Source organism: Lynx canadensis, chromosome E1, assembly GCF_007474595.2.
Source record: "Lynx canadensis isolate LIC74 chromosome E1, mLynCan4.pri.v2, whole genome shotgun sequence".
Lineage (NCBI taxonomy): Eukaryota > Metazoa > Chordata > Mammalia > Carnivora > Felidae > Lynx > Lynx canadensis.
In genome coordinates, this window is record NC_044316.2 from 40,760,490 (window position 1) to 40,821,437 (window position 60,948).

The 60,948-nt window shown below is 49.2% G+C and overlaps 6 protein-coding genes across 10 annotated transcripts; 4 read left to right on the forward strand and 2 right to left on the reverse strand.

Moving 5' to 3' along the window:
* Positions 1-2,200: 2,200 nt before the first annotated feature.
* On the reverse strand, positions 2,201-18,466 carry LOC115501789 (alanyl-tRNA editing protein Aarsd1-like). Its single transcript, XM_030296989.1, is given in 20 exon segments — positions 2,201-2,459; positions 4,092-4,175; positions 5,183-5,237; positions 5,692-5,786; positions 5,929-5,995; positions 6,574-6,704; positions 6,928-6,998; positions 7,001-7,043; positions 7,138-7,199; positions 7,202-7,293; positions 7,723-7,780; positions 8,462-8,621; positions 10,624-10,646; positions 10,649-10,755; positions 14,818-14,873; positions 15,545-15,634; positions 17,380-17,478; positions 17,584-17,650; positions 17,757-17,867; positions 18,243-18,466. Coding segments are annotated over 20 exon segments (1,626 nt in total). The 5' UTR covers positions 18,251-18,466; the 3' UTR covers positions 2,201-2,312.
* A 250-nt stretch (positions 18,467-18,716) lies between these two features.
* RUNDC1 (RUN domain containing 1) lies at positions 18,717-27,708 on the forward strand. Its single transcript, XM_030296980.1, is given in 16 exon segments — positions 18,717-19,273; positions 22,810-22,831; positions 22,834-22,893; positions 22,896-22,928; positions 22,931-22,965; positions 24,200-24,401; positions 24,942-24,962; positions 24,965-25,060; positions 25,445-25,503; positions 25,506-25,691; positions 25,693-25,776; positions 25,778-25,814; positions 25,817-25,975; positions 25,978-26,010; positions 26,013-26,113; positions 26,115-27,708. Coding segments are annotated over 16 exon segments (1,860 nt in total). The 5' UTR covers positions 18,717-18,778; the 3' UTR covers positions 26,352-27,708.
* A 3,981-nt stretch (positions 27,709-31,689) lies between these two features.
* RPL27 (ribosomal protein L27) lies at positions 31,690-34,999 on the forward strand. The gene is made up of 5 exons (XM_030296988.1): positions 31,690-31,779; positions 32,022-32,104; positions 33,040-33,209; positions 34,684-34,794; positions 34,900-34,999. The coding sequence occupies exons 2-5, from the start codon at positions 32,024-32,026 to the stop codon at positions 34,946-34,948; spliced, it is 411 nt and encodes a 136-aa protein (XP_030152848.1). The 5' UTR covers positions 31,690-31,779; positions 32,022-32,023; the 3' UTR covers positions 34,949-34,999.
* A 1,569-nt stretch (positions 35,000-36,568) lies between these two features.
* Positions 36,569-48,653, forward strand: IFI35 (interferon induced protein 35). Of its 5 annotated transcripts, XM_030296984.1 has the most exons (10): positions 36,569-36,792; positions 44,575-44,676; positions 45,022-45,169; positions 45,242-45,348; positions 45,447-45,633; positions 45,728-45,834; positions 46,048-46,162; positions 46,415-47,470; positions 47,960-48,128; positions 48,327-48,653. In XM_030296984.1, exons 1-8 carry the CDS (start codon positions 36,772-36,774, stop codon positions 46,426-46,428), a joined length of 801 nt encoding a protein of 266 aa, XP_030152844.1. In that variant the 5' UTR covers positions 36,569-36,771; the 3' UTR covers positions 46,429-47,470; positions 47,960-48,128; positions 48,327-48,653. The 5 variants fall into 5 exon arrangements, with proteins under 5 accessions (XP_030152844.1, XP_030152843.1, XP_030152845.1 ...); XM_030296983.1 differs by having other exon boundaries at positions 46,415-48,128; XM_030296985.1 differs by lacking the exon at positions 47,960-48,128.
* VAT1 (vesicle amine transport 1) lies at positions 46,501-53,657 on the reverse strand. Its single transcript, XM_030296981.1, has 6 exons — positions 53,189-53,657; positions 50,008-50,215; positions 49,433-49,603; positions 49,232-49,321; positions 48,219-48,460; positions 46,501-48,069 (listed from the first exon to the last, which is right to left on the reverse strand). Exons 1-6 carry the CDS (start codon positions 53,594-53,596, stop codon positions 47,986-47,988), a joined length of 1,203 nt encoding a protein of 400 aa, XP_030152841.1. The 5' UTR covers positions 53,597-53,657; the 3' UTR covers positions 46,501-47,985.
* A 1,473-nt stretch (positions 53,658-55,130) lies between these two features.
* RND2 (Rho family GTPase 2) lies at positions 55,131-58,680 on the forward strand. Its single transcript, XM_030296987.1, has 5 exons — positions 55,131-55,252; positions 55,738-55,825; positions 56,614-56,723; positions 57,495-57,629; positions 57,876-58,680. The coding sequence occupies exons 1-5, from the start codon at positions 55,151-55,153 to the stop codon at positions 58,128-58,130; spliced, it is 690 nt and encodes a 229-aa protein (XP_030152847.1). The 5' UTR covers positions 55,131-55,150; the 3' UTR covers positions 58,131-58,680.
* Positions 58,681-60,948: the final 2,268 nt, after the last annotated feature.

Consider the following 60,948-nt stretch of genomic DNA (forward strand, 5'->3'; position numbering starts at 1 on the left):
TGAGGCCCAGGACTTTAAGTTCTTAAGGAAAAGACCTGGCATTCTAGCGTAGCTTAGCTGACTCACTGGTTTCCACTCAGGACATTTAGGCACGCTGCCTTCTTAAATTCAGTCTGCCTCCTGCTCTGTGTCCATCTCTTATCTGACATCTTTTGTTTCCCATACTAACATCAGACCCAATACCTATACATGCACCTGCAGGCACACGGGAGACCCTCGCCTTGGTGCGAGCCACAGTATCAAAGGTCTTCAGCAATTCATGGGCACTTAAGTCATAAAACTTAAGAGGAAGGAGCCCCTTCTCATGATTTCTATGCTGTAAAAGTGGGTTACAACAATGTTCCTGAATATATAATCTATGTGTGTATGTGTACATTAAACTCTATCACATTTTGTGATTAATAAAATACCTATTGTTCTGCTTGTGCTCATTTAATGTTACTCTAATAAATGATTAAACTCATTCTGCTTCATTTTTGGGTGAACCTCACAAATGACAATCGACCCTGTATTTTTCATATTTCAAGAAGTTCCTTCTTTCTTAGGTGCTGTGTTCACATCCCTATTTTGAAGTCAAGAAACTAAAGCTCAGGGAGAGTCTCAGCAGGGAGACCATCCTGGTTTGCGACTGTGGTTCTAGTGTCACGTGTGGAGCACCCCCTTCACCCTTTGAGGTATCTGAGTTTGGGTAATAAATTATATGGTTATCTTGGGTCCTTGTGAGCAGAACGCACATGAGCGATGGCAATCAAGGTTGGCCTCCAGTCCACTGCTCTCGTATCACACCCTGATGAAGCAGAAACAGAGGACAAAGGGAGATCTCACACACACACGAAATAAAATTGAAATGGGTCTCTGTTGGGGCACCTGTGTGGCTTAGCCAGTTAAATGTCCGACTTTGGCTCAGGTCATGATCTCGAATTCTGCGGATTCAAACCCTGTGTAGGTCTCTGTGCTGACAGCTCAGAGCCTGGAGCCTGCTTTGGATTCTGTCTCCCTCTCTGTGTCCCTCCCTCACTTGCACTCTCTCCCTCAAAAATAAAAAACATTAAAAAAAAAAATGGATCTCTGGGGCGCCTGGGTGGTTCAGTCGGTTGAGTGTCTGACTTTGGCTCAGGTCATGATCCTACAGCTCGTGAGTTTGAGTCCCCCATCGTCAGGCTCTGTGCTGACAGCTCAGAGCCTGGAGCCTGCTTCAGATTCTGTGTCTCCCTCTCTCTCTGCCCCTCCCCTGCTCACACTGTGTCCCTCTCCCTCAAAAATAAACAAACATTAAGTTTAAAAATAAATAAAATAATCACTTTCTTTTTTTCTGGTTTTACCACCCATGGGTGCACAAAGCCAGGACTTCTACTCGGGTCTATGAACTCCAATGTCTTTGTTCTTAACTTCGAGATACTTCCTCTTGTCCTAACAGTTGCTGAAAGATTGGTTTAAATCCTCCACCAAGCATGGATTTGTGTTTCTTCTTTTAGCTGTCAACTTCTGCTTTACATATTTTGAGGCCGTTATTAGATGCAAATTTAGAATACTTTGTCTTCCTTTTATCATTACGTATCCCTCTTGATCTCTAACAGTGATTCTGAAAGTCTCAATAATATGACACCAGGGGTGCCTGGATGGCTCAGTCAGTTAAGCGTCCGACTCTTGATTTCGGCTCAGGTCCTGATCTCGCAGTTAGTGGAATTGAGCCCCACGACGGGCTTTGTGCTGACAGTGAGGAACCTGCTTGGGATCTCTCTCAAAATCCATAAACATTAAAATAATAATAATGTGACACAAGCTCTCTTTGGGTTAGTCTTCCGGGATACCTTTTTCTATCTCTTTTCTGTCTCAGTAACACACTTAGAGCATCTTTCTACTATATTTGTGTGGCCTCTTGACCTATTTGCAAAGTCATTGATACTTTTTAGTTCTAAAACACAGGAATAGGAAAATAAGGAAAAAAAAAAAAGAAAACGAGGAGATATGATTGAATCTAAGCCCTAGGTTGAACCTCCAGACTGACTCGCCCTCCCCTAGACAGTCACATTTCCACAGGAAGAAAGGTTGCAGCTGCTCTTTAGAGAAATTAGTACACTTCCTCAACATAATGCTCCCTTGTGGAGGTTATGACTAACAGGGGCCAAATTAGAAAGCTGTTTATTCACAGATACTCATCGCGTAAACACACCAGAGAATACTGAATAAATCAGTCATATGCATGTGGTACCATAACCATTCCAAGTCAAGCTATTTTATTGTCCAAGAGACTCTGTGGTCACAGGAGGCCCGTTCTCAACAGCAGGAGCCCCAGGGAAGTGTCCAGATCCTCACTCCTCAGCACTCTGAGTGCTGATGTAGTCCTGGAGAAGCGCCTGCACCTCTGCCCGCCGGCTCATCTTGGTGGCCTTGCCCTGGAAGCGGCCTTTCTTCCCGGCCCCTTTGCCTTCCAGGACCTCAGCCACCCTGGGGAGCAGAGAGACATTCAGGCAGGAAGTCTTCAAGGGAAAGGCCACAGAAAAACCAAGGGCAGCTCAGAGTCCTTCCCCACAGCCAGGGCCGAGGGGAAAGGAAGATGGCTTCTAGAAACCCTTCTTAAAAATACTTGCACATATGCAGATATATGGACCATGTTTATTGTAAAAGTGAAGAACTTGGGGAACAAAAAACGAACTAGTATTTGTTGTTCTACATATTTTTTTAAAAGCCGTGAATAACTGGATACAACAGAAGAGTCTAGAAATGGGAGGCTAGATAAATTATGGCAACACTCCTGGGAGTGTCCACTAGGGGTAAGGGGCTGTGACAAAAGTCTGTGGGGAGAGCAGCAGTGAAGCAAGCTGGGAGGGTGAGAGAGAAGGGAGGGGAATGTGGACAGAGGGACAAGCCTGTCCTGTCTGAAGCAGGCAGTCACCACCCAGTTCCTCACAGCTATTGCCATGTGGCCCAGTGTTGCCAGAGCATGCCTTTCCTTTCCTTTTTGAGAAATGCTAGAACTCTACATTTTTATGTATAAATCTCCTAGTTTTAAATGTAACAACTAACTTTGAAATTTTAAAATAAGGTGCCTGAGTGGCTCAGTCGGTTTAAGCGTCTGACTCTTGATCTCAGCTCAGGTCCGGACCTCAGGGCCCCGAGCTCCTGGCCTGTGCTGGGCTCCATGCTGGGCATGGAGCCTACTTAAAAAAAATAAAATAAAAAATTTAAAAATAGTAAACAGCCCAAACTAATCTGTAGGCCACATCTGGCTGCCTGTCAGGAACCTCTGCTTTAATTGCTTATGTTTTCCTTTGAAAACTCATCAGAGCCAATCAGGACTTTGAAACCCTAAACACCAGAAAGAACAGGGGATACTACACTCTGTATCTAATTTAAAGTGAGAAAATACAGGGGCACCTGGGTGGCTCAGTTGGTTAAGTGTCCTAGACTCTTGATTTTGGCTAAGGTCATGATCTCACAGTTGGTGAGATCGAGCCCCAAGTCGGGCTCTGCACTCACTGCACAGAGCCTGCTTGGGATTCTCTCTCTCCCCCTCCCTGCCCCTCCCCCGCTCAAGTGCCATGCTTGCTCTCTCTGAAAATAAGTAATGTTTTTTTTTTAAACATTGAAAAACAAAGTAAGAAAATATAAGCAATGAGGGTAAAGAAATTCAACAAAGTTCTAATTTTCCCATGAGAATTACATCAATGCTGATTTTTATTTAGTCTTAAAATCCTAATCTCTTCTCCAGAATAGTTGTCTGTGTCTCTGCTTTGCTGGTGCCTTAGTCACCTGTTTTATTGGCCTAGTGATAATATAGCACCTGAATTCGTGCGTCTTTTATGTTATCTCAATTTCTAAAAGAAAAAACAGAAAAGCATAGGAGATTTGGAGCAAAAAAGACCTAGGTTTGAGTCTCAGTTCTACCAACTGTGAGATCTCAGGCACATGATATGTAGTCCCTCGTCTGTAAAATTAGGAATGACTGTGGTGATAATTGTTCCTGCTCAGCCCACCTCATATGCCTGTGATGTGAATCAAAATGAGATCACAGATGTGGTGGCCCTCTTTGTGGGTCAAGGGCTCTACTAGCAGGTTAGTGCAGACAGTCCACAGATTACCTGGGCCCAGGTTTCCACGGCTTCAGCTGGCCCTGCCAGTAAGAAGAGCCCAGCACCTTTCTCATCACCCACAGTTAAGAACAGGAGGGTCTCCTAGGAGGTAAGATAAGAGAAGTCCTGATACTTGAGAAGTAGGGTCAATCCCCCTAAATGCTGCCCTCTCCTCACTCTCAAGATCAGAACTTTTGCCCTTAACCATGAGTGATGTTCCTGATGAGAGATAATGCAGCCCCCTATGCTCTGGCCCACCAGGGCCAAGAAACTTTTTTGAGAATGACTATAGGAACTTAGGTTAAACATTAAGAAGAAGGCAGAAGGCTGCTGACCATGGCCAGGCACTAAATGCCTTTTGTGACCTGACTCCCATCAACTTTTGCAGCCTGCCACCGCTTTCCTCACACAGCCTGCGCCTGCCACTGCCTAAAGCTGCCTGTCTCCCTCTGCCTGTCTCCTTTGCTTCCTCATCTGACGACCCTAGGCAGGTTCTGCAGGCCCCTCCCCTGGGGGGCTCCCCACTCTTTCACGTAACATGTTGTTCACTTGCAGCATTCACCACCCGAAATTAGAAATGTCACCATACAGTACATTTGCCTCCCAGACTGGAGAGTGAGCTCCTTGAGAATCAGTATACTTTACACAGGACTATAAAAAGAGACATGTACACTGTTTGGCCCGGGGCAGGTACCCCAAAGAGTGTTTTGGAGGTAAATGCAAAGAGAGACCTGGAAATCATGAAGTTGCAGACTACCAGGATGGCATCGGAAGCCAGAGGAGAAGGAAAATGGAAAGGATGGCCTCCAAAGGGCCTAGCCAGCCCCATCACTTCTAAAACCAGGCCCTTGGCACATATAAATGTGGGTGGCTTGGAAGAGTTTCAGCTCTGATAAAAGGAACTCAGAAGCTGGTAAATATTGCAGCCCCAGAGAGGTCACTATCACAGATCTCACAGCTAGTGCTAAAAAAAAAAACAAAAAAAAACAGTACTGAATAAATTTCAATTCCCTACTCTTCATGCATTCACGGGAGGGACTTCAGCTAAACTAATGCCCCTCACTTAGGTCTCTACCCAGGAGAGATCAAGAATCTCATGCTCCTCTTACCTCTGACCCAATCTCATTGGCAATGATATTCATGAACTCAGAATCCCCCTCCTTCCTACAACAAAGGACACAGACGTCAGATCCAGCTTGGAGCAGGAGATGGGAAACTGCAGGAAGCCCCTCTCCTCCTCATAAGGCTGGCCTTGCAGCAGCTGTCTGTGCAAAGTCCCAGACTCTCTCAGCAAAGACAGAGAGTGCTGGCTGAGAGCCAGCAACATGTCCTTCTCGGCAGTTTATAGCATGCTTTGTATTTATTTCTGTCTCCCTTCAACAAGATCGGTCAGGTAAGGAGACATCTGTTAGATGGTGAAGGAGGTGAGGAAGGTGGTGATGAAAGTTACAGTGTTACTATGAAGATGCTCTTATAGAACCCAGGAAATCTGGAAGGTAACACATCCCCTCAGGTCTGCTCAGCCTGAGAAAGCAGTGAGTGACCCACCTCCCACTAGGCACTGCACCAGGGGAGAGGCTGAGCCCCAAGGCCAGCAGCCCCATACCCTGTGTCTCACCTATGTAACGTGACCACACCTCCCCAGTCCCGGGCTGTTCCCGCAGGCTGTGGGCAATTGTGCACGGCCAGGTCTCTGAGCAGATTCAGGTTGTTCTGCAACAGATGCCAGAACTCAACAGACAGAAGGAGTAACAGGGGAGCTCACCATCTTCGCCCCACTTCATTCCCCCTCACGCTGGCTCTGATGAACTACACAACTGGTGAGGCCCTCTCCAACCTCGATGGAATAAATCACCTTCTGCAAGAGCTTGGTAGAGTTCTGTAGCTTCTTCACTGCTTCCACGTGATCCTCTGCTCCACACCTGCAAGAGAAAGGTGTGTGGTCACCTGCCCGGCTTCCCAAACTGCTTTGGGATGAGGTGTATATCCATGATGCCCTTCTTTCTTAAAAAAAAAAAATTTTTTTAACGTTACTTATTTCTGAGAGAGAGACAGAGGACAGAGAATGTGAGCAGGGAAGGGGCAGACAGAAAGGGAGACACAGAATCCGAAGCAGGCTCCAAGCTCTGAGCTGTCAGCACAGAGCCTGACGCGGGGCTCGAACTCACAGTCCATGAGATCATGACCTGAGCTGACGTCAGACACCTAACCGACTGAACCACCCAGGTGCCCCACCATGATGCCCTTCTTGATAGTCTCCCTCCAGATGGGGACCTGGGGACCTTCCAAGGAGGCCGTCTAAGCAACTGACGAAGAAGATATAAAGGAATAAATCATTTTACGTGGGTCTGACTTACCATCCAAAGTGCTTCATCACTTATGATTGCATCTTACCCCCAACCCCGTCCGCCCCGAGATAAAGAGAGGAACTGTCTACCCCACAGTAGGAGCTGAACTTGGGGTGGCCAGGACCTGAGACATGGGGCAGCAGGGGGCATACTTAAGCAGCGTGGTCAGTGCTTTTTCAGTTCCGTGGCTTCTCTCCATCACTTCAGCCACCCGGTTCCCAGCCAGAAATGCCAGGTTGGTTTTGTTCTTTTTCCCCTTCTCGGTGCCCAGAATTTTAATGACCTACATGAGGCAAGGGAGTAACACAAGCACAGGTATAAACTGAAGCGGGTGCCAGAGCCGAGGGGAGGAGATCCCTAGACCTGTGCCCCAGCTGGGAAGCACTGAAGGAGTGACTTCAGCCGGGCCTCCTCAGCTGTCCCCCTCGATCGCTCTCAGCCCTCTCGTGATCCCCACTTCCCTAACACCCTCTCTCCCAACCACTCAAGAGCCCTTCTTTACCCACCTGAAGGTCACTGAGATTGCTCACATGGGTCCCACAGCACATGTTGGAATCAATGCTCTCGATGGTAACAATCGAACGGGCCCAGCATGATCGTCGGGCAAACCCCTGCCCTCACACTGGAACCAGCAGAGGGAGAAGGGCTGTCTGAATTTTGATGACGGGCCTTGGAGGGCCATTCTACAGACGCTGCCGCACTGGCTCTCATCTCACCTGCTCCACCTCAGGGTCATCCAGGCTCAGCTCTCGCACATTCACAGGCAGGCGGTCTCTGTTTTTTCATTGACGCTCTGCTCAATGGCAGCCACCTGCTCTGCAGTCACAGAGGGGCTGTCCAGCTCAATCACACTCCGGAGCCGCCCTAACTCCCTGCCAGAAGAAGTGCGGCAGTCACAGGGTGCTGATGATGACAGTAAGAATATAACAAAGTCTACAAAGAATGTCCACATAAATTATCTTATTTAATCCTCACAAAAACCCTCCAAGGTAGAGACTGTCAGTCATTTCCTTTTTCATGGGTGAGGAGTAGGAAGGAACGTGATCAAGATCATGCAGCCAGAATTCACCCCCTGGCTCTCTGGGCTCCAAACTCCATGTTCTTTCCTTCTCACATCCTCATGCTTCCCCTGAGACACACAAGGTCACCCACCACCCCCACCCTAAGGGGAACAGGAGAACACAGCAGATTTTGAACCCTATCCTTTCTTTTATCCTCCTACCCCGACCCATTACTGACTGGGAGAGGAGCTGCCAGTCTGGGACCTGCAACCTATGGTTAGTCTTAGGTCCCCTGCTCACCAGGATGTGGTCTTCAACCCAAACAGATGGTCAGCAACTGCTGTGATGAGATGCTGCCCTGAGCGGAGAGAGCAAGAGACAGGGTAGAGTCAGAAGTGCAGCCAGCCACATGTTCCCTAATATCATCACAGAGATTCTCCCCGTGGAAGACCTGCCGGGTACTGGCTAATAATACTCTTATCAGATATTTTACTGAAAATCCTCACGAGAACCCTGCAAAAAGCTCTATGATGCCGTTTCACAAATGACCTCTATCAGGCGTCTGGGGGAAAGACAATGAGAGCTGGGACCAGGATGACTGTGCTAACAGTGGAAGGAAGTGGAGAGATGTTCAGAAGATAAACTGCCAGGACTCAGTGGTTGGCTCTCCCCAAGAGGTGTCTGCACTGACTTTCAGGATTTGAGCAACCAGGTGGATGTTCACGAACACCTGGTCTGGGGGAGGAAATGCCTATTTAAGTCCATTTTGAACACATTGAATTTAAAGAGCCTAGGATATCCAGGTAAAGCCAAAAGTGGGAGGTTGGTAAAACTCAAATCCAGAGGTTATTCTAATACTTTTACTTTAATTGTTCACATTGTTATAACATTTATCACTACTGTCTGAAATGGAGCTGATTCTGATTACATCTGTCCTTCCAAAAGGTAACCCCCAGAGAACCCAAAGATGTCCCAATCATTATGGCATTCCCATCCATGGCAACAGCCCCTCCTGCAGATCCCCAGGCCGCCCGCCTACCTGAATGCTGCTGCATGTGGTCAAACCTTCGCTCCCAGTCCACCCGGACCTGGACCGCAGTCCCTGGGGCCAGGGCTGTCTGTGTGAAATGATCAGCCTGAGCCCCGCGGCGGGTCACTCGCAACACAGAGATGTCATTGATCGTACCGTGGTCATCAGGCTGGGGAAAGAAGTAAACTAATCAGCGGTGGGAGACAGAGCTCACCTTAACTCCTGGATACAAAGACCCTCTAGGGAATGTATGTAAGGAACACACCCAGAATCTGAGATTCCCTAAGGGACAAGAAGCACTGTCCGGTGAGGTGGTCCACTTTGTTCTGTGAGGGGATTCTATTCTCTTCACTCTGAACACCCATATATTTTGTTCTTGAGAACAAAACAGCAGACTTAAAACAGAGATTATAACTACGAAAACAAAGATTTTAGTAAAACCCAAAGAAATGTAATCGTCACTCTCACTGCCTTTAGATTCTTATCTTCCAAGAGTTTCTAAAATGGTTTGATTTTCTTTCCATCCTCTGCACTCTTACTAGAATTAGATACAAAAATTCACTCATTTTAAGGACGCCTGGCTGGATCAGTCAGTGGAGCATGCGACTCTTGATCTCCAGGTCATGAGTTCAAGCTCCATGTTGGGTGTAGAGATTACTTAAAAAAAATAAAGAACAGGGGCGCCTGGGTGGCGCAGTCGGTTAAGCGTCCGACTTCAGCCAGGTCACGATCTCAAGGTCCGGGAGTTCGAGCCCCGCGTCAGGCTCTGGGCTGATGGCTCAGAGCCTGGAGCCTGTTTCCGATTCTGTGTCTCCCTCTCTCTCTGCCCCTCCCCCGTTCATGCTCTGTCTCTCTCTGTCCGAAAAATAAAAATAAACGTTGAAAAAAAAATTTAAAAAAAAAAAATAATAATAAAGAACAAAAACATTCATTCACTTAAAAAAATATCTAGTGCCACCTGCTTACAAGATCTGGCCATGACCCCAGAATACAATATAAACAAACAAAGCCCCTCATGGATCTTAAGCGTCTGGAAAAAAAATACAGACACCACACAGGTCACTGCATATGATCTACAACCGCTATAAAAAAGTACACCGTTCTAGAGAGTTCACAGGAAAAAGACCTAATAGTCTCAAGGAATTAGGGAAGAAACGATACAATGAGTCTTTCTATAGTTGCCTGAGGTTACAGTCTTCCTTCAGCAAAAACCCCTGTAATAATGACGCTGATATGAAATTGGAACTTTCTCGCTATCAAGTTTACTGACCATGTTCTCTCGTTTCACTTCTTTGCCTAAGTCTTTGTCACCACAGCTTCTTGGATGAAGTCCACACACCTTAACACATCCTTCAAGTTCCTCTGAACTGACCCCAACTGACCTTTCCAAGGTCACCTCCAGCCTGTCATCAACACACCCATAGGCTCCACTATATTAGACTACTTGCCTTTAACTAGACTTGTCGGATTCCTTCAGCCTTCCCTGCTTTGTCTGTGCTATTATCCCTGCTGGAAAAAAGCCTCTCCCATAATGCCCACCTTTTTGCTGTTATTACTCTCCTTTCTCCAGTTCATGTTGGACCTTGTCCCTATCCCATCACAGCACAAATAAGCCTGTCCTCTGTTGTGCTCCCTCAAGGGAGCATTTCCAGTCCCTGTCAAACACCCTAAGCTAATTCCTAATTCCTTTGCACTTGTCTTCTCGCTGCCTGGAATACTTGCTCCTTTCCCACAAACACCATTAGGTAACTGCAATGGTTTACCCACTCCCTTCACTTAGGTCTGTACTGAATAACTTCCCCCCTACTTAGGAGAACATCCCATGACTGTCTTTCTCTCAAGCTTTAATTTTCTTTAGAGCACTTACCAAACCAAGCCCTCTATTTTATCTATTCACCATTTGTCTGTCTTCTCCGATAATATTCTCTGTATGTAGAGATACTGTCTTGTTCACCCCTTATCCTCAGAACCTGGAGTAAGTACCCAGGATATGTTATGACCCATTAAGTATGCATTGGTAAGTATCTGTTGAATGAACAAACGAGCTGAATTGAACTAACTTCCATCTGTATTCATCACGGCTGGGGCAGAGGAGCAAGAGGGCATTTCCTGAGCAGAAAGGAATGAGGGGCTTCCTGGGAGCGGGTCGGGGTGAGGCGCGGGCCTGGTACCTGTCCCCCGCCCTCGGGAAAAGCAGCGTGTCTTCCAGCACTACTTGGAAGCCACTCAGCACTTCCTTCTTGCCGTTGCTTCCTTCGGTCTGTAGCTCCGCGGGACGGCAGGAGACCACGGTGGTGTGTGAACTGCACAGAGAGGGACACAGAATAAGGCGAACCCCAGCCCTCAAGACACCGGTACTGAGTCTCTCCCCGCGCCCCTGCACGCGGCTCCATCTTCCCGCACCACCCCATCCGCCCGGCAGCTGCAGGTGCCTCGCCCAGCCGCCGCACCTCGCGGGCATAGCTTCCCGCTGACACCGGAACGCCATCGCCGCTGTCTCCCGACGCGGAGAGACGCGGAACCCTCGCACACTGGACAGCCCGCGGGCGGAAGGAGAGCCGTGCGGGACAATCTTCACTGAGAGCGCGTCTCCGCGCAGAAGCACGAGGACAAGGGACGGGGTGTGGCTTGGACAAATTTACCGAAAACGCGATTTGCAGACGTTCCGGGGCGCCTAGCAACTGTTTGAAGACTTTGGAAAGGACCTGAAAACAAATAAACTGCGCTCGGCCGGGACTTGTCAAGGCACTTAGTTCAGCCTCCCGCAGTCTCGGCTGGGGAAACGAGGTTGGGGCGGCGGGTACTGACATGGATACAGGGCACTGCTGCCCAGTAGAAATTAGTGCAAGCCATATACGCTAATGTTTCATTGAAACCAACAGATCCAGAATATTATGTCATTTGTCAGAATATTATGTCAGTGTAAAATTAAGTGAGATTTTTTTTCTGCACAAAATTTTCAAAAGCTGATGTGTATTTATGCTTATAGCACATCTCAGCTTGTACTAGCCACATCTCGGTACTCAATAATCACGCACTCAATACCACATGTGACTAGTGTTACCTAACTGGACAGGGTAGAAAAGAAAGGCCAAAAGAAATTAACAAACTGTAATCAGCGCCTTAAAACGTTAAACAGATTAAATGTTAGAATTAACTTCCTGCTTTCTTAAATCAAATAATAAAAAGCTTGAAGACGCCAGGTGTATCAGAATTTAGGATTTTTTCAGATTTTAGGCAGTAATGCAGAGCATACCCACCATGTGTTTTTATGTAATGTATGTATGTGTTATGAACCCCATGTGTTCCATTTGGAATTCTGGAGCAACACACATGTCATCCAAAGCATAATATTTATGCTGAGAAATAAATGCACTAAATAGAATAAACGAATACTATAAATAGCTTCACATCATTTTAGGTCAGGTTTTGCTGTCAAATGAGTTTTGCTGTCAATTTTTTTAAGTGGGTTTTCAGATTTTTTCTCGTTTTCAGAATTGTGGATAAGGGAGGGACATATGCTATAGAAGTTCAAGTCCCAACTCTGCCACGTATTGTTACCGTTCAATCACCTATGAAGAAACCTAATTATAAGGTTGATATGAGGTTCAAATTTTTTATTAAGATAATATATAAAGACTTAGTAAATTGTACAGCATGATACAAGTACAACTTTGTATTATCAGACTTTTTAAAAAGCTTAAGAAGTAATGTCAATAGCAAAATGGGCAAAAGGTATGGACAGAGCACCTTAAAAGAAATACCAATCACTAATAAAAATAAACCATGAACAATCTTATAATTAAAAGTAAATTAAGTCAAGTACAATTTTTATCTTTGTGAGTATCTAAAGGTTTTGAAGAACGGGCCACTCTGTTGGTGGGAGCAGGAATGGGTCCAGTTTAGCTAAGAGCAACTTGGGCAACAGCTATCAAAACGTTTAAATGTACTACTATTTGACCTAGCAATTCCACTTCTAGGAATTTACCCTACAGATATTCTTGCCAAACATATAAAGATCTATTTTTGAATCCTTTTGCAGCATTGTTTGAAAACTGAAAAAGACTAACAACAACCTAAATGTCCCTCAGTGAGGAATCAGTTACATTGTGGAAAGTATATTTAGTTGAATACCATGTAGCCATGAAAAGAGTTAGATCTATACACCAACTTGGAAACCCCAATATATTTAAGTTTAAACAAGCAGGGTTTAAATGTACATAGTATGATTTCAATTGTGTACACACACTGCATTTGCTTATAGGTCTATTAAGTTTTAAAAAAAAATTGTATATTTTTTTTTAATTTTTTTTTCAACGTTTATTTATTTTTGGGACAGAGAGAGACAGAGCATGAATGGGGAGGGGCAGAGAGAGAGGGAGACACAGAATCGGAAACAGGCTCCAGGCTCTGAGCCATCAGCCCAGAGCCTGACGCGGGGCTCGAACTCCCGGACCTTGAGATCGTGACCTGGCTGAAGTCGGACGCCTAACCGACTGCGCCACCCAGGCGCCCCTATATTTTTGAGAGAGAGAGAAAGACAGAGCACAAGTGGGGGAGGGGCAGAGAGAGAGGGAGACACAGAATCCAAAGCAGGCTCCAGGCTCTGAGCTGTCGGCACGATGTGGGGCTTGAACCCACGAACCGTGAGATCGTGACCTGAGCGGAAGTCAGTTGCTTAACCAACTGAGCCACCCAGGCGCCCCAAGATTTAATATATATTATCCTATATGTAAGTAACTGCATGTTTTGTTTCATATGTATTGTTTATATATCAGCTAACTAGATAATACAATATGATTACTAAGCTATAAGTATAATGCAAGTTATGTGTACAGTGTATATACATATAGATATATCAATTTATCAGAGAAACTATTAACAGTAGTACCTCTCTTAAAGGAGTACAAATTCAACTTTAAATTTTATACCCTTCTATACTATTTAATTTTTAAACTGTATCTATATATGATTGACATAAACTTTTGAAGTTTAATTTTTTAAACAAATCTCAGTACTTTACCATGAGTTCAAGGGCAAAGTGTGGGTACGGCATTTTTCTAAGTCACAGTTTAAGTACACATTAGGCACTCAAAAAATGTTGTGGATGAATGGGGTAGATAATGGATGGAAGAGCAAACAGATATAGGCATTAACTAATGTAACAATTAGCTGTTAAAGTGCAAAGAAATTTCTGGATTATGCAGGAAGCTGAGGTGGGTTTCTGGCTAGTTCTAGGGGTGGCAGAATTTACATGGTTCTAGGGGTATAGAGAAGGCTGGTGTCTGGTCTGAGAATAAGCATTGATCTAGGCATGGGGAAGTCCCATGTAGGTCACAAGCCTACTCCCAAGATCTTTCTGTTTCCAATCTCAACAGTGAGGACCAGGATCTGCAACACCCACCCCCCCTTGAGAGGAACAATAAAGGTAGAAGAGGCTTGCCTCCAGGAAAGTGCAAGAAGAAAGGAGACAGAGAATTGTTCTTACAGATTTATTATAATCTATAAACTGCTTCTTTGGCTTTTGCTCTACCACAACACATGCTCGAATACTCAAGAGAGCCCTGATGAGTGGCCCAAGCACAAAGATTACAGCCAATTGGTAGGAAGTCAGGAGCCCCCCAGTCTACTCTCCTATCCTGCCATCTGATGGAGCCATACTCAAGTGCCTAGGAAAAAAGAAATAAAACATAAAAGGACATGTAAAAAGGTTTCTAGGAAAGTTCAGAGATCCTGGAGACCCCAGAGCTAAGAGCTGGCAAAGACCCCAGCCCTAGCTTTTCAGAGCGACTGGAAGATGCCCCAGCTTCCTCCCCAGCTCTGCCGTCACAGAAGTTAATTACTTGTTGCATCAGCACTGTCAGAATCATCCTAGGGAAAGAAAAAAAGACAAAAGCGCCCGTAGAATCTGCAAAGAGTGAACATTTGTGTTCACAAACTCTACTCCTCCCCCGCTCACCAAGTTTTCTTTTGTGATTTTCTAAATCATACCACTTCCTGGTAGGCTAACAGAAGGATTTATACTTTCAAAATAAAATAAACCACTGGCACTCAATTAACAACACTGTGTCAACCATCACATGGTTTCAGAATTTCAATTCAGGCCACTGCTCCTTACAACTGTGAATGCAGTCAACAGGGCCAGGTCTGCTCTAGGATAGAGAAGTAGAGGGGAGATGGGAGGGGGAGGGTCTTGCTGGGGTTTTCTACAGCCTAGAGAAGAATATTCAACCTCCTGTGTCAAATTCAAATTTGGCTGACATGCACTGAGAAAACTATGGTGTGCCAAGGACCATAACAAAGCTTTCTAGTATCTTATTTTTTAGGGCTAAAAGGAAACCAAAGGGTTGAAAGGCAGGCTTTACTCACATCCAGGTCATCCATGCCAGGGAGGTCTCTTGACGCTGACCTTCTTCAAAAGCTAGTAGAAAAAATGATTACAAAGGAAAAGAAGGGCAAGGGAAGAGCACCCTGTATGTTGATGGACCACAGGAGAATGGTCCCAGCCAGGCAACTGCCTTATCTGTACAGCCCCTAACACATCACTGGAATGAACTGGAGAAAAGTAAATCGATCCCCTTTTTAAAAGGATGTTGAAACACACACACAGCATCCTTCTTACTAATGCAGGTTACAGTCTGTTAGTATTTTGGCAACTTGAATAAATAGTAGCTGAAATTCTAAAACCAAATAATATATGGCAGGGCGCAATTTATTTGTTTTATGATGTAAATTTTTATACTGCTCAGTTTGAGCTTCCCATGAAGTTGTCTGGCTCAGGAAACACACACACACACACACACACACACACACACACACACACACACAGAAAATAGAATGACAGAATGACAGAAAAGTTGGTAAAGGCTTTGCCAAACTTTTTCAGAATTCTGTGACTAATGCATGAATCCAAGTGTACAGTTTCACTAATATTCATTTCTCCCATCCCTCCTAAATAAACATCACACAAAATATGTAAACAATATGAGCACGAATGAGACAAGCTCATCTATCTCTGTCTAGCCCTGATGACAGTCCTCCGTATGAGCAGAGACACAGAGAATGATCAAGATGGGCAGAAAATGGCATTACCTCTGCATAGTGTTCCACCTGAGCCAGCTCCACCTCTTCATCCCCCTCCCAGTCTCTCCAGTTATCAAAGTCCACAGACAACCACACCTGCAAGAGGAAAGTACAGAGCATCACAAGTGCACAGAAGAACATGGCCTGTGCACAGGGGCATGCTTAGGGCAAAGAAGGCCATTGGGGGTACAGTCTTCCTTCCCCACAGCACCTCTTTGACTAGCCCCTTTCCAGGATGCCATCATCATCAACCGCAAAGATTTGCCAGGAATCTACTAAGTGTGAAGCACAATGCCAGGCATTGTAGGAGATGGAAAAGCATAGAAATTTGGCCCTCCAGAAGCTGACTGAATAGAGGTATAATACCTCTAGAAAGATAAGTGTGTCATAAAATACTATAGGAATCAACCAAGCAAGACAGACAAGCTGCATCCCCTGGAGTTGGAGATAACCCTTGGAGGCCGGTGTTCTAAGTTCTTATAAACAAAAAAGAAGTTACTCACCCATTTATTTTAACAGCTATTTATTGAACACGTACTATGGGCCAGACTCTGAGCTTGGCATTGTGATTCTAAAAGGTTTAACAGAGGAGCACCTGGGTAGCTCAGTTGGCTGAGCGTCCGACGTCAGCTCAGGTCACGATCTCACAGTTTGTGGGTTTGAGCCCCATGTTGGGCTCTGCAATGACAACGCAGAGCCTGCTTTGGATTCTCTGTCTTCCTCTCTCTCTGTCCCTCCCCTACTCATTCTCTCTCTTTCTCTCCCTCTCAAAAATAAATAAATGTTAACAAAATTAATTCAAGAAAATGTTTAACATATAGTCCCAGCCATCACAAAGCAAGTGGGGAAGGGAAATTTAAATAAATCATTATAATAATAACAGCGTGGAAAGGGTGGTGGCTTACGCAGGGGATATTATGGAAACACAGAAAGGAACTATAGGAGCCCAGGCTTCTTAGAGTAGCAGAGACTTAAAGGATGTGCAAGGGTTAGGTGGGCACAGGTAGTGATGATGGCTTTCCAGGAAGAAGGCACAGCATGAGCAAAGGTAAAGTAATGAGAAATAGCCTGGTGTGTGCAAAAGAGTTGCAGGACATTTGCTATGGCTAGAATGTAAAGTTTAGGGCAGAGACTAATGGGATATGATGCTCCAGAAGGGAGGAATAGCTTATATGTCACGCTGTGGTCCTTGGATTCAACCCAAAGAGCAGAAGTGACAAGTTCAAATGCCTGAAAGAGGGTGCTACTGAAAAGGAGTAAAGTGCGGTGCACATGCTCCATTTAAAGCTCCATTTGGGAATTTATTTATTTATGAAGTAATTCTCTACATCCAGTATGGGGCTTGAATTCACAGCCCCAAGATCAACAGTCGCATGCTCTACCAACTGGACCGGTCGGGTGCCCCTGGCATTTGGGAATTTAGGCCAGTGTGATCAGAATCTCCATTTTCTTCTTCTTTTTTTTTTTTTCAAAGATTTTACTTTTAAGTAATCTCTATACCCAACATGGGCCTCAAACTCACAACCCTGAGATCAAGAGACGCATGCTGGGCCGACTGAGCCAGCCAGGTACCGTTCAAATGCGTGTTTTAGATAGGCCATGCTGGGAGCAGTACAAAGGATGGATTGAGGGTAGGACTGAAATATGCAATAAACCTCACCCAGTGATGGATGAGGCCTGAATTAGAAGAGACGAAGTAACAGACTCAAGAATATTTAGGAAGTCAGTAACCTTGTGAGTGACTGAATGTTGGTGGGAAAGGAGCCAAGGGTGATTCCCAGATCTATGTCCCCAGGTACACAGAGAGCAGAGGAGAAAGAGCAGGCCATTCCCCACACACCTACTTTGATATCCTCTTTGGTGAGTCGAGGCCAGGCCACCTTCTCCTTCCATTTCCTCACAAAACAAGTGATGGAACGACCGGAGCGTTTATCCTGGGAGTCCTGCCAGATAGACAGCCTCATTGTTAGGATCTGAGGTGTAGAATGAATCTCCAATTTCCCAAGCAGCCTTTCCATCCAGACCTTACTGTCCTGTCCCACCCTTACCTTGGAGTTCACCTTAGCATAGAACTCAATCTCATTGTACAACTCCACTCCATCCGCATTCTTGCAGCTGAGGAGACAATGCAGCTGAGGAAAAGCGGCAGGCTGAGCATGGGCGCATTAGGAGAAAGGAAAGGTTCCTGGAAACCAGGCCCTCCAGAGAGGAGGGCCATTACCTGAACACAATGCGGTGGTCTTCGATGAGCACGTGGACATCGGTGCCCTCAACACAAAACTCCATGAACACATATTTGGGCCTGTCATACCACAGCGTCCTGGCATGCTGCCTGAAGAGGAGTTGCGGTGGGGCTTCATAGGGGTGGCAGAGGGAAGACAGGGGGCATTGGGGAAAGGTGTGGGGGGGGGTTATTTTAGGGACGTTTTATGCCATGGCCCTGTCAAAGTGGAGCTAAGTGAGACAGAAGGAAGTGAAAGGGGCGTGATGGGAGTAGGGAGGAGGGGGAGGGTGAACCTGGGGAGAATCGAGAGTGCGAAAGTTGAGAGGTAGGGAGTTATGGAGAACATTCAGGTCACTTCCCTCACCACCCGAAAGTTACAGAGACCCGAAGTCTGGGGTTTCCATGGGACCTCGCAGGGCCAGAGCGCCCAAAAAATGGTGGGACAAGGAATCTCCAGGGAAAAGGGCGACTGGAAACACTCACCTTGCCATGGCAGCTCCTGCTACCCGGTGGCGTTTGGAGTCCGAAGCAGAGACCGCTATCTTTAGATACTGGGGACGCCCCCAGCAGCTGCCTCTCCTTATATGGTCGGGGAAGGCCTTAGAGGAAGGGGGATTGCCACACAGCCAGGGATCTGCACTCCAAGAGATCTGGAGAGTATAATCCCGGCAGTCCTTCACATCTCTGGGTCTCCAGAAATGTTCAGGTTAGGAATAGACCACCCACCCACGGGGACCAGGGCAAGAGCCACACTAGATAACGTGCACACCGAATAACTTGCTCCTGACTTCATTCACTCGTTTCTCCAACGCTCAGGGCACTCAGTGTCTGATTCACGATAGGCGCTCAATAAAAGATTATCAGCCCCAGTTAAATCCCCTGGGAAGGCCCGCCCCAGGTGACGATAAACTGTCTGACGTATGTGCCCCGCCCACCCGCTCCTGCGGGTTTCCCAGACAGCGCGCCGTTGCCATGGCAGTGAGGGGGCGCGGCTGACGTGCGGCGGCGTTTCCGGGAAGATGGCGGCTGTCGAAGCGTCTGCGGAGCCGGTAACGGTAGCTGCCGTTGGTCCAAAGGCGAAGGACGAAGAGGAAGAGGAAGAGGAGTCGCCGCCACCTTGCGAGGCGGTGCGCTGGGCCCCGGTGGGGGCAGTGGCGGAGGCCGGGCCTGGGACAGCTGCGTTCTCGGAAGAGGCGGCAGCCGAGGAGCCAGGCGCGGCCCCGGGCTCCCCTCCCGACTCGCCCGGCCGGACGCTGCGGCGGCTGCGGGCTGAGCGGCGGCGGCTGGACTCGGCGCTGCTTGCGCTGTCCTCGCACTTCGCGCAAGTGCAGTTCCGCCTGCGCCAGGTGGTGCGCGGTGCGCCCGCGGAGCAGCAGCGCCTCCTGCGCGAGCTCGAGGACTTCGCTTTCCGCGGTTGCCCGCACGTCCTGGGTTATGGGGGGTCCGAGGACCCCGCCAGCGACGATGGCGATGGGTTGCCAGGGGACCGGCCACGATTGCGGGGCGAGAACCAGGTGAGCATCTGGGCCAGACCCCGAGGGACAGGGGCATAGGGGTTGGGTGGGTGGCGATGCTGACGCGGACCAAGGTAGCAGCGGTGAGAAGCCGGCTGGTCTCGGTGAGTACTTCGCGCGTTGGAGACGAGGAGATAAGACAGGTGTGCGAGGTTTGCTGAAGGGCAGGAGGACCCCGAGGCCTGGGAACCTCATTGTGAGGGGTGTCCACCTAGGGTGTGGAAAGAGATGCAGGTGTGGTGACGTGCGGGACAGAAGAGTGGTGAGCAAAGAGTATTCAAAGGGCAACAGAGCAACCAACCAAAGCAGTGCTGCTCCCCCTCACCTTGCCGTGGCCTCATAAAGTACCCAACGCCCGAGCACATTTGTTGATAGTACCCCGACCTGGGGCTGAGAACATTGGCTAACGAAGGGTAAGTGAATTGGAATCCATGGAAATTTAGACCTCCTGCCTGTTCCTACTGTCCTGGAATCTAGAAAACGTCTTTAATCTTTAGGCTTTTGTGGGGGCAGAAGCTTTGTTGAACAGCAGGATCACTTAGTAAATGAAAAAAAACACAACTCCTGATTATAGCCTTTCCTACAGCTGGAATTTTAAACCTCCTTGCCCATCCTGCCTAATAACTAGGTATTATATAGGAAGCCCCTTTGGTAACTGTGACAAGATCTGTTCAGTTAGCCTCCACTGAGTAATGGGAGTCTGTATGCCAATGCCATTTCCTTAATAGTCTTTGAATCTCTGAAAGTGCACAGTTGCAGATAGCTTATTGGAGGTGTTGAAGAGACTTGGCCGTCTTCTCCACATTTTCATTCTTCAAGTTACTACCTATACGTGGCTTTCTTCCCACTTAAATTGGGTTTAACCAAGGCTTATCAGTAGCAGATACTGACTTGCTTATTTTAACCTGAAATGTTTCCAATGCAGTCCTGTGTTTGCTGTTCCACCCTCCTCTCCATATACCCGCAGCTCCTGGCACAAGGAGCAGCCACCTCAAATTGCCAGACTTTTAAGGAGTAGAAAGGAGTAGAAAGGATTACTGTAACCAGGCCCTTGTTCAGGAGCAAGAAGCATCAGAGTTTCTGTGTGGATGTGGTGCTCTTTTGGTTGTTCATTTTCTCTTTCAGAAGCAGAGTACAACTTAAAAAAAAAAAAAAAAAAAAAGTGGTGCTCACCGGGCGCCTGGGTGGCTCAGTCGGTTAAGTGACTCTTGATTTCTGCTCAGGTCATGATGCCATGGTTGGTGAGATCAAGCCCCACGTCAGGCTCTGCACTGACAGCACAGAGCATGCTTGGGATTCTCTCTCTCTCTCTCTCTCTCTCTCTCTCTCTCTCTCTTTCTCTCTCTCTCTGCCCCTCCCCTGCACATGCTCTCTCTCAAAATAAATAAGTAAAAATTAGGAAAAAAAGCGGTGCTCAAAATACCACTTTGTTACCACCTGTTTATGCGTTAATGAATGCACAGAAGATTACATAAAATATCTAAGTGGGGGGACATGTTTGAACCAGATGATTTACTTCTTGTTAGTTCCAGATTTTCTTAAACCAGTATTCCTCTCACTTCCTACTGGAAATCATTTCCATTATTTTCTGCCTTGAACCAGAGCTCGTTTTTCTCTATTACACTTGTTTGCCCACATTCCAACAAATAACACGCTGTAACTGCCATGGTGCCATGGCAGGAAACAGAGTTCAGCAGACATACTCGTGAAAACAGAATCAGGATTCATGGCTGTTTTTTTTTTCTTCTTCTTCTTCTTCCTTGGCTTAATGAAGTTAGGATACAGTGAAAACACAAACAGAGCTTCCCTGTACTTTCTCCTTGGGCTGGCTAGACAGCTTCCTCCAGTCAGAGCTCATTATTTGGAATGTGTCGTTCTGTACCTGTTTTAGTTCAGTAACATACAGCAAATGTGTATTGAGAGTTTATCCTGTGCCAAACACCGTGCTAGGCAACAGGGGTACAAAGTCAAGGCCTTTGCCCTTAAGGAGTTCATAGACTGGGGGAGACAGAATCCTCAACAAAGATTATAATGTGACATGAGCTAGAGAAGTGTGTACACAGCATAGAGTGAGAAATGATCAGCTCTGCCCCGGGAGATCCAGGAAACCAGAAGGATAGCTAGGCCCTCACTCAGCAGCGGATGGGAACAAGGTTCTAAGAAATGCCAATACTCAGAAAGGTTTGGAGAGGAAGTGTCCTGAGAAAAGGCTTGCTGTCATGTTGAGTAAAGCAAAAGGATTGCTTTTTAAAGAGCTTGAACAAAAAGTTAATTCATTGTTTTTCATTTGTCCTGTCTCATATCTTTTGGAGGGCTTGGTAAGTTCCATTTGAAGGTTAAATTTAATGTCCTATAGACTGCTGGTTGAAAATGCAGCCTTATACCTGCACCTGACTTGCTAGTTTTGGTTTGTTTTGTTTTTGATAATCAAGAAAGTTAAGGAAGAACTAGTATTTGAGAATACATTGGCAAGACTTCACCACCCTGAAGGATTTTTCATCATTTAAATACAGAATCTGCCTGGTGGCCAACAATGGAGAAAGGAGTCACTGGTCAGGGAAACTTACCAGACTCTTTTTTTTTTCTCTTTCTTTTTTAACATGGTTACCTTCCCACCCCTGTTGCTTGGCTTTTGGATTTTATTTTGCACTGCCCAGGCACCTGCTTTAATTCTTTTGATTGTGCGAACATCTGTAATACATTGCAGGGGCTTTGAATCTTAAGAAAACCGGTTATAGGGGGTGCTTGGCTGGTTCAGTCGATAGAGTATGCAACTCTTGATCTCAGGGTTGTGAGTTTGAGCCCCTTTGGATGTAGAGATTATTGAAAAATAAAATCTTTAAAAAATAAGAAAACTGATTATGAATTATAAATCTTTCCTCTACACCCTTATCTCTAGATTCTCTTGCAAAATTTGGCCGCAGAAAGTATTCAGGAGTTGATCTGTGGTAATTGGCTGTGGAGGATGGCATGTTTAATTCCTGGGGGGCTGTCTTGTCTAAGATAAATTGTCTCTATCCTAACTAGGCCTTTGTGGAGGGGGTGGGAAGGCTGTCTTAACAAAAGGCCTCATTGTATTCATATTCTGTTTCCAATGAGGGACAAATACCTTTTTAATGTTTATTTATTTTGGGACAGAGAGAGACAGAGCATGAACGGGGGAGGGGGCAGAGAGAGAGGGGAGACACAGAATCGGAAACAGGCTCCATGCTCTGAGCCATCAGCCCAGAGCCCGACGCGGGGCTCGAACTCACGGACCGCGAGATTCGTGACCTGGCTGAAGTCGGATGCTTAACCAACTGCGCCACCCAGGCGCCCCGACAAATACCTTTTTAAAGAAACACATTTATAAATTACCCTGGATGAAATCGTTATTCTCATTTTTGAACCTATGTATGAATTCTGTATTTGCTTGGGATTATTTGGAAATACTTTGTTTCAGTAGTCATGGTTAGCTTGTGAGGATTCCTTAATGTGCCCTTGTGCCCTGATTTTTCCTTTCCTATGAAATAGACCTAAGTATTTTCTTGTCTTAGAGTGAGCAGGAGAAACGCGAACGCTGGAAACCCAAAGGGAGAAGCAGAAAGAACTAGACTGACAGCTCAAAACCCAGCTGGATGACCTGAAACATTTGCCTATAAAGAGGGCAGTTACGACTCCTGCCACAGTCCGTGGTCTTGGAAAGACAGCGGGTGAGCAGACACCAGTAGAGGCGCCCACCACTACCTAAGGCTACCTTGGTCCCTTCCTGTGTTCACAGGACATTCTTCCTAGCTCGTTTCACCCTTGGTCTTACTGAGAATCCTTTGCTGGCCCAAATCAAAGGGAAATGGGACAAGTCTTCGTTCACACATAGAAACCACAAATTCCAAAGCTTTATAATATGTTAACTGAGCTCTTTTTTGGTGGTTATACTAATAGTAGTGATATATAATAAGACTAATCGTTTTGGGGCGCCCGGGTGGCTCAGTCGGTTTTGAGCGTCCGACTTCGGCTCAGGTCAGGATCTCGCAGTTTGTGAGTTCGAGCCCCGCCTCAGGCTCTGTGCTGACAGCTCAGAGCCTGGGACCCTGTTTCAGATTCTGTGTCTCCCTCTCTCTGCCCCTTCACTGCTCGTGCTCTGTCTTTCTCTGTCTCTCAAAAATGAATAAACGTTTAAAAAAAAAATTTTTTTTTTAAATAATAGTTTTTCATTTGATCATTAAAACAGTTCTACTTGGGCACCTCCTCCAGTGTAAATTAGCTTTTCCCACTACCAGTTGATTAAGTATTCCAGGAATCCAGACTGGTTTTAAATGCCATATTTATTTAAGCAACACCTGGGTAGGCAGGTAAATCTCTGCAGAAATACAGCTACAGCCTCCCCTACAAACATGTTTGTCTCTCACCGTGGATGTGCTGTTTCTCTGGCTTGGCTGGAGTTACATTAACTGGATTTCAACATGTCCAAATATTGTCATAGGGCATTTGGGCTCTAATGCACTTTGATGTTTAGTAGAGATTTTTTTTTTTCTTTTAGTTGCCTTGAGTAGGGCAAGAAGGGATGAGGAGAACTAGAAACTAAAGGAAATCATATGTATTCTCTGGAGGCTTTGGGAAAGCTAACTATGAGGCCTTTTTGGACTATCAACCACTTTGGATTATTCACACTGTTATTCTCCGAAAGTTGCCTGGCCTGGTAGAGAATGGCAGTGAGAGGAGCCCATTTCTGTCTGAGAGGAACCAAGGGTCCTTGTTACTGTAGGAGAAGGAGCTCTGTGGCTCTCACCTTGATCAGCAGTCGCATAGTGTCCTCTCCCAGGTTTGGGAGTTCTGTCTGTCGTTGATTCCATTTAAAGGTAGGAAGCACTCCAAGCAATAACTCCCTTTTCAAGCCCTCTCCTTGAAATTCTAAAGGGTGGTGCCCATTGTTTGTGGTCTTGATAGGTGATCATAGATGAACTAATAAAGAAACTGGACATGAATCTGAATGAGGACATCAGGTTCACTGTCCACTGAAGGAGCTGCCGGCAGCGTGTGGATGCAGCTGTGGCTCAGATTGTCAACCCGGCCCGAGTGAAAGAACAGTTGGTTGAGCAGCTGAAGACTCAGATCCGAGACCTCGAGATGTTCATCAACTTCATCCAAGGTCAGAGGAAGGGATGGGAAGAGCAGGGTGGACAGATGTCATAATAATTATATGTAATCCAAGTACTGGTTCCTAACAGGTGCCCGTTCTTCATGTACTGTGTAGGAGGTTTGATCACTCAGTGAGGGAGCCAGCACGGTAGAATAGAAAGAACGGGGATTTTTTTTTTTTTTAAGATTTTATCTTTAAGTAATCTCTACACCCAGTCTAGGGCTCGAACTCACACCCCTAAGATCAAAGAGTCACCATGCTCCTCCGACTGAGCCAGCCAGATGCCCCAAGAAGATTGGATTTTAGAAACCAGATAGTTCAGATCCCAGTTCTGCCACTTCCTAGCCTTGGGTCCTTGGGGAAGTTCCTAACTGTTTAGTCCCACTCTCCTCACCCCTGAATGATGATTCACGCTTCCTTCATTCAGCAAATACTTGATTGGAGTCCAGTCACTGTGCCACACAAATCAGATGTTGTTTGTAAAAGTCTTACATGTGGTAGGCACTAGTAAATATTCATTTTCCTCCTCTTTGTAACTCCTGCTTACAGATGAAGTGGGAAGCCCACTGCAGCAGACAGTGCACACTGTGAGTGCAAGGCCAGTGGGAAGACAGGAAGTGGCTCCACCAGAACTGACAGCGGCAGACTGCCTCCAGGAAACAGCAAAAGTAAGTCAGCTTCCAGAATAGGCGAATCCAGAAAGGTAGGAAGTAGATTAGCAGTTACCTAGGGCTTAAGGGGCTGGGGAGAAGTGGGAAGGGGAATGCTAATGGTACAGGATTCTTTTGGGGATAAGGGGTGCACAGCCTGTAAATATACTAAAATCACTGAATTATACACTTTAAGTGAGCGATTATTTGGTGTGGGAATCACAGTAACAGCTATTATTAACCCAAAACAGTTAGGTCCAGCACATCCTAGGTGGCTCTGGCTTCCTGTGGGACGTGTACTGTAGCTCAGAAGCAGGACCGGATCCCAGCCCGTGACTTGTTGAATGTACCTCTGTGCCAGCATGGCCCTAACTGATGAGTCCGTTTGCATTTCTGAAACATCAAAGGCAGAAGACGTGAAGAAGGTTCAGGAGACAGGGCTGCACCTCATGCGGCGTGCACATCGCAGTGCTCCAGATTCTTTGCCGTTAGCCAGTTTGGTTGCGCCACGGGCCAGATCCCACAAACCCTGTGCAGAGAAGCCAGGCTGACAGGGACCTACTCCCCCTTACTGAAGAGGCTGGAGGTATCAGTAGACAGAGTGAAGCAGCTCGCCCTGATGCACCAGCCGCACGACCACGTCATCACCCTCCGCCAACCTCCAGGACCTCTCTCTGGGAGGCAAGGACGAGCTGACCACGGCCGTGCGGAAGGAGCTGACAGTGGCTGTAAGGGGACCTGCTGGCCCATGGACTCTACGCCTCCTCACCGGGATGAGCCTTGTCATGGCCCCCATTGCTTGTTTGCTGCCAGCCTTCTCCTCAGCCCCCGAGGCCATGCACCCGTGGGAGCTCTTTGTAAAGTACTACCATGCTAAGAACGCCGTGGCTTATGTGAAATCCCCCGCACGGAAGCTCTCCCAGTCCTTTGCCCTGCGGTTATGGGAGGCACTGTGGTGACCCCCAAGCAAGCTTACTGACCGCCATCCACATGGTGTTGACGTAGCACGACCCTTTTAAGCGCAGCGCAGACTCAGAGCTCAAGGCCTTGGTGTGCATGGCCTCAAATAGCCCAGCGGCTCGTGTCCTGGGTGAACCTGATTGCAAGTCCAGGGTCACTCATCGAGCCCCACTACCAGCCCTGGAGCTACATGGCGCACACAGGCTTTGAGAGCGCCCTCAACCTGCTCAGTCGCCTCAGCAGCCTCAAGTTCAGCCTCCCTGTAGACCTGGCCGTGCGCCAGCTCAAGAACATCAAAGTGCCTTTTGAGGAGAGTGCCCTGGCCCTACACCATTACCTTCCTCAGTAGGGTAGGAACAGATGGTTAGTCTTCTAGGATAGAAACAAAGAGCAAGAGGGGGGGTTTAAAGACAGTTTTCCTTGCCAAATGACTGCAAAAGTCTGTTTTTCCAACTTAGCAATCAGAAAGAAATGCCGGAAACCCTCCCACTAAAAGGTTCTGCCCCGGCATATAACGTCTGGCACATATGTTAGAGCCTATGTAAAAGAAATCAGCTGTGGCACACAGTGAATGTACCACCGCATCGTGCCACGTCTGAGTTTTACAAGACCCAGGTCACTCTAACCATTCTCTTTATGGTGGTGAGTGACAACATGAGTGAATTGTCGGTCCTGGAAGACATTCCACTTGAGGCTCTTGCCATCCAAGCTGGGAGCCGTATTCCTTCACTTGGAGCAGGTTCAAGAGAGTCCTAAGGCCGGAATTTAAATTCCCTTTATGAATACAGACACCCCTTTCTTCCTGACCCCAAGGTCAGGGAAGGCCTTGTATATTCCTTAGTTGCCTCTAAAACTGGGAATGGGGATATCTGATAACAGCATTTCTAAGGGAGTTCGTTAACCACTGTTAGGCTCAGTGTGAGCCCCTTTTTGGGGGGTAAGAACTGAAGTCTGTTCCCGACAAGGTGGCAGCACAGATGATGCTCTTTTGATTCTGGAGCTGGTTATTTAGGAGGAATGACCACCATTGGCTGGTACCATGTCCTCTGGCAAATACCTTTCCCGTACACAACTCCCAACAAGATGCAGACACAATCTTTTAGAAGTAAATATGGTTAGAGCTGTCCTCCTCAAGAGAATCCTTGCCCCTGAGTCAAGTGTGAATGGGGAACACACTTCAGCGACCAGCAGCAGCTCCCCCCAGGATTGTGAGTCCACTTGTCACGGAGGCTGGATGATGGAGGCAGTCTGACCATATGTAGGTACTGCAGCGGAGGTAGGGACTACAGATCCCCGTTGACAGACAAGGGACTGAGCATTTCCTGTAAAATGGACTCTAGAGTGATCCTATTTGGTCTTCAGTATTTTAGCCTTTTTAGTTTCGTATTTATCATTCAGCTTGCATACTGCTTCAGGACTGACCAAAGATGGGCAAGGTATATTCCTTTCTGGAAACCAAATGGGATCTCAACCCTACGGATTCAGCATTGTTTCGTGTATTAAATTGCCAGCTGCACTTTGTGTCTGCACTATTACATAGTGCATTTTAACTTAATTTTTTTTCAACAACATGTTATTTAAGATGTATTATTGATAATTCATTAGAATTAGTCATCCTGTGTGAAGCAGGATAATTGTAAAATGTGGAAAATGATAGATCTGTGGTTGCTAATAAAATCATAGTATTTTATGTAGCTTCTCTGAAAGACCGTGGAGAACTCCTTGGCTTTGGTTTATAAGTCTGTGCGTTATAGCCCATCCATCCAGATCAGTGTTTTTCCTTGAGCAACGTCTGGCTCTTGGCCTTTCTGCCTCTTCTTGGCCCTCTATCCTGGACCAGGTCAACTTTGGTGGTGGTTTCCTTCTCCCAAATGTTATCATCCCATCTCGCCCAGGCGTGCAGTCTGTTCACCACCGGCAAATCTCACCTTCGTGCCACTTTTGGAGCTGGCACTTTTAAGTCCATTTATCTAATATCATCCAGGGTGGATGATAACTGCCGTGACTATGTGGCACAACCCTGAACCACCCCAGTATTTTTCTAATCCTCACAAAGACTAATTTGTATCAAGGTTTTGATTCTAATTTGTATCAAGCATCATGGGAAGCTGTTTTTAGGCCATCCTAACTGAATCCTCACTACTTCTAAGACAAGACCATATTATCTCCATTTTATAGCCGAGTACACTGAGGTTAAACATTTTGTCCAGGTGTATGTGATGGAAAGAGCTGAGATTTGTACTCAAGTTGCCCGAATCCAAATCCTATGGTCTTTATATTCTATCATGTTACCTCATTGTATCATGCTGCTTCTAGATCTTTTCTTCCCCTCTCTCCTTTATCCACCCCCTCGCTCCACCGTCACTTTGGGGAAGAGAAGGTATTTCCCACATACCTACCAGAAATTTCAGCTGCCAAGGGACTAGGCCACAAGGAGATGGATGGACAGACAGCCACCGTTCTGTCGAGTTCTTCATGAAACAAAAAGACAATATGTAGAGACGGAGACAATGCGCCAGCATCCCAGCAGTCAGATATCCTGCTAGTCACTGATCATCTGCATTATTACGTAGGACAGAACTCTGTCCTTGGCTTGGGGTGAGGCACACAGGACAAGGGAGGAGAGAAGGGAACAGTCAGCCTAGGTCTAAGCCTATGCAAGAACAGGATGAAAAAGAATCATGGATATGTATCCGTGAAAGTGCAGGCTGCACTGTTACAAAGTATGATCTGCAAAGCATTTTTTTTAAATTTCTTAAGTTTATTTATTTTGAGAGACAGAGCGAGCGGAGAAAGACAATTCCAAGCAGGCCCTGCCGCTGTCAGCACAGAGCCTGACGCGGGCTTGAACTCCTGAATCATGAGATCTCGACCTGAGCCGAAACCAAGAGTTGGATGCTTAACTGACCAAGCTACCCAGGCGCCCTTGCAAGCATTCTTAAAGGTAAGGCAACTGCCTGGCTCAGTTGCTAGAGCATGCAATTCTTATCTCAGGGTAATAGGTTCAAGCCCCATGTGGGCTGTAGAGGTACTTAAAATCTTAGAAAAAAAGATTTCTAAGGCGTTCTGGCATTCATTCATCCTTGAATGCCTGCCAACTGCCTGGGCCAGGCTAGATACTGAGGAAAAAGAGAATAAAACTACTCCCTGCCCTCAACAAAGACACAGTCTAAGGAAATTGGGGATTTGGGTAGCTTGTTAAAAAATTGCTGGGTCCCATCCTACAGAGTTTTATTCCGTAGTTCTGGGGTGTGGCCTGACATTCACAGTTCTAAGGTTCTAAGCATCCCAGACTGATGCAGCCGCTTTAGGGACAACACTTTGAGAACCATTGATCCAAACCCAATAAGATGTTCTCTAATAAAGATGAGTATGGATTGGATTGCTGAGGGAGCACAGAGGAAGAGATTGATTCTGCCTGGGAGAACTCTGGAGTGGCCTTGAAGGATGGATTTGGACAGGGTTTTGCCTAGCTACAGTGGAGAATAAAGACACATGGACCCACCTGAGTAAAGACCCAGGAATCAAAAAGGTTGGATATTTCAGTAGTTGGGGTGGGGGGTGGGGAGGGAGTGGTTATGTGAAGATGTGGAAAAATAAGGAATTTAGGCTGCAAGAAAAGAAAGGTGAGTTTAAACTTCGGTACACAGAGCCAATGAAGGATTTCAAGCACAAAAATGGGAATTTAAGAGGTATGTTGAGGGAAGCTTCCCAAAATAGCTCTATAGATCATATATGTCCTCCACTCCAGACTGAAATTGTTATCTCCTAGGGTAGAAATCCATTCTTTCATAAGCATAGCAAGCAATTCAGATCCACATAAAAGTTTGAGGAAGAGGGACGCTTGGGTGGCTCAGTCAGTTAAAGCATCTGACTTCAGCTCAGGTCATGATCTGGCAGTTTGTGAGTTCGAGCCCCGCGTCTGGCCTGTGCTGACAGCCCAGAGCCTGCTTCGGGTTCTGTGTCTCCCTTTCTCTCTGCCCCTCCCCTGCTTGTGCTCTGTTTCTCTGTCTCAAAAATAACATAAAAAAAAAAAAAAAAAAAAAAAGGTTTGAGGAGGAGAAGAAAAAAGATCTGAGGCTGGATCATTAGGGACATTTTCCTTTTCTGGAAAAGGACAGAAAAGATTTAAAAGACAAGGAAAAATTCAGAAGATTTAGTACTAATTCGGGAGAGTGTTTGTGAGAAGAGTCCAAGGCAATTATGAGATTTCCGGCTGTGGTTTCTATTTTCCAAAAGATATACAGCAGAAGAGGCAGCAGCAGGCTGGGAGCAGACCATGAAGGTGGAAATGGACAGGGTGGTGTAGTGTAATAAGAGCACCAGGTCAGGAATGAGAACTTGCTCTTGCACCACCATCTCTGTGACTTTGCTGCTCTAGAGCTGTCCTCTTAGAGGCCAGAGTAGATGACCTCTGGAGGTCCATTCTAAAATGTCATCTTCCGATTTAAAACAAAAGATCTTTTTTTATTAAAAAAAAATTGTTTAGGGACGCCTGGTGGCTCAGTCGGTTAAGCGTCCGACTTCGGCTCAGGTCATGATCTCGCGGTTCGTGAGTTCAAGCCCCGCGTCAGGCTCTGTGCTGATGGCTCAGAGCCTGGAGCCTGTTTTCAGATTCTTGTGTCTCCCTCTCTCTCTGACCCTCCCCCATTCATGCTCTCTGTTTCAAAATAAACGTTAAAAAATTAAAAAATTATTTATAGTTTATTTTTGAGAGACAGAACAGTGGGGGGGCGGGGGGGAGAGCGCGGAGAGAGAGATGCAGAATCCAATGTAGGGTCCAGGCTCTGAGCTGTCTGAGCAGAAGCCCGATGGGGAGCTGAACCCACCAACCGCGAGATCATGACCTGAGAGGAAATCGGATGGCTCAACCGACTGAGCCACCCAGGTGCTTCCGAAACAAAATACTGTAATTGAATATAGATATGTAAGTACATAATTATTGTGATAACCACTGGCATGGGGTGTGTTGGCTGCAGGGAAAACTGGTCCCTGGAGAGCTAAGAAGAGAATTGATGAACCCTGATTTTTCTCATATCGTGCCCAAGACCAATTCTATAGATTCTTCCATGTTTCAGAAAAAGGAAAAAACCGTAAGATGGTTTCCCTTTCTCTTGAACTCCGAAGACAAGTAAAGAACCATCTAAAAAACAGTCTTCCAGAGTCACCTCCTGTATCATTTGTAAAGCTAGGCTACGTAAAAAGCCTAGCACAGAGTAGGTGGCTCAGGGATTATCACCATCATCCTTCACCTCCTCACTGCTTATTGTAGTTCGGTAATGTCTGTGACATCACTAGATTCTAAATATTGGGGGTAAGCACCTTTGCCTACTGATCTTCGTCTCTCCCCCTTACGCCCAAAAATGCACTCTAATACAAGTCCCTATTTTTGCTCTCTGACTTTCAAGTCTAAAAAATCTATTTCAAACTGTGGTCCCCCTTCTAGCGCCAGAAAAAAGGAACTGCAACCAAGGGGTGCGGCAGAGCAGTGGAGCCAAAGGTCTGCGCGCTTTAAAGCCTTCCTTGCTCTTCCCACCTACGCGGGAGGAAGGACTTCTTTGCTTCTAGTGGAAGCTACTGACAAAGTTTGACTTGAATAAATGAACGCCCAAGAACTGCTCTCCCCGCCCGAGCTTCTTCCGCCCGTAAAGGATTTCAAGAGGTGGGGCGAAACTTGCGGGGCGGGACCGATGTGAGGTCACTCTCCCCGAGGTGAAAGGTTAGCGGAAGTGGGCTTCTTTCCTTTCTTCTGCCGTAGGCTCGAGTAGCTGGTGTCGGTGAGTAGAACCTTGGGCGGGATGTTCCAATCCGCTGCCATCCGCGGCCTGGGGGTCGAGATCCGGGGTGGCGCCGGGCGCTTTCCTTTGCCCGGTCTCCGGAGGCTTCGTAGCGGTCCTATCCTGCGATCAGGGGCCTGCGGGCGGCCTGGGCCGAGACGGCAGTGAGCGCAGCCATGGCTTCTGGGCCCACATCCTTGGCTTGGCAGGTTTCTGAACGGCCCCTTCTCCTTCCCCTGCAGAGATGGGCAAATTCATGAAACCCGGGAAGGTGGTGCTGGTCCTGGCCGGACGCTACTCCGGACGCAAGGCGGTCATCGTGAAGGTACCGTCCTCGCGAGCCTCTGCGCGCCTACATCCCAGGAACGGGGCTGGTTTCGGAAGGCCTGCAAACGTGGAAGTCAAGAGCTAGCTTGGGGGCATTGGTCACTGAGCATTGCGGGTGGGAGTGAATGCATCGGGGCTCTTGAGAGAGAAAAATGCAAAATACAAACAGATGTGAGTTGAATTGGGCGCCTAACATATAATGGGTTCTCTACTAAAGAGGCTTTAAAAAATAATAATGCCCGGCGTTTATCGAGCGCTTGCTTGGTATCTGGCACTGCTTTCCAGGTGGTGTCATGCCCAGTCCTTGAGGTAACCGTAGGGGATTCTTTTCTACTGCTGATGTCTGGAGACGTTAAGTAACTCAACTGAAGTAAACATTAAGTGCTGCAGCTGGGATTCTGTAAAAAGAGGAGAAATTGTTTCTAGGCAAAACGATCACTTAGCATATTCTATCCCTCCGTTCTTTGCCTTCTGCCTACATTTTGTGGCCTCTTGTGAGATTTTGCTAAGCTCTGGCCAAGCACTTGCTTTTGGTTGTTGTGGGACCACTGGGACACCCTTTGTTTCCCTTCCCTCATCTGTCTGACACTGGTTTCTGGAGTTAGACCACCAACTAGCCATGTAATTGTAGGAGTTAAGAGATGTTAAGTCCTAAGAACCAGTGCTTGATAGAAAGCAAACACTCCATAAATGCTAATTATTGTTAGTTTTAAATCACTTAGCTCCCACAGGCCTTTCCAGATTCTTGGTGGGAATGAATACAACCCATTACTGTTTGCGCATCTAGCCTAGCACTCAGAATGTCTGCTTTGTGCAGTTTTTCCAGTAGCGGGTCTCAGATTGGGAGTGGGGGTATTCTTTTTATACACGGCCTGCATTTAGCACAGCGCCTCAGTGGGCCCTCGATTACTAACGTGATTCTTGCTTGTTCAGAACATCGATGATGGCACCTCAGACCGTCCCTACAGCCACGCTCTGGTGGCTGGAATTGACCGCTATCCCCGCAAAGTGACAGCTGCCATGGGCAAGAAGAAAATCGCCAAGAGGTCAAAGATCAAGTCTTTTGTGAAAGTTTATAACTACAATCACCTCATGCCCACAAGGTGAGCATATCAAGAATGGTTATGAAAGTGACTTTCTTTTCTCCCCTCTGGCCTGCTGAATAAGGCGACAGCTTTCAACTTTGCTGCCATTCCAGTGTGGGGAAGAGACGTTTTCATGTGTGACTTACAAAGTGGTCGTGGTTTCAAGTGCTGCCTCTTTTTTTTTTTTTTTTTTAAATGTTATTTTTGAGAAGCACAAGTAGGAGAGAGGCAGAGAGAGACAGAATCTGAAGCAGGCTCCAGGCTCTGAGCTGTCAGCACAGAGCCCGACGTGGGGCTCGAACCCACAAACTGTGAGATCCTGACCTGAGCGGATGTCAGACACTCGGCCAACTGAGCCACCCAAGCGCCCCCCCCCCCCCAGTGTTGCCTCTTTAATTCAGTGTGGAGCTGTGTTCTGTCATTTTCTGTGGTGACTTCCCTGACTGGGCCAAGCAGGATTGAAAAATCTTTTCCAAGCTTGCTCTTGATCTGTCTCCTCACCTGAAAATTCTAGAAGTGTTAGGTAAAGATTGCTGCATTTGTTTGCAATCACGATAAATACAGGCACGGGATCTGGCCTACTGTCTTCCACTATTCCACTTTCAAGGATAGTTTTTATAGGCTTTCAAAAATTGTTGATAAATAAAAGAAAGCAAACCTCCCCACAACTGATTTCACTTGGCTCTCAAGCCCCTGAGTTCCTGGCCGTTCACAGTATTGTGTGCCATTCATGCTATCTTGGTGTATAGGTTATAAGGAAATAAAAATATTTGAGAGAGTCCTGAACGATAATTGCCAAAACCCAGCAGTGTGTGCCTTACAGTTTGCTACCGGCGGCTGCATGTTTACTCTTAATGGGCTGTCTTTTAATTTTTTTTTTTCAACGTTTATTTATTTTTGGGACAGAGAGAGACATAGCATGAATGGGGAGGGGCAGAGAGAGAGGGAGACACAGAGTCGGAAACAGGCGCCAGGCTCTGAGCCATCAGCCCAGAGCCTGACGCGGGGCTCGAACTCACGGACCGCGAGATCGTGACCTGGCTGAAGTCGGACGCTTAAACCGACTGCGCCACCCAGGCGCCCCATTAATGGGCTGTCTTAAAAGGGCATTGCTGTTTCTCAGGTGCTGGGAAACAGACCTCGGTAACTAGTCACCCAGCTTTTGCATTCTCATAATGGGCTAACCCTTCCCCGGGCACAACTTGAACACCACTAAATAAATGGCTCCAAATAGGAAGCTGGCCAACCACCATGATTAAAGTGACAATCCTTAGCCAGAAAAATAGTCACTGGAAAGTTGAGAGTGAAACGTGAAGTATTTCATGGCTTGAGTCTTTTTAAATTGGCAATTTCCAAAAAATATCAGGGCTTTGGCACAGCTTTTGCGGATTGCTCCTGTGGAGACAGACCCCTGCCATCCCAAGGTCCCCAGACTGTGCGAAGGCCCTGGCCGCATGTGGGCTGAGTCTTCCCTCCCCACTGTTGTCCCCAGGTACTCTGTGGATATCCCCTTGGACAAAACTGTTGTCAACAAGGATGTCTTCAGAGACCCTGCTCTTAAACGCAAGGCCCGACGAGAGGCCAAGGTCAAGTTCGAGGAGAGGTAAATAGCTTTGGTAGTGGATGTTGGGAATATGGTATCCATATCCTCCATGAAGGGAATTTAGTTTTCACTGTTCTCATTGGTGTCCCTTTTCTTTCTGTCTAGGTACAAGACCGGCAAGAACAAATGGTTCTTCCAGAAGCTGCGGTTTTAAGTTTGTTTTGTTTCAGTCATTAAAAATACCAAAAAAAAAAAAAAAAAAAAATCACTGTCTGCTTGTAGCATGTATTATTAGACTGCTGAAGAACATTCATATGATAAGACGTTGGGTGGTGGGTGAGAGGAGAAGCTGTGGGAAAGTATAATAAAATAGCGCTTTGTGAGATTTGGACTACTTCTGTCCTCCTCCTGATAATCCTTTAATCATCTGACCCGCCCTCGGTGGGTAAGGCGTGAGCTACTGAATGATTTCCCAAAAAAAAAAGACTACTACTGATGTGTAGGTGCAGAGTTGTTTAGCATCCCTGGCTTCAACCTGTTACCTACATAGAGAACCTGGGCCACTCTCCTCCCTCCACCCTCCATTGTGAACACCCACGGGCCCCTCTCAGCAGGCACTGATTACTTTGGATTGAGAGCCACTAATCTGAGGTTCTCTGAACAATGACAGGGTGCTGAAGTCCCACTCTTGAGGTTTAGTAGGTCAGAATTTCAAGCAGGTTGTCCAGTGATCCCTGTGCTGCTGTGATGAGGCCCACACGAGAACTGCTCTAGATAGCAGTGGGGACTAATGAAGGCCTGACCTCTAGAGCACCCATTGTTAGATTAGAAGAGGTCCTCAAATGGCCTGGCTAGCAGAACAACAAGAAAAGGTGTGGTTCAAGGGTCTTGGGCATGGGTATGTCCCCACAGTTGCAGGAAAGATATTTGGTCCTTTTATTTGGCATTTTACCTTTCATTGGACCCTAAGTGTTGACTCTGTTTTACTGGCAAAATAGGCTCTCCATTTGAATTGGTTCTGTCACTAGATGGAAGGATTCAAACAGGCACATTTGCCAAGCCTTACACTTGGCACACATCCCCCTGGGATGTAGGGAAAGAGATTGAGAAGGGCTGAGGATAAAATTACTCTGGAAATACCATGGACTAGATAATAGGAACATCGTGCACTGTGTCCTGTGTAGGCTTCATTTGATTCTTCACCTTTAAGTATCGAACATCTCTCTTGAGACAGACCCCCTCTAAGTAGCTTGCCTGCTCAGTCACAAATGGAACTGAATTTAAGCCTTCTGCCTAAAACTTCCAAGTTCCTTCCACTCAACCTCAAGGCTCAGTTCAAGTATTGTTCTAACCAGGTTTAGATACGTGCTTCCTAGCAATAGGACCTCTAAGCAAGTTTCTGCACTTCTTTGCCTCTGAAGTTTACAAGCTCATCTGTAAAATGGCAAAAAATGGAACCAACTCTGTGGGTTGTTTTAAAGATTAAGTTAATTCCATGTAAAGCAGATCCAGTATTGGGCACAGAACAGCTCCCAACAAATGCTGGCTATTAGTACAGCTCTTGTGAATTGGTGGAAAGGCTTTAACCATCCTGGTTGCCTTTCTCATTCATTAATCTTAATTTGTGTGTGCCTGGCATCTTTCTAGGTTCCAGGGAAATAACAAAGACACTATTCTACCAAAAGGCTTGTGTTAGAATGAGTGGTAGGTCGGGTCCCACATTCTGTTGCCTATGTTTTATGGGTAGATTCCCCTGAGACCTCCTATCTGGGTGAAGTCAACTTCCGAGACCAGAAAGGCTCCTCCCCGGGTGGGGAAACCAGCTGGGGGCGTGTGAACACCGAAGGGCAGGGATTTTGGTGAAATGAAAGTGGAAGCAAAGAGCCTGCCGGTTCTACATCAGAAGTGTATTTCAGGTCCGGCTTAGAGGAGACTAAAGCCCATCAGAAGGTACAAGCAAGAGTTCTGTCGCCGTGGACACTGTCACTTTGTGCCCGGCTCTGAAGCCTCAACTCTTGCCAGCCGGACCCCAGGCCCATGTCAGTGACCCATGATGCCGTAAGTGAGGAGAGTGTTGGGGGGAGGGGCGAGAAGCAGAGGAGCATTTCGTTCGGCTGGAAATCTGCAGGTATCTCTGGGTCTGGTGGCCAAGCCCCTCTCTGCTCATCTCTTAGACTTGCTGAAGGACTGGGGAAAAATGTGGCGGGGATTACCTCTCCCCTAACCCACTGCCTCAAAGATAGTTCTATAACCTACACCTCAGGAGCTCAAGCATTTCTTGTGTGAATGTGCATTTTTCTGAGAGAGAATCCATAGTTCTTGTTAGATACTCAAAGGGTTTTATGACCCAAAACGTGTAAGACTTGTTCACACCCTTATCTCCTGAGATCTTGCCCAACAAACTTGCCTCCTTATATTTCATCTTAGAGTTGAAATAGATAGTTCCTCACCTTATTGTTGATGTCAGCTGAATCTTAGGCCCTCTTCCAGGTCACAGGGAGACATGTCTCTCCTCTGAGAGCTCACCTTCCCACTGTGTGCTGTGCTCCTCCCTTTCCTGACCTGTGAATGATCCTACTCCTGCTAGACTAAGACTGGTCCCCCGTCCAGCCTGCTCACCATGCCAGCACTGTGCCTGGCATGCACGCAGCCCTCAATAAACAGCTGTTAATGAATGCATCTCCTCCCCTCTCCAGTTTCTTCCTTTTCCCCCCTCCCTGATACTACCCCATCTGTTATAAATACACAGATGTCTTGCTTGGGAATTTTTCATTTGCTCCTCAAATGTAGTAAGAAAGATCACAGGCTCAGGGCCGGCTGAGCCAGTGAGCATGAAACTCTTAATCTCAGGTTGTAAATTCGAGCCCCATGTTGGGTTTAGAGATTACTTTTAAAAAATCTTGGGGCGCCTGGGTGGCTCAGTCGGTTAAGCTCCCAACTTCGGCTCAGGTCATGATCTTGCGCTCCGTGAATTCTAGCCCCGCGTCGGGCTCTGTGATGACGGCTCAGAGCCTGGAGCCTGCTTCGGATTCTGTGTCTCCTTCTCTCTCTGTCCCTCCCCCACTTGTGCTCTATCTCCCTCATGGCACAAAAATAAATGTAAAAAAAATTTTTTTTTAATTTAAGCAGATAATCTATAAATCAATATAGTAAAAACTTAGCACACTGGTTGGCACCTCCTAAACGTACAATACGTGTTTGTTATTCTTAATATTATTGCCAACCTTTCAGAACCCCTATTCCCCAAGATTATCTTGATTCACCTCCATTTCACTCCTACCTCTAAAATGGGTGCAGGAGACTTTTTTTATTATGACTTTTTTTTTGTTGTTTATTTTTATTTATTTTGAGAGAGAGAGTACAAGTGGGGGAGGAGGGCAGACAGAGAGGGAGAGAGAGAATCTCAAGCAAGCTCCACACTTTCAGAGCAGAGCCCGACCTGGGGCTCGATCTCACAACCATGACTGAAGCCAAAAAGAAGAGTCGGACACTTAACCAACTGAACCACCCAGGCACCCCTATGACTTTTTTTTAATGTCTATTTATTTTTGAGAGAAGGGTGTGAGGGTCAGAGAGGCAGGGACAGAGGATCTGAAGCAGGCTCCAGGCTCTGAGCTGTCAGCACAGAGCCCAATGTGGGGCTCAAACTCACAGACCTACAAGATCATGACCTGAGCTGAAGTCGGACACTTAGCCAACTGAGCCACCCAGGAGCCCTTCAGGAAACTTCTTTTTTTTTTTTTTTTTATGTTTATTTATTTATTTGAGAGAGAGAGAACAGGGAAGGAACAGAGAGAGGAGAGAGAATCCCAAACAGGCTTTGCACTGTCAGCACAAAGCCTGACGTGGGGTTTGAACTAAAAACCATGAGATCATGACCTGAGGCGAAATCAAGAGTCAGATGCTAACTGACTGAGCCACCCAGGTGCCTCTGAAATGAAACTTTTTAAATCAACAGAATAGAGATCACACTCTGTACAGTTTTTATTTGTATTTTGCTTTTTAGCTTAGTGTATTCTTCATATGGTTAAATGTTCTTTAATGTCTTCTAATTGCTACATAATATATTTATTAGGCTATTCCTCTATAGTTGGACATGTAGATTTATTTTTGACATTTTTTTGTGTGGGCTTTTTTTTGTTTTTTGCTTTTTTTTTTCTTTTTTTTTTTTTTAATGTAAGCTCTACCCAACCTGGGTCCTCAAACTCAGACCCTGAGATCAAGAGTTGCATGCTCTACTGACTGAGTCAGCTAGACACCTCTCTTTGGGCTGTTTTTGTTTTTTTTCTTTTTCTTTACCCTTTTTTTTTAATGTGTTTATTTTTGAGAGATAGAGAGTGTGAATGGGGAGGGGCAGAGAGAAAGGGGGACAGAGGATCCAAAGCAGGCTCTGTGCTGACAGCAGAGAGCCCAGTGCAGGGGCTTGAACTCACAAACAGATCAAGACCTAAGTCAAAGTTGGAACGCTCAACCGCTGAGCCACTCAGGTGCCCCAAAGATTACAGTTTTAAAGCTCTGTCCCTCACAGAGCCCTTCCTTCCTTTTGACTTCTTCCATTACACATGCTGCTCCAACCCAGAGTCATTTCCACCAAGTCCTGTCCGTGACCATATGTGTCTTCAACGGCCTCGAGTTTGACTTACTTTGGCTCATTAATTAACCCTGGCAAACCTCAGGTTCCTCATATAAAATGAGGATTCATAAAATAGGAAAGATTCAACATAGCCTCATCACGTGCCAGGCACCATTGTTCCCACAAAATTATAGGTGGAAATTGCTATTATGTCCATTTTGCAGATAAGGAAACCAAGGCACAGAGAGTTAAATAACTTGTTCATTGTCTTGCAGTACTAAAAGGAGCTGGATGTAAGCGTTGGAGGTTTGTCTCCAGAGTTCGTGTTCTTAACTGTTATGCCGAACAGCCTCCCAATACCCTATGATGAACATAAACAGCAGGAGATTTTATCTTATGGGGTGGTTAGGTTGTAAATTTCGCAAGTAAGGCAGAAGAATGTAGGTAGTCAAAATTAACTTTAAATCATTAACTCACCCCTACAGTATCCAGAATTTACAGTCTCTCAATGAGCTCAATGTAGAATGGATTGCAGTTTTTTTCGGTTAGGCACCAGATGTACATTGGCTTACATTTAGGAGACCATGTTATCATGTCACGCAAACAATAGCATGTATAGTTGAATTCATGTAAGTGACTACAGTCAGCTTGTGTTGTCCTTAAGAGGGTCCTATAAGAGAGAAGTTCCAGTTGGAACTTGGAGACGGGAGGCAGTTCTGTGATACTTAAAATGAGACGGAGTCCAACCGTGCCCAGCACCTGGCAGGCCCCCAATAACCACTTGCCCTCTTCCCTTGCCTGCTGGGTCAGTGGATTCTACCAAATTCTTGACACCCAAGTCTACAACCTTGGCATTGTCTCTCCAGTTTGTCCTCTCTGTCTCCTTAATATAAACATCCACAGAGTCTGGAGGCCTGCTTCCTGAAATGTGCTCACCCGTGCATGCCCATTGCCAGAGGTCCAGCTCAGCTTCTGTCATGTCAGGAGGAATTAGAACCTCAGAGTGTCCCTCCCCAGTTCCCGCTGCTCCAGCTCATCGTGCCATGGCTGCCAAGTTGCTCTCTTAAACACCATGTCCACCACCTCACCCCCCTCAGAAATCTTCACTAGTTCTCCATCCCCTACTTATATTAGATCTGAACTCCCCTGCTCCAATGGTTCTTTTAAAAACTCTATATTTAGGGGCGTGTGGATGGCTCAGTCAGTTAAGTGTCTGTCTCTTGATTTCAGCTCAAGTCATGGTCTCACAGTTCATGGGATCAAGCCCCAAGTGGGCCTCTGCACTGACAGCATGGAGCCTGCTTGGGATTCTCTCCCTCTCTCTCTCTGCCCCTCCCCTGCTCATGCACCTACACTCTCTCTCGCTCGCTTGCTCAAAATAAACATTAAAAAAAACTCTACAGTGGGGCACCTGGGTGGCTCAGTAAGTTAAGCATCTGACTTCATGGCTCATGGGTTCGAGCCCCACATCACACTCTGTGCTCACAGCTCAGATTCGGATTCCGTGTCACATCAGAGCAAAGCCTGATGTGAGACTCAAACTTATAAACCGCAAGATCATGACTTGAGCCAAGATCAAGAGTCAGATGCTTAACTGACTGATCCACCCTGGTGCCCTTTTTTAAAGCTATTTTATTTTATTTTATTTTATTTTATCTTTATTTTTATTTTTTTTTTTAATTTTTTTTTCAACGTTTTTTATTTATTTTTGGGACAGAGAGAGACAGAGCATGAACGGGGGAGGGGCAGAGAGAGAGGGAGACACAGAATCGGAAACAGGCTCCAGGCTCCGAGCCATCAGCCCAGAGCCTGACGCGGGGCTCGAACTCACGACCGCGAGATCGTGACCTGGCTGAAGTCGGACGCTTAACCGACTGCGCCACCCAGGCGCCCCTTATCTTTATTTTTAAATTTTGTTTATTTTATTTAGAGAGTGAGAGATAGCAGAAGTGGGGGAGGGGCAGAGAGAGAGAGAGAGAGAGGAAGAGAGAGAATCCCAAGCAGGCTCTGTATTGTCAGTGCGGAGACCAATGTGGAGCTTGAATCCACAAAACCGTGAGGTCATAACTTGAGCCAAAACCCAGAGTTGGACACTTAAACAACTGAGCCACCCAGATGCCACTAAAAGTTATTTTATTAAACAGCATTGCTAATTACTAGATTTTCAAACAATTATGTATATTTAGATCAAGATTTAAAGCAGAAGTAAAAAGAGAATGAACTTAGGACTGAATCTAGTTCAAAACATCTTAAAATGAATTTCATTTTTTTTAATTTACTTTTTCATATATTTTTAATTTTTTTTTAATGTTTATTTATTTTTGAGACAGAGAGAGACAGAGCATGAACGGGGGAGGGGCAGAGAGAGAGGGAGACACAGAATCGGAAACAGGCTCCAGGCTCCGAGCCATCAGCCCAGAGCCCGACGCGGGGCTCGAACTCACGGACCGCGAGATCGTGACCTGGCTGAAGTCGGACGCTTAACCGACTGTGCCACCCAGGCACCCCTTTTTTCATATATTTTTAAATTGAATTATCTCTTTCAAATAAAAATTCAGATTTTTATTTCCCTTAAAAATGGGAAGATATGGGGAGGGGCACCTTGCTGGTTCAGTCAGTTGAGTGTCCGACTTCGGCTCAGGTCATGATCTGGTGTTCGTAAGTGCCAGTCCCACATTGGGCTCACTGCACAGAGTCTGCTTCAGATTCTCTGTCCCCCTCTCTCTGCCCCTCTTCTGCTTGTACTCTCCCCCCAAATAAATAAATATATATTTTTTTAAACGGGAATATATGGGGCACCTGGCAGCTCAGTTTGTACAGCACATGACTCTTGATCTTGGGGTTATGAGTTCAAGCCCCATGTTGGGCATAGAGCTTACTTTAAAAAAAAAAGAAAGAAAGAAAAAGAAGAAATGGGATACAGGAACCACATTCCCATGTGAGAAAATCTTGGTTGGATGGGGTGCCTGGGTGGTTCAGTTGGTTAAGTGTCTGACTCTTGGTTTCAGCTCAGGTCATGATCTCATGGTTTGTGGGTTTGAGCCCCACATTGGGCTCCACACTGCTTTTGCAGAGCCTGCTTCGGATTTTCTCTCTCTCTTTCTCTCTGCCCTTCCCCCTTCCTGCGCATGCTCTTGCTCTCAAAATAAATAAATAACTTAGAAAAGAAAAGAAAATCTTGGTTGGAGCTGAGAAGAAGTTGCCACTTTAGCGGGGACATGCTCTCTCCAGTTTGTGAGTCCCTAGCACTCCCTATGGTCTACACTGGCTCCCTGGACTCACCGATGTCATCTAACTGGCCCTTAAAGACACCTTGTTTGTAGGCATGTAAAGAACTAGGTACCTTTCTCACTACTCATAAACCAGCATTATTTGGTCAAGCCCTAGTTTTTGTCTGTTTATTTTTTTTTTAATTTTTTTTTTTAGTTTTTGTCTGTTTAAAATAGAGTGAACTCACACTGAATAATTCAATGCCCTCTGTAATATATTCCCATTCTATCATTAATTCACTTCATTCATTCATTCATTCATTCAACACACATTTACTGAATGCCTGTTTTGTGCCAGAAACTCTGCTGAACACTGGGGATACAGAGATGACTAGGACAGAGTCCCGCCTTCCCCAGTGAGCTCACACTTCTCTGAGCTGACCTTATTTATCAGGCTTCCCAACCGCAGAGTGAACTCTGCCAGCTAACATCTACTTCATCCCGCAAACAAAGGTGCATTTATTCGTATCCCTGGTGTCATTCCCCTGCCCATGTTGTCACTCTCTGTCTCTGGACTTGCTCCAAATCACACCCAGCCTGAAAGGCTGCTTGCTGCAGTGGAAAGAATGGCAGTCAAGGGACAAGCTGGGAGATGTGGGGTAAATTGCTCCCCCACTCTGGGCTTGATTTCTTCACTGTAAAGCACAGATTAGCAGTCTGGAGTCAGACTGCATAGGGCTGAATGACTTCAAGCAAGTCACTTAACCTCTCTGAGCTTCAGTTTCCTCATCTATAAAATAAGGATAACAGGGAATTTATTTCACAGGGTTGTTTCAAGAATTGAGCCATATAGGGGCGCCTGGGTGGCGCAGTCGGTTAAGCGTCCGACTTCAGCCAGGTCACGATCTCGCGGTCCGTGAGTTCGAGCCCCGCGTCGGGCTCTGGGCTGATGGCTCGGAGCCTGGAGCCTGGAGCCTGTTTCCGATTCTGTGTCTCCCTCTCTCTCTGCCCCTTCCCCGTTCATGCTCTGTCTCTCTGTCCCAAAAATAAATAAAAGTTGAAAAAAAAAAAAAAGAATTGAGCCATATAAAAGCCATAAAACGCTTAGCACAGGGTGCCTGCATGGCTCAATTGGTTGAGCATCTGACTCTTGATTTCGGCTCAGGTCATGATCCCAGGGTGATGGGATCGAGCCCCGCATTGGGCTCTATGCTGAGCATGAGGCCTGCTTGAGATTTCTCTCTCTCTTCCCACTCCTGCGTGCTCTCAAAAAAAATTTTTTTAATTAAAGCTTAGCATAGTGCCTGACATATAGTAAGTGCTCAATAAACATTAGCTGGGGCACCTGGGGTGGCTCAGTCGGTTGAGCATCCAACTCCAGCTCCAGTAATGATCTCACAGTTTGTGGGCTCGAGCCTCATGTCAGACTTTGCACTGACAGTGTGGAGCCTGCTTTGGATTCTCTCTCTCCCTCTGTCTCTCTCTCCCCCTCCCCCGTTCATGTGTGCATGCATGTGCATGCAAGCTCTCTCTCTCAAAAACAAATGAACATTAAAAAAAAAAGTGAATACTATGACATTTTGCCACTCTAAGCCCCCACTCCTCCCAGAGGCCTCCCTAGTTATGTTAAGCCCTATGGGACTGTCCCTCCTCCATACTCCTGATGTCCTCCACAATCTGTCATGTGAGGGTTCACTGTCTTGGGTGGTGTTTTGTACAGACCCGAGGGCTAGCCTCTTCTCTCCCCTTGCCCTGTGTCAGTGCCCAGCACCGCACAGCAGGAGCTCGGTGTCTGTTAAAGGCAAGCTGTCCTGTAACAACGCAGCTGTGGCTGCTGCAAGGGCTCCTCCGCTTGTCCCCCTCCCCCAGCCGAGATGAGGCCAACCAAATCCTGAGGAGAGTGGGCCAGGGCCAACCCCGGGACAGGGGAAAGGGGTTGGGCTGTTCCGGAGCTGAGCATCAGCTCTGCTGTGGGAGAGTCCAGGATCGGGTCCCTTTCCCCTGGGCTCATTCTCTGGGAAGGCAGATGGAAGTCTGGTCGTCTCCCCACCCCAATAGGCTCTCCATGCCCTTCGGGAGGAGCAGGCCAGACTAAAGAGGAGGCTGCAGCAGCTGCAGCAGCGGAGGAGGGAATTTGGGGACTTCCCTCACCACGACCAGGTAAGCTGGGAGAGGGGTGTGGTGTGGTAGAAAGAACCAGTTTCTCTCCTGGCTCTGCCACTTCCTCACTGCATGACCTCCAGTATGGCACTTGAACTCTCTGGATCTGTTTTCTCATCTGTGACGCTGAGCTACCAAACTTGCAGGCTTGTGAGGACAAAGTAACATCTTGTGTGGAAAGTGCTCCTACGGGCTTGACCTACCTTCATCCACCCTTTTATCCAGCTCTCCTTTCAATAAGTGTGCTCATCCCCGACCTCAATTCCATGGAACACTTTCCTTCTAGGGGTGGTGGGGCCTCTCCCACCCTTGAAGCTGCATCAGCCTCCCCTCCCCCACCTCCAGGTCCCATTCCCGGTGCCCTTCGTCCCCCTGGTGTTCCGAGGACACACTCAGCAGGGCACAGAAGGGTCCAAGCCTTTGGTTTCCAAACTACGGATCTGCTACCCTCTGCCTGGAGGCTCTGCTCTGGTCACCTTCGACGATCCCAAGGGTGAGCTCTCACAGAGGCCCTGGGAGGGAGGCTGGGAGGCTTCCCAGTACTGACCCTGCTCCCCCGACCCAGTGGCCGAGAGGGTGCTGCAACAAAAGGAGCATAAGATCGACATCGATGAGTGCCGGCTGCGGGTGCAAGTCCAGTCCTTGGAGCTGCCCATGGTGACCACCATCCAGGTGATAGGACTGCAGCGTCCTGGGACATGCAGGGGGTGCCATGCACTTGGGCACAGGGGATGAGTGGGGCTGTACCTCTCCCTCCTGTCTGTCCCTAGGTGTCCACACAGATAAGCAGGAGGAGTGTGCTGGTCAGTGGGTTTCCTGCAGGGCTCAGGCTGAGTGAGGAGGAGCTGCTGGACAAGCTGGAGATCTTCTTTGGCAAGTCCAGGAATGGGGGTGGCGATGTGGAGAGTCGGAAGCTGCTGCAAAGTGGTGTCTTGCTGAGTTTCACTAAGGATGCAGGTAAGGGTCTTGCCGACAAGATTGGGGCCGATGCATCCGGCCACGGGGGAGAAAAGCCCTGATGCCAGAGGTCCATTCCTCTCTGTCCCCACAGTGGCCCAGCACCTGTGCCAGGCTGGCCAGTTTACAGTGCCACTGGGCACGAAAAGCTTCCCTTTGAGAATCTCTCCCTTCCTAAGTGGGGAGATCCAGAAGGCTGAGGTAAGTGGGAAGGTGAATTGGTGGCTGGGCCAGGAACCTGTCTGCCTGGCAGAAACTTGCCAAAGAAAGGATCAGAGTCCCCAGACTCCACTGCCCTCCCCATTGCCAGCCAGCCTCTCAGGCCTCCCGGCCCTTCCCAGACCCCCAGGGGCACTGCCTGCCCCCAGTCCCTGACTCTCATGAACCAGGCCCATCTCCTGGCTCCTTTTCCAGATCGTGTTCCGGCCAGTGCCCCAGTCAGTGCTGGTGCTCAACATTCCTGACGTCCTGGATGGCCCGGAGCTTCAGGACATCCTGGAGATCCACTTCCAGAAGCCCTCCCGTGGAGGTGGGGAGGTGGAGGCCCTAACAGTTGTGCCCCCAGGACAGCGGGGCCTGGCGGCCTTCACCACCACGTCAGGCTAAGAGCCTGCCCTTCTCATCCCCTCCCCCGCACCCCTGCCAAGCCTCTCAAACCAGGCTGGATTTGGGCGCACAGGTGCAAGAGATCGTGCTGGTCAACAGCGGCAGGGATTATGGCTTATGAAATGCTGCCCAAGAACAATAAAAGTGGCGTGACCCTCTTCTCATTTCCTGAAAGGAAACTTGATGTGAGCACAGAAGGAGGAACCCTCACCTTCCAGGAGCCCACCTTCCCTTCCACTCTCGGAGGCAACATCCAGGACCCAGGGTTTGGCTTTTTATTGACACAACACAAAGGCAGCTTCGGTAACAGTAACGGGGTGGGGTACACAAAAGCAGAAATCGCCCTTCACACATTTAGGCCTCATTTAGACACTGAAGAGGCCGAGCCCCTCCCCCCACCTCCCATTGGCAATAGCTGGGCAGTAACCCTCCCTAATTCCGTATCAGAGAGCAGAGGGAGTTGTACCCCTGCGCCAGGAAGTCCCCACTTTGGTTCCGGTGGCCCAGGTCCTAACCACCCCCCTCCTTATTCCCCTGTTCCATCTCCCCACCCATGTAAACAAAGTTTGGGGCTGAGTTTGAAAAGCTGCCCTCCTGCTCTGAGAAGGCAGTGGGCCTCCCTTGACTACACAAGAAATGTGCTTCGATTTTTACTTTGGTCCCAGAACAAGAAACAGATGGCATTGCCTCTCAGAGCTCTGGCTGGTAAATGCCACACTTATCTGCAAGGCTGAGAACGCCACCCTGCCTTTTTCTCCTCAACCACCCAGAGAGAAATGACAGCCCCAGAGACGGGACACGGCACAGACCCCAGGAGGCTAGGGGCTGCCCCCCGCCCCCACTGGCACACACACAGATTTTTGGCAATGTTGTGGGACAGCAAAAGCCCACCTCCACCAGAACGAGGAAGGCACTGGGGAGTTCAGGGGTGGAGGAGGAGGTGTGAGACAGGGACCCCCCACCCACCCACACATGCAAGCACAGGTTTTCCGTTGCTAAGGCACTGAGAACAAATCCACTAGAACTCAGTGAAGGATGGGGCGGAGGGGGGGGCTCTGTGTCCCTCCCACAGAGTCGTGACCTAGGGAAGCAGGTCAGATTCCCACCCTTGTTGTAAGAGGCAACCTTGGTTAAGAGTGGCAGAAAACCTGGAGGTGGAAGAAACCCAGCTGTGCTCAAGGAGACGGGGACCAGAGGACAAGGCCATGCAACGAGGCAACAGAGTTCAGAGGTGGGCGCCAGTTGGCCTGGGCTGAAGGGACAGGAGGGCGAGACAGGGACATGCTGGATTCACACAAATTGGCCCCATATCCTGAGCTGACATTTCGATTCTTTGGGGAGGGGAGTGTGGGGCAGGGGCAGGAGGGGAGATGAGGCAGAGGTGGAAGCACACAGAACTGGACGGAAAAGGACTGGCTAACCTTGGCACAAAAGCAGCACAGCAGGCCCAGGGAAAGGGTGGGGGCAGGAAGCAGCCGGCCTCCCTCTGACCCTCCCTGTCCCCTTGGCAGGGCCCAGACATCCAAGTGGTCACTTCCCAACCTCTTCGGAGGGCAGGAAGGGGGGAGGGGGCCCTGCCTAAGGAGAAAGAACAGGGCAGGGGAGAGGTCATCACCACGGAGACCTTCGGGGGCGAGTGGGCAGAGCATTATGAGGAGGATGAAATGTAAGAGAGTCTGGTGACCAACACAACGTGGCTCCCTAGCTTCTCTCTTCCCAGGTCCCGAGGGTCTGCCAGCCCCGGCCCTAGTTCTCCTTCTCTGGTCCAGGCACCAGGAGGACTTTGCCCACATTCTTCTTCTCCTGCATCTGCCTCATGGCATCCGCCACCTGGAGAGGAAGACAAGACCCGGTGCCATCCGGCCCCTCTAGAGAGCCAGCCTAAAGGGGTCAGCCCCCTCTTCCCAGGAATCCTACCCCTGGGAGCCCAGCCTGCAGGGGCCCTCCTCCGGCCCTCCCTGCACAGCCATCACACTCACCTTCTCAAAGGGCCACACGGAGTCAATGTGGGGTTTGATGCGGCCCTGGTTGTACAGAGCCAGGAGGCGGGCCACCACACCACTGACTAGCTCCACCTCACCCTCCAGGTAGCCCAAGTGGAAGCCACACACAGCGCGGTTGGTCGGCAGCAGCTGCAGCGCAGTCACACTGAACTGGTTCCACCATGTGCGCGCCAGGGCCATCAGGTTCCGCTTGGGGCCCGTCAGCAGGTTGGCCATTCCTGAGGGATGAGGAGACGCGGCCCGTGAATCCAGGTGCTGGGCACATCCCTGTCCAAATCCATGCTCATCCACCCCCTCTGGGCCTCTTGCAATCATCCACAGCAGTGCCAGGGAGTGACAGGATAATCCCCCACCTGCTGGCTGCCAGGCCCAAATGGACTCCAGCTGACTCAAAAATTGCCTGAATCTTTATTCACTTGTTGATTTTGTGTGTGTGAAATAGTTTTTCTTTCTTTCTTTTTTTAATGTATTTTTGAGAAAGACAAAAAGAGTGTGAGCGGGGGAGGGGCAGAGAGAGAGGGAGACACAGAATCCGAAGCAGGCTCCGGGCTCTGAGCTGTCAGCACAGAGCCTAATGTGGGGCTCGAACTCATGAGCTCATGAGATCATGGCCTGAGCCGAAGTCAGATGCTTAACCAACTAAGCCACCCAGGTGCCCCATGTGTGAAATCGTTTTGCAAATGAAAATGCAGCCTGACCAAGAAACCCAGGAAGGCAGGACAAAGGAAGGCAGGCTGATTGATTTTGCATCTGGAAAAATCCCCAAACAGGAGCACAGAGAGAACACAGAATGCATGCACTGTGACTCACAGGAACAGTGGTGAAAGAGAATGAGAGTAGCTGCCCCCCACCAGAGGTAGCAATCTGAATGCATCACCCAGGCCAGTCCTAACCCGATGCTCCCTCAAGCACTGGAGTCCCTGGGCCCCTGCATCCTACCCTTCAGACCCACCCTGCTTCCCCCCTCCATCCCCAGCCTACTAACTCACCATAGATGACCACTTTGCCCATGGGTTTGAGGAGGTTGTAGCCCTTGGCAGTATCTGACCCACCCAGAGGGTCCATGACGATATCCACTCCTGTCACAGAGTAGGGGGGCCCAGAGGCAGCATTAGGATCCACAGATCTGGAGTGTCCCATCCCTGTCCTGTGCCATCCTGCCCCTGCCCATACCCATACCCCGATCCCACCTTTGGGGGAGACCTTCTTGATCTCATCCACATAGTCAGTCGTATGGTAGTCGATGGGGTGTGTGACCCCGTTCTCCTTCAGCACCTCGTGCTTGCTGGCCGAAGCCGTTCCGAACACCGTCACATTCTCCACTGTGCGACACAGCTGCACGGCGGCCATACCCACACCCCCTGCAGCAAGACACTTTCATAAGGAGGGGATGTGGAGTCACCCCGCCACCGCTCTCCATTCTTGCCTTTCAAGGACTCCGTTCGTCACCTTCATTTTGCCTGGGCCCATTTTGAGGCTTTCTCTCCTCATAACCATGTCCAATTTCCATGATTGAGAATTGGGGGGAAGGGTAGCTGGCAAAGGAGGGGGTGCCGGGTGAGGGCACGTTGCTATGGATAGCACACCAGGCTGGACCTGGTGCCTGAATGTTACCACGGCAACAATACTGCAGAGGCCTCTGGGAGCCATAGGCCGAGGCAGCCTGGTGTTGCCATGACAACCGTCCAGACAGGCTGCAGGGAAGGGGCCCGAAGGAAATCAGGGTGGGGTAAGGAGGGGAGCATAAAGGGAGGGGGCCTGTCACCTGCAGCCATGTGTACCAAGACGCTGTGGCCAGGCCGTAGGTTGCCGAAGTCAAAGAGGACCATGTAGGCTGTGATGTAATTGACCAGCAAGGCAGCGGCTTCCTCAAAGGTCATGGCCTCAGGCATCTGGAAGGTCTGGGCTGAGGGCACAGTCACCTCCTCCTGCCACATGCCTGACCGGATCAACACCATCACCCGGTCCCCCACCTTGAAGAATGGAAGAAGAGCAGCATTCAGTCCCTTGCTCATTCACCCATTGGTGATTTATCACCTGCTATGTGCAAGGCCCTCTTCCTGGCAATGAAGTAGAGATAGAAGCAGTCACAGTAGTCATGGTAATAGTAATAATAATAATACCATCAAAAACAATACTAACTTACCTTTACTGAGTGCTTACTAAGGGCCAGGTCCTATTATAAGTGCTGTAGGTCTATTATAATTTTTTTAATGTTTATTTTAGAGAGAGAAATCGAATGTGAGTGGGGGAGGGGCACTGAGAGAGGGAGACATAAAATATGAAGCAGGCTCCAGGCTCTGAGCTGTCAGCACAGAGCCTGATGTGAGGCTCGAGCTCGTGAACCGTGAGATCATGACCTGAGCCAAACTTGGACGCTTAATGGACTGAACCACCCCGGTGCCCCTAAGTGCTATAAGTCTATTATATATAAACGCTCAATTAATCCTTACCCGCTCTTTGAGGTAGAGACTGTCCTTATCTCTACTTTACAGATCTTATACTTCACTATTGTGTAAGATCCCTGAATGCCACAAGCTTACAGTTAGGGCAACGTGAAGTATTGTTAAAGAGATCAAACTGTTTTGGTTAAAGAAAGATGGGCTCTGCTGTTTACTGAACAGTGTGACCTTGGGCAAGTAAGAACTACTTAACCTTTTTGAGCCCCAGTTTTCCTGTCTGTAAAATAGGGTAGTTATGATGAGTAAGTGGCAAAAAAATCATTTGGTAATTTTTAGCCCGGTGTCTGGAAGCAGTTCGTAGTATTAAATAATAAGAATGATAAAGTGCCACTAAAGATCTCTGAGCAGCTAGGGCTGGGTGCAATCACCTCCTGAGCCAGTACTGGGGGCCCAGAAAACACCTTCACCCAGAGTCAGGGGGAGAGGTGATGGGCAAGGACAGCTACACAACCCTATCCACCAGGAAGAAGCATTTTTCCCCCACTCTCTCAGCCACCTGCACAAGAGCCTCATTACAGGAGGGAAAGGGGGCAAGGAAAGCAGAATCTTTCCCTCCAGCTTAGCATCTGGAGTCAAGAGGAGAGCAGAGGAAAGGTGGCAATCTCAGGAGAAAGGAAGGCCTCTCCTCACTCTCTGAAGCCCATGGAGAGGGAAGTGTGAGTGCTATTCCAGGACAATCCGAGTCTGTCTTTGTCTCTGCCAGGAATGATGGAAATTCTGTATATTAAGGAGACTTGGGATGCATGAGAAGAGGGGATGGGACTCCCACACACACCCTTTTTCATGTCCCCACACTCCATTGACAAAGAGGATGCAGGTTGGGATCTTTCCTTGCAAGCACTGGCCTGAGATGAGGTCTGGGGAATGGAAACATCCCACCCTAGGACCTCAGGACCAATAGACTCAGAAATGGCCCAGGAGTGCTGGAAAGTGCAGTGTGGTCAGCCTGGGTCGTGACCAGTCCGGACCCGTCATGATCTGACTCAGGACAAGGCTCACTTATCCAGGCTAATACCCACCCCTCGCCCATCACAGGGCAGAGCCATGAACCTCTCCCCAGTCCAGACATCAGGAGGGAGGGAGGGCTCTCTCCACAGAATCCAGCCTCTTACATCAGGTTCTTGCCCTGGACAGGATATCCTGTATTTACTAAGCGGAAAGTGTGGGGAGGGAGGTTAGGTGGGTGGCCTTCAAACATGAACTACAACTCCCCCCCCCCCACCCCCAACACACACACAAAATTCCTTAGTATCTTCTCAAGAATTACTAAGAAGTCAGTGGAAAGGGTGGGGCCAGAGCTGAATTGAGGGAGAAGTCCTTTAAGGAGGAGATGTTTGCATACACAATAAATCCAAGAATTCCAGCTCTGGGATCTGGGACTAGCAGGTCGAAGAGGATGGCTGCGTCTGAGGGGCCTGTCTTGCAGGGGGCTGATTTAAAATGAAACCCCCCAACAAACGACGTGCAAAGGCTTCACCCCAAGTCTCTCAAAAAGTTGCTCATTTGGAACTCTCTCTCTGGTGTCCGGGTTTGTGGCCAAGATTAATGATAAACAAAAAGAGAAACAGACCGGCAGAGCTGGGCCAACCTGCTCCCGGTACCACACCCCCCACCACCACCCAGTCCAAATGGACACCGCTGGGGTTTCCGAGGTGAGGGTCCTCCTCGAGGAAGGCGAAGGGGTGTCCTCTGTCCTCCCTCCGACGTTCCCAAGGGTAGCCTAGGGTCGTGACCCTCTGGCTGAGTCACTGGAGGAGGAGATATTGAAGTCACGGGATACAGAGAGCCTAAGACAATGATCCAGAGACCGAATCTCGTCCCGCCAACCCCAAGAGCAGAGGGGCAGCGTGAGGCCGGCGGGAGGGCGAGTGGCAAGCTCCCTCTCCTCCATGATGGGCGTGCCTCATCTCTTTGGCCGTGCTCTGGGAGGGGCCTCCTCACACCCCCACAGACCACGGGGATGCATGTGACTGGGGCTCTGGCAGGGTCATGCGTCCCCGCCCAACCCTGACAACATAGCTCCTTAAGCTCCCTCGGGGAAAGAGGCGCTAATCGGTACTCAGGGTCACAGACCACAATTACCCAGGCAGTGGTTGGTGGGCCAGGGTACAGGTGTGGTTTTAAGCGGGGGGAGGGGGGCGAAGAGGGGGTGGTGGCAAGGTCATTGTGCGCATGCGCGTGGGTGCCTTATTGTGTTTCCCCCCCCACCCCAATACACAGCCACGGCCGCCGCTTCTGGGCGGCGGCCGCAATTGAAATGGTTGAGGAGGGGGCGATAACTCCATCTTCACTCCCTACCCCCCAATATCCACCCAGTTCTCCAGGGCCCTCGGAACACAGGCTCCCTTCCTAAGCCTTCCATGCCCTTCTATCTGAATCAGTGCCAGTTTCCCCCGCCCTGCCACACCCCCGGCCCCCGCCCACTCGAGCTCCACTGCCCCAAGGCCTGGGCAGCCTCTCCCTGCCCTGCCGTGGCCCGCTCACCTTGCGGTCGTTGACTCCCTCGCCCACTGCGACCACGACGCCGGCGCCCTCCATGCCCGGAGTGAGGGGCAGCGGCGGCAGCCTGTCGTACAGCCCCTGCCGGGCCATAAGGTCGGCAAAGTTGAGCCCGCAAGCCCGGACGCGCAGCGTCACCTGGCCGGGGCCGGGGGCCGGAGGCACGGCCGGCCGGCTCTGCAGCTTCACCTTGTCGTAGCCGCCGAAACCCGTGAGCACCAGGCAGCGGAGCTGCGGCGGCGACGCGGCGGCGGCCCCCTCGGAAGCCGCGGGTGGCTGGGCGTCGCCAGCTGCCTCAGCTTTCGGGGACTGAGAACAGGCATCTTCTCCGGCCCCTGCTTCGGCCGCCGCCACCACGGTGGCCGCCTCGGCTACCTCTCTCTCCGCGGACATGTCTGGGACTCCCGACGTGCGCGCAGCTGGACCGAGGGTGCACAGCTGGGGAGGGCGGGGCGCGCGTCGGGAGAAGCTGCGGCGGTGGACTCCGAGCGGGAGGGGAGGGGCGCCGGGCCGGGGGCGGGGCCTCGCGCTCCGACTTAAAGGGCCACAGCGCGGGTGTTGCAGGAGCGCGAAAAGTGAAGACCTGGAACATCTGGAGACAGACACTCGAGAGGGCATTCTTAAGGTCATTCAGACTGCTGCTTAATTTGCTTATTTATTCATCATAAACCTTACGCAAGTTAAACAATATGTAAAAGGACAATCTGAAGAACGATCCCCAGACCTCAGCTTACATTAGATTTGGGGAGCCAGCCACCTGTGGACTAGAACCCAACTAAGTTGTTCCTCAGGCTCTGACTCTACCCATATGTAACCCATTCGTGTGGTCTTGCAGTGGCAACTTGGAGCAGGGAGACCGAGTCTTTAAAACTTTCCATCCGACTGTTAAAGCTCTGTGCCTCAACTTTCCCTTCTGTAAAATGGTGATCTTGCTCGCTCTAAAAGATAAAATTAAATCGAGTATAACCGATGTAAAACAAAGCGCCTTTAAAAGGTAAAAGATGCCATGCAAATGCAAAAACAGTTGTGTAGTAATCATTAGACTCTGGATCAAGCCTTAAATGACTTTAGGGCTTGTCTCTGGCTCCAGCAGGGCTGTCATTCTGGGCAGTTTTATTTTCCTCTTCCTCCCCATCTCTGTCTCCCCGAAGTATCCACCAGAGGACGCAGCTACCCCAAAACTTTCCACCCTGAGCCAGGCTGGAGAAAGTCCACACTTGCCTCCTAGTCCAAGCCCTCCGTTAAGCCACCCCAGCCCCAGACTAGGCCGGTCGTTGCCATGGGGACTGGAAGCCATGATGTCACCACTGTCCGGGTGGGTGTGTTGGAGTCCATACCCTCCTATCCCCAAGACTCCCTGCCGGGACGTGAGAGTGGAGGGGTGGGGGCTGAGACTAAACCAAAAAGACTCCCTCCTTCTCCTACCATCTCGCGCCCCCCTCCTGTTCAGGAAGTGGATGGCTGCCCCCGCGCGTGTCCGCACTAGCACACCGGCGTGCACGCGTGGGCACGCAGAAGGCCCGAGCCTCGCGCGTTTGCAGCTTTCACCCTACCCCTCAGAACTTCGCTCAAACTCTGCCCCGCGCCCATCCCCAAAGCAGTCAAAACAGTCAAATAAGCCCGACTCGCCCTGCCCCAAACCCACAGGGGTCCCTCATATCACACCCGAGCGCTGGAACCCGGCTCCCAGCCCTGGCATTCCCCGGGCCCCGCCCGGCTCCTCTGGGCCCCGCCCCCTCCGGCTGCGCTGGCGGGAGGCGGGGCCGGAGGCGCGGCCGTCGGGCTGGGGGCGGGGCAGGGGGGGGCCGCGGCCCCGGGCGGGGGCTCGGCGCGGGCCCGCGAGATGCCGGTGTCGGCGGCCCGAGCGGCTGCAGCTGCAGCGGCGGGGGAGGCGGCAGCGGGGCCCCGGAGGGGGGCTGCGCAGGGGGCCGGCGCGTAGCCGGGACTATGGAGGGGCAGAGCGGCCGCTGCAAGATCGTGGTGGTGGGGGACGCGGAGTGCGGCAAGACGGCGCTGCTGCAGGTGTTCGCCAAGGACGCCTACCCTGGGGTGAGGGACCCGCGTCTAGGGAGGAGGGCGCTGAGGCCGCGGGGGTGGGTGACTAGGGCCCTAGGGACGGACGGAAATGGGTGCCAGGGTAACCAGGGTCGAGAAAGAGGGGCTCGGAGGACCGCGGACCAAGGGAGGCGCTGGGGACTCTGGAAGGACTGCAGAGGATTGGGGTGGGAGGAACTGGGGAGCAGGGAGAGATGAATGGGGCTTCGGAGAACCAGAGGATCCAGGAGGGGACGCTAGGGGAATGTCGGGGGTCCTGGGCATTGGAGAGAGGAAGAACTCGGGGCCGAAGGGACCGGGAGAGGGTCTGGGAGCCTAGCACACATTCCGCTGAGGCAGCCGCTCCCGGGATCTCCCCTTTGCCCAACACCAGACCAACTTGTGTCCAGGGGCCGGGCTGGACGGTGTGTGGGAGTGAGGAGGGCATTTGTCTGGGATGAAGACTTGAGGATCTCATCTTGACCCATCCCTGTCTGCAGAGTTATGTCCCCACCGTGTTTGAGAACTACACCGCGAGCTTTGAGATCGACAAGCGCCGCATTGAGCTCAACATGTGGGACACTTCAGGTAGCCAAGTCCCTGGGGTCACCCTGACTTCCAAGGCCCCTACCCTCACCCATCCCTTGGCTAGACCCTTAGGCTCCAGGTATGCCCAGACCATCCATCCAATTTTAGAAGGAAGGAAAATCAATTTCCTATTTAAAGCAAGAGAAACTGAGGTAGAGTTTGCAGAGACACATAGAAACCTTGTCTTGAGGGAGGGAGAAAGCCCCGTATCTGATCTTCTCAGCTGGATTCTGCCTACCTGGGAAAGTTGTGAGGAATGGATTCCTTAGGAGGAAGGGCTGGGTTTAGGAAAGGCATTTAGGATTTCTTCGGGGAGTGAGGAGCTGCTTCTATAGACAGAAGTATAGAAATCTGAGCTGTCCCAAGCCTGCGCGAGAGCTCTGCCCCTGCCCCTCCCCCTCCTCCAAAAAAGGAGGAGGTTTTTATTTTTACTCAGCTCCCCCGGGGAGGGCTGTAGAAGACGTCAGTCAAAGCTCAGAAAGCACATGCAAAATTTTGAGAATGTGGAGAGATTTCATGAGCTTCTCAAAGACTCAGAAAAGATTAAGAATGATTACTTCTAAAGAAACCCCTAGGGAAGTGGAGAGCTGTTCTCTGCCATCTAACCTCCCTCTGCCAACGCCCCTCCTTGAAGAAACCCAGACTCCTTGATGGGTTCCAATACCTGCTCTCTTCCATCCTCTGCCCCTAGCGTCCCCTGGTCAGGATTGGTAAGGTCTCCCATTCCCTTCCAGGCCTCCCACCCACACAGGACCCTGTCTGTCCCCTCCCTCCCTGTCTTCTCTCAGGTTCTTCTTACTATGATAACGTCCGGCCTCTGGCCTATCCTGATTCAGATGCTGTGCTCATCTGCTTCGACATTAGCCGACCAGAAACATTGGACAGTGTCCTCAAGAAGGTGGGAGCCTGGGGAAGCAGGATGGCTACACTGAGGGGGACCAGAAACCAAGGTTCTGACACAACATGGCCTGGAGGAGGGAGTGATGCCTGGGGCATGGTCACCAGCTAGAGAGTGTGTGAAGCTCTCCTCTTTCCCCATCCTCCTCACCCATCCACCGCTCACCCCCCACCCTTTCTTCCTGGAAGTCAGTCCTCAGAGCTGGATCCAGCATCTAGGGGGAGATAGAGGAGAACAAGGAGAAGTACTCAAGGGATTCCTTATCCATCCTTCCCATCTCCTTGGGTGTGGGAGCCCCAGATGGAGGGGATGGGAATGCTGCTCCGGGAGCTCAGAAGAGCCCTGTGGTCTCCTCTTGAGGCCTCTATTTCCAGGAGAAAAGCCCACGTTGAATGGACAGAAGTCAGCTAAAGCAGCCCTAGTTTCCAGGTGGAGGAAGGGCAGATTGGTCTGTTCCCAGGAACAAATTTGGGACAGGGGGCGGGGATGGGAAGGTTTCAGACTGCTAGACCCTTCATGGCCACTGAGGTAGAAGCAGGGCCCCTGACCCTAGAGCCCCTCCCCAGCCCTTTCCTCCCTCCCCTTCTCCTGCACCGCATCCTACTTTCAGCCAAAGGCCACCATCCCTACCTCCTTGCTCACGCGGGGGTGTCCAGATAGAGGGGTGCATGGTTTCTGCATGATGTGAGGAAGGGTGTTCTCCTGGCATGGAGCAGGGTTCACCGTGTGCCTCTACCTACCCTTCCATAACCGTTTTCTTCCCCCAAATAGTGGCAAGGGGAGACTCAGGAGTTTTGTCCCAATGCCAAGGTTGTGCTGGTTGGCTGTAAACTGGACATGCGCACGGACCTGGCCACACTGAGGGAGCTGTCCAAGCAGAGGCTTATCCCCGTTACACATGAGCAGGTGGGACACTTGACCTCTGACCTAGTCCCAGCCTAGACCTCTCACCTCTGCCCCTCTCTATCTCTGATTTGAAAACACCCTGCTTGGCTCATCCCTTGTACTGGCTTCTGACCTATGACCTGATCCCTTGACCTCCCACCCCCCCCCCCCCCGCCACGCCACCCCGCACTGCCCTCAGCCTCCCTTGCCCCTTGCTGAGCTGCAGGCTAAGCCCCATAACTTCCTCCATGCACTCCATCCTTCCAGGGCACCGTGTTGGCCAAGCAGGTAGGGGCTGTGTCCTATGTGGAGTGCTCCTCCCGGTCCTCTGAGCGCAGCGTCAGGGACGTCTTCCACGTGGCCACAGTGGCCTCCCTTGGCCGTGGCCATAGGCAGCTTCGTCGTACTGACTCACGCCGTGGACTGCAGAGATCCGCTCAGCTGGCAGGCCGGCCGGACCGGGGGACCGGGACCGAGAGCGAGATACACAAGGATAGAGCGAAGAGCTGCAATCTCATGTGAGGGGCTGGGGCGGGGCCGAGTGTAAGGAGCAGTGGCGAAGGGCTCAATTGTTCCCCTCTGCACCTGGTTCCTGACCTCCTGACTCTGGCAGGGACTTCAGGACAGGCCAAGTGAGGGATTCTCCTGGTCAGGAGAGCTGAAGGCAGAAGGGGCCACCATCCCCACATCCTCATCCCCCTCCTCTCCACAGGAAGCTGAGGAAGCTAGCAGGACAGGGAGCTGGGCTGGGAGCTGGGGGGCAGGGGTGGAGGAAGCTGGCATCAAGTAGTGACTTTGGTTTGAGTCTTAGTATATGAAGGGTGCCTTCCCTCCACACCCCCAGTACCCATATCCTGGCCCTGGCTTCCTTCCCTAAGGAAACTGTCCATTCTGTGACCTTCCCTTTTCCTCTCCTTTCCCTTCCACAGCTGTTCTCACTCATCCTAACCTCCAGGCAACATGCACTAAATTAAAAAGCAAGTTGAGTCCTTCCCCCTTCTACCCACAGTCCTAGCTCCCTCAATCCCTTCCTGCAACTGTCCCCAAATAAAGCCCATGTCCATGGAAAACAGCTGTGGCTTTAGTTTTGTTGCTTTCTAAAAACCCAATCTATCAATCTCTAGCAGCAGGAGGGAAAGTTAGACTTCAGGAAGAACTTTCTTATCTATGCGCATAGTTGGAGCAGAGGAAAAAGCCTTGGGTCAGATTAGCAGTGTCCTTTTAGGAGCCAGAGGTGGGGGAGTGAGAGGTCTTGGGAATATTCATCTCAGTTAATGAGCCAGACAATCCTAAGGCCATTAGGGGTTTTTAAGTGGACTGATGTGCAATTCATTCCTCAGCCCAGCTGGGGCCACCTGCTTGTGTGGGAGGGGTCCTGCTGAAGTGGTCCAGGCCCCTTGCACACCATCTCCATCCCCCAGCTTGAATCTGCTGGTGTCCTGGGAGTTGTCGGGGTAGGGAGAGTATCAAAAGCCTCCACAGCACAGAAGCTGACCCTTCTGTGCAGTGAAATTACTCAAGGAGACAATGGTTTGATTCTGGGGTCCCTTGGAGGTGAGGGCAGGGGCTCTCACCTTCTTTCCATCCTGAGCTCCTTGATGATTTTGGAGGGAACATCAGCCGTGAGTTAGGGTCACTGCCCCCCCCCCCCCCCCCCCCCAGAGGGGGAAAGCCAGTGGAGGGGCTGGCCAGAGCTCTTGTTGTCAGGAAAGACAGTACTGGTCTGTTTTCTTGGGAGTCTGGTTTCACATTGTCCTGTATTCCCTCCCTGGCTCTGGTCCCACTGGCCTCTTTTCGGTGACATTCTCCCCCAGTAACCATCCCTGGCCATCCCCTCCCCCCCAGCCCCAGCCAGTCCTTCCAGACACACTCTGGGAGGGCACACAAACCTTATCCTCCCATCTGCTGGGTTCCCCCCTAATTCACAGCCCATCCTTCCCTCGTTCATTCAGTAAGTATGTACTGAATACCAACTGTGTGCCAGACACTGGCTTGGATTCTGAAAGGACCAGTTTCTGTGCTCTGGAGGCCAGCCCAATGAGAGGTATCCCAGGTGTGACAGTACCTTGTCTGCGGGAGCTCCGTACAGCTTCAGGAGCCAGTCCTCTGAGAGCCAGGTCCTGAGGGTTGAAGAGCAGTTTGCCAGGCAGGGAAGGGGTAGGAAAGGCACTCTGGGCGGAGAGGGTACAGCATGTGCAGACACATGGAGATGAGAAGGAATGTGGCACGGTTGGGGCTGCCATGGCGAGGAGGGCAGAAGACAAGGCTGGGAAGGTAGATCAAGGCCACTTCAGGGCCCACAAAGGAGCCAGAACTTCATTCTGGAGATGTGAGGAGGCACCAGGGATTTCAAGCAGAGAATGAAGTGACCAGATTTGGTTTTGGAATGGATGCGTATCTGGATGAGGTGATGGGGGCTGGGGGATTTGGCTCTGAGATGTGTCATTTAAAACAGATTCTCCTTCCCTATGCCAGGGCCCAGTCTTGAGAGGAAAGGAAATCCCACCTACTGCTGGCTCATCAGACACCCCTTTCCCTCCCTGTCCTACAGGACCCTGTCCCAGTCCATCTCAGCTAATCTCAACGATTCTGGGACAGCTTCATGGGTACTGGGCACCCGAACTGAGGTTAGGGGCTGACTCCAGGACCCTCCTCCAGCACCCTGAGGCGTGGATTGGGGCTGCTGGAGAGGGCTGGGGCCCAGCTAGGTGGCTCTCAGTCTGGTCCCAGAGGACTGACCCCTCCCCCACAGGGACCTGCCACACCATCAACTTGGGATTTTGGCCATGGCTTCTTTTCTCCTTTTCGGTTTGATACAAAGCAGACTCAAGCCTATAGCCACCAATGCGCTGAGTGTTTGGGCCTCTCTCTTCTCCCAACTGCCCTCTCCTGCCATGCTCAGGGAATGCAAATGCATTTCAATATCCGCCTAAAGCAAACATAATTAGGAAAATAAATCATTGGGGGGAACCCCCAAAGTTTAATACACTTCCAATACCGCCGGGAACAGATTGTGGTCTCCTCTGCAGGTCTGAGTTGCCAGACGTTTTATTTCCTGGGAGGAGGCTGTACCACTGGGCTGAGGAGCCCAATGGGTGGGAGAAGGGAATGGGGCTGTTTCTAGATCCTCAAAGGCCCCTGAAAGCTGGAGGGAGGGAACTTTACCCCCACCCCCACCCCAGATGCAGGAGTCAGACCCAGCTTCCTCCTCTGCAGCTGTTTCCCCCACAAATTAGACACCCGTTTGGGAAACAATGTAGCCTCGTTAATCATTTAATGAAATAAACAACTAATCACGCTGAGATGCTGCCAGTGTTTCTTAACCTCACAATCAGTCTGC

What these genes read in the sequence shown, in the direction of transcription:
- VAT1 (XM_030296981.1), bottom strand. Translation starts at nt 53,596, where the DNA reads ATGTCCGCGGAGAGAGAGGTAGCCGAGGCGGCCACCGTGGTGGCGGCG. An exon ending in CAAGAAGGTCTCCCCCAAAG is followed by an intron (nt 49,322 to 49,432) that starts GTGGGATCGGGG and finishes ACTCTGTGACAG; the next exon opens with GAGTGGATATCGTCATGGAC. An exon ending in GGGCAAAGTGGTCATCTATG is followed by an intron (nt 48,461 to 49,231) that starts GTGAGTTAGTAG and finishes CTCATCCCTCAG; the next exon opens with GAATGGCCAACCTGCTGACG.
- RPL27 (XM_030296988.1), top strand. Translation starts at nt 32,024, where the DNA reads ATGGGCAAATTCATGAAACCCGGGAAGGTGGTGCTGGTCCTGGCCGGA. An exon ending in GCAAGGCGGTCATCGTGAAG is followed by an intron (nt 32,105 to 33,039) that starts GTACCGTCCTCG and finishes TTGCTTGTTCAG; the next exon opens with AACATCGATGATGGCACCTC. An exon ending in AATCACCTCATGCCCACAAG is followed by an intron (nt 33,210 to 34,683) that starts GTGAGCATATCA and finishes TGTTGTCCCCAG; the next exon opens with GTACTCTGTGGATATCCCCT.
- RND2 (XM_030296987.1), top strand. Translation starts at nt 55,151, where the DNA reads ATGGAGGGGCAGAGCGGCCGCTGCAAGATCGTGGTGGTGGGGGACGCG. An exon ending in CCAAGGACGCCTACCCTGGG is followed by an intron (nt 55,253 to 55,737) that starts GTGAGGGACCCG and finishes CCCTGTCTGCAG; the next exon opens with AGTTATGTCCCCACCGTGTT. An exon ending in CAACATGTGGGACACTTCAG is followed by an intron (nt 55,826 to 56,613) that starts GTAGCCAAGTCC and finishes GTCTTCTCTCAG; the next exon opens with GTTCTTCTTACTATGATAAC.
- IFI35 (XM_030296982.1), top strand. Translation starts at nt 36,772, where the DNA reads ATGTCAGTGACCCATGATGCC. An exon ending in CACCTTCGACGATCCCAAGG is followed by an intron (nt 45,170 to 45,241) that starts GTGAGCTCTCAC and finishes CCCCCGACCCAG; the next exon opens with TGGCCGAGAGGGTGCTGCAA. An exon ending in GGGAGATCCAGAAGGCTGAG is followed by an intron (nt 45,835 to 46,047) that starts GTAAGTGGGAAG and finishes CTCCTTTTCCAG; the next exon opens with ATCGTGTTCCGGCCAGTGCC.